General features: G+C 49.0%; 3 protein-coding genes and 1 long non-coding RNA gene across 4 annotated transcripts; 2 read left to right on the forward strand and 2 right to left on the reverse strand.

Annotated features, from left to right (window-relative positions):
* Positions 1 to 224: 224 nt before the first annotated feature.
* On the forward strand, positions 225 to 2566 carry LOC117651408. Its single transcript, XM_034395444.1, has 2 exons — positions 225 to 359; positions 1481 to 2566. Exons 1-2 carry the CDS (start codon positions 348 to 350, stop codon positions 2321 to 2323), a joined length of 855 nt encoding a protein of 284 aa, XP_034251335.1. The 5' UTR covers positions 225 to 347; the 3' UTR covers positions 2324 to 2566.
* A 6300-nt stretch (positions 2567 to 8866) lies between these two features.
* LOC117650772 lies at positions 8867 to 33006 on the reverse strand. The gene is given in 11 exon segments (XM_034394374.1): positions 8867 to 8992; positions 9424 to 9649; positions 9850 to 9992; positions 12547 to 12612; positions 12614 to 12731; positions 13725 to 13944; positions 14361 to 14580; positions 30158 to 30334; positions 31366 to 31482; positions 32124 to 32293; positions 32815 to 33006. Coding segments are annotated over 10 exon segments (1419 nt in total). The 5' UTR covers positions 32130 to 32293; positions 32815 to 33006.
* On the forward strand, positions 19937 to 21791 carry LOC117651425. The gene is made up of 6 exons (XR_004588101.1): positions 19937 to 20068; positions 20618 to 20731; positions 20819 to 20997; positions 21083 to 21262; positions 21348 to 21519; positions 21602 to 21791. It is a non-coding gene; the product is annotated as an uncharacterized LOC117651425 (long non-coding RNA).
* Positions 33007 to 42379: 9373 nt separating the features above from the next.
* LOC117651416 lies at positions 42380 to 47942 on the reverse strand. The gene is made up of 8 exons (XM_034395457.1): positions 47788 to 47942; positions 46588 to 46666; positions 45643 to 45676; positions 45033 to 45048; positions 44920 to 44955; positions 43796 to 43889; positions 42670 to 42737; positions 42380 to 42600 (listed from the first exon to the last, which is right to left on the reverse strand). The coding sequence occupies exons 1-8, from the start codon at positions 47830 to 47832 to the stop codon at positions 42556 to 42558; spliced, it is 417 nt and encodes a 138-aa protein (XP_034251348.1). The 5' UTR covers positions 47833 to 47942; the 3' UTR covers positions 42380 to 42555.
* Positions 47943 to 51520: the final 3578 nt, after the last annotated feature.

The following is a 51520-nucleotide window of genomic DNA, read 5'->3' on the forward strand; positions in this document are numbered from 1 at the left end:
GTGCCACTCCCCCTTTCACGCTGTCTCTGGATCCGCCACTGTGCGGAATGCGAAATGCGGGAGATGTCGCTCGCGTGGCGCCTCTTCCTTTTTGCGGTGCCGCAGACCGATTCCGAGAGTCGCTTTCGTCACTCTGTCTCTCTCGCACTCATGGGGCGTCCCGACTGGGTGCGAGAGGGACAGAGCGACGAAAGCGACTCTCGGAATCGGTCCACTGTGCTCGAGAAGAAGACCGCGGAGACGAGACGAGGACACCGGCCGGTATAAATGGCAGTGTTCGCGGCCAGGGCGGCACTTCCAAGTCAACTGGCGGTCCAGATCCACCGAACCACCTCCCGGCCAACACCATGAAGCTCCTGGTAAGCCTGGACGCCAGGGCAGCACGGGGACCTCTTGATGCTGCACACTAAATGTCATGGGACTTTTTTTGTCCCACGGTTTATGCAATTTTAAGCACATCCGACGCTGATACAATTTTGTTCCCGTCTGGTGACACATTTTGTCCGGCGCCAGCTGCAACTTGTACTTTCACTAGACAATTTGTCCCGCCTGGCGGACACAAAATTGCATCACCACCGGATGTGCTTAAAATTGCATCGTTCGTGGGACAAAAAAAGTCCCATGACATTTAGTGCATGCACCACGAACTCTGTCTTCCATGACTCCGCCCACCCCCTCCACCCCGTTATAGATATCAAATAGACCCTTTTTCACTCTCCGCTGAGGGCAGAACGAAAAGTAATTGAAACATTTGGGGGCCAATAGGGAGTCAACTAGAGGCCGGTACGTACGTGAACTGTCAAAAGCTGAACCCTGATTGGTCAGAAGCGTTGGTGTGGCGTAGCGCGTTGCTGCTTCCTGCTTCTCAATTTCATTTGTTGTTCTTCACTCGTCGCCGAGTGGAAGGATCTACACTGTTCAACCACACTGAAAAACGAAACGTAGTCTAGACCACACCAGTGGTGCCGTCTAGACCACGTTTGGTTTTTCAGTGCACTCTTCTGGGAGTGGAGTTATTCTCCAGTCTGCGGAGTTTGCTGGCTGTACACTCCGTAAGTGTGGAGTACCTCGTGGCAGAGCATCTGTCTCTTGGTGCAAACGTGCAGAACTCCAAACCTGAAGTGTGGAGACTGCAAACTCTGCACTGACAATTCTGAAAGACTGAAAATTCCACACTGTGGACGTGCCCGTCTTGCACACCGCCGGGTCGGGGGCCTGTAGCGCTGCGTAGCGCCTGCGAGGTAGGCCACCAATTCGACCCGCAACGTACGGTTGTGGACGGCCCTGGCCGGTTCGCCGCGCTCGGGTGCGCGATCGTGAACCTGCAGACTGATTCCGAGAGTCACCTTCGTCACTCTGTCTCTCTCGCATTCATGGGGCGTCCCATGAAGGAGTGAGAGAAAGAAAGCGACGAAGACGACGACCGTGCCGCCCCGTCGGCGTCCTGACCGCCTGCTTACAGTGGTGTTGCCTGTTGCAGATCCTCGCCGCCCTCGTGGCCGTGGCCGTGGCCGACTACCACGACGACACCTTCCACTTCTCCACCCTGGGCAGCAGCCCCTCCCTGACCGGCCTGACCGCCTACAGGACCTCCGGCCTCGAGAGCGCCGGCTTCGCCCGCCAGGCCAAGCAGTACACCGTGCAGGCCGCCAGCCCCGCCGTGTACTCGTCCTTCTCCGCCAAGCCCGCCTACACCCAGTACTCCACCCAGCAGCTGCTGCAGCCCGCCTACACCAAGAAGTACACCGTGCAGCAGGTCGCCCAGCCCGCCTACACCGAGAAGTACACCGTCCAGCAGGTCGCTCAGCCCGCCTACGTCGAGAAGTACTCCGTGCAGCCCGCCTACGCCAAGCAGTACTCCACCCAGCAGTTCGTGCAGCCCGCGTACACCCAGGAGTACTCCGCCGTGAAGCAGTACGCCGCCAAGCCCCTGGTGCAGCAGTACTCCGCCCTGTCCGGCGCCTCCGCCTACGCCGCCAACGCCCCCCAGTTCCGCATCCTGTCCCAGGTCCAGGAGGCTGACCCCGCCGGCCCCTACAAGCTGAGCTACTCCACCGAGAACGGCATCCAGGTCAGCGAGCAGGGCGCTCTCGCCAACGGCGCCGAGGGCCCCGCCGTGGCTACCCAGGGCTCCTACTCCTACACCGGCCCCGACGGCCAGGTGTACACCGTCAACTGGATCGCCGACGAGAACGGCTACCGCGCCTCCGGCGACCACCTGCCCGTCCCTCCCCCCGTCCCCGCCGAGATCCTCAAGTCCCTCGAGGAGATCGCCCGCAGCGGCAGCCGCTTCGACGAGCAGGGCAGGCCCTTCCGCAAGTAAGCCGGGACCGCGGCCAACAAGCAGGCCAAGGCGAGGTCCAGCGAGGTGCAGGGATGACATTTGACGCGAAAATGACATTCTCTGACATTAGTTTGACTTCGTTTTGACAACGTTTTTGACTTGATGTTCTCCATGGGAACAACCTCGCAAGAAATCCATAAGGACGACATTCGCCCGCGCATGAAAATTTTTCTCCGAATCGGAGAGTTTCCGACTAGAATAAAAAACGCGATACATCCCAAAGGTTTGAGCATATTTATTTACTCACTACCGCACTCCCAATTACAACATTTTGAGTTAGAGAAACATGGGCCGGTGAATAAAACTGACCTGCAGCCACACGGTGAGAAAATCCGACAATAAAGATGCACTTTTGCAAGCAATGCTGTCTACTTAGGCATTATGTTGGTTAGGTAGTCGAAAAGTTTCCCTCTAATTTGTGGAAAAAAGGTATGGAAAATTCTGTAAACAGATTGTGGTAATTCTCCGTAGCCCCCTTGTCTACGTAGGACCGTACCATCTTCCCCGTAGGACCTTACAGTCTTCTCCGTAGGACTGTACAGTGTTCCAGGTCTACGGAGTTAGATGTTACGGCTACGGAGATATGTAGGTCCTACGGAGAATATTGTTGTAAGAGGGCTACGGGAATCTTGGCAAAAAATATACAGAATTTTGCATACCATTTTGATCACAGTGTAGACAGACTGAGGTCGGCAACCCATAGACACAGCTCTCTAGGGGCTGGTGTGGCCCTGGTCCGATCCACTGGTGGCCATGGTGGCCCTGGCTGGCCATGTGACCTGGCTAAAGGCCTGTGGACTGGTGACCCTGGTGGCCCTGGTGAAACTGGTGGCCAATCTGGTGCCCTGGTGGCCCTGGTGACTTGGTGGCCACGGCAACACTGGTGGTCATGGCGCTTTTCCACAAACGAACAGGAGCTCGCCGACGAGGAAGGCGGTGCCACCAGGAGGCCGGCCCAGGAGCAGAAGCACCCCCGAGCGTGGCGACGTCCAGAGGCCACTTTTGCTGATGCTCGTGCTGCCGCGCACACTCCAGTTTTTGTGCTCCTGAAAGGTCTTATGTTCAGAAAATACTCGAAATCTGATGTTTTTTTTGTCAAGTTATCAGAAAATGCCCCGTTTATCAGAAAATTTCTGAGTTGATTTACACCAGTGCCGTAGGACCTTACAGTCTTCTCCGTAGGACTGTACAGTGTTCCAGGTCCTACGGAGAAGACTGTACGGTCGTACGGAGAATACTGTAAGGTCCTACGGAGAATATTGGTAAGAGGGCTACGGGGAATCTTGGCAAAAAATAACAGAATTTTGCATACCATTTTGTCACAGTGTAGACAGACTGAGGTCGGCAACACCATTTAGACACAGCTCTCTGAGGGCGCTGGTGTGGCCCTGGTGACCCTGGTGGCCCTGGTGGCCCTGGTGGCCCTGGTGACCCTGGTGGCCCTGGTGGCCCTGGTGGCCCTGGTGGCCCTGGTGACCCTGGTGGCCCTGGTGGCCCTGGTGGCCCTGGTGGCTCTGGTGGCCACGGCAGCACTGGTGGTCATGGCGCTTTTCCACCAAACGAACAGGAGCTCGCCGACGAGGAAGGCGGTGGCCACCAGGAGGCCGGCGCCCAGGAGCAGAAAGCACCCCCGGAGCGTGGCGACGTCCAGTGGCGCCACCTTGCGGCGCTCGTGCTGCGCGCGCACCCTCTCCAGTGCGTGCTCCCAAAGGTCGCTTCTGTTCTGGAAGCGGTAGATGACCTTAGGCCCCAGGCCGGCCGCCTTGAAGCGACTCAAGGTCACGCGGAAGGCCCTGGCCGCCGGCGAGCCCTTCAAGCCCAGCGTGGTGGTGGTGAGGAAGGACCAGGGCGCGGTGAACGCATGCACTCCCTCCAACGACCTGACGTGCGGCACCAGCGACCAGGGCGAGGACCGCGGCAGCAACACGGCGGCGGTTCGATTGGCCACGCCGTTCAAGCCCTCCGACATCGGGTTCGGTAAGTCTTTGAACTTGACGCCTTTTTCGCTAAAGTGGGTGAGGGTGTTCAGGTGGATTCCGCGATGGTTGTACAGAGTGAGGTTGGACTCGGTCAGTTCGTCTAGCGTCTGGATTTCCCTGGAGGGGCACTGCTCGAAGAGCTCGGACAGCAGCTTGCCGGTGTACGACGAGGACAGCACGACGCAGCAGAGCAGCCAGGCTGCCAAGAGAGGCCGCGCGCCCTGCCCAACCGGCGACCCAGACTGCGCCACGAGAGGGGCCAGGGCGTCCAGGAGGGCCGTGCCGCGCCCGCCCAGCAGCCACAGCCCGACGGCCACCCCGACGAACGACAAGCCCGTGGCGACCCACACCGCCGCGGTCAACTCCCTGGTGACGGCGTCCGCGAGGCAGCTGCCCTTGCCCATGCCGGCGGGGACCAGGGCCACCACACTGTCCATCCCCCATGGGAACGCGTCCGACGGCAAGGAGACTCGAACCCGCGTTGGATGATCCAGGTTTATCAAATCGAAGCGACAGATCTTCGCCACGTCGTCGTTCCTTTCACCATCTTCGTTCGGCACCAAGCTGATGTTGCCCTGCTGCCGGACGACGGCCATCATGAACTGGTTGGACAGGGAGAGGTACACGTTGGCCTTGGCGGGGGCGTACAGCATGGTGCCAGTCGTGGCGTTGCCGGTGTAGTAGCACGGCGGGTAGAACTGGGTGGCGCCGGGGACCCAAGTGGACACTGCGAGAAAAGATCACGGCAAATCCTGTACTCATTACTCCAGACTTCACCGTACTTTTTTTAACAGGCAATACCGTCATTTTTTTACAGGCAATACCGTACTTATTTTTACAGGCAACACCGTACTTTTTTTACAGGGAATCCCGTACTTTTAATACCTATCAAAAACTGCTATAATTTTTTTCAGTCGGTTGACCCTCTTTTTCCAAGATCCTTATGTACGTAAACTGCTGAAGTCAAACTCCTGGACCCCCCTTCCGACCACTCGTTGTAAAGGTCTTATCGAGACCTATCGAAAGGTGCAATAAAATTTTTCAGTCGGTCGACCCCCTTTTTTCAAGATCCTGATGTGGACAATTCTTCGAAGCGGCCTTTGTTGGGACCAGATCTGGTCCTTCCTACGGCATGGACTGTACGGAAGAACGATAACTACTGTTAAAAGACTACGGAATATTTTGTAAACCAAGTACGGTAAATACTGTAGACTGTACGGTGGATACTGGTGTTTGAAGTACAGTAAAGTTTGGCAAAAAAATTATCCAGGATTCACCGTCGTTTTTTCTTAGAGTGGAGTCGGAGGACAATGAGTACAACGTGGAGCCGTGCCGGGCGTCGCTGACGACGAGCATGACGCGGAAGAAGTAGTCCCCGGTCGCGATGCCGCGGAGGCTCTTCAGCCTCCAGGAGGTCGTGTAGGCCGTCCAGAGGAGCGTCCGGCTGGCCACGTCGCGGTGCACGGCCGCCAGGCGCGCGACCAGGGCGGCCGCCTCGTCCTCGGCGACCACGAGGACGACGCTGGGCGTGGCGAGGAGCAGCCGCGTGCTGGGGGACGGCCACGGCCCGGTCGGCGTGGGCAGCAGCGACACGGCCGCCGCGGCCTGCATGGCCAGGAAGGCGTCGAGCCACCGCGGCGTCCCCAGCACCACCAGGTGGGGCGCGAACGGCCCGGCGCGCAGCAGGGCCGGCTGCAGCAGGCCGTGGATGAACCTCGCCTCGTCGGCCACGGTGGGGGCCTTCTTGTTGGCCGGGAAGGCCTTCCAGGGCGAAGGCAGCGCCCCGGTGCTGCACAAGCACACCACGGCGACCACGAGCACGGCCCGCGGGACCGAAGGCGAAGGCGCCATGGCGAGCTGGCTGGCCGTTCTGGAGTGTTCGGTTCGCCGAGCGCCTTCGCCCTCGCCACGTGCCACCCCGCCTTCAGGGTTGCAGACTTGTTCCGAGAGTCGTTTGCGTCGCTCTGCCTCCCTCGCACTCATGGAGCGCTCGGTATAGGTGCGAGGGGGACAGAGCGACAACCCTTTGCTACTCCGCCTCTTATTCGTCCGGCTGGTGACAGCTGACGGAGACCCTTCGAACCCTGCCTGTCTCGAAGAAGGGGCGAGCATAAAAGATCCGCGGACTCGCAATGGAATACTCGTGAATAGCGACGCGACTGGTACGTTCGAAGATGTCTGACCCCCTTGTATCTCGGGAAGTACATGCCGTATGATTGCGGCATTGGCTTCCTCATGACCCAGAGATCCGAGAGGCACCTTGCAAAAGTCTTCGTTCGTCGTCACGGGTTTTAGGGTGTTTTAGCAATTCTTCGTGAGGCCTTCGTGCTTCGACGACAAACCCTGCAACTTTCCCCGACGTAATTACGAAGAATTTCCGTCAAAGTGCATGACGACGATGACGCGTTGGTGGCGCTTGGCTTGCCCTTGGGGCTTTAATCTTCTAATGTACCAGTCGCAGTCGCTATTCCATTGCGAGTCCACGGCTCTTTCATGCGTGCCACTTCTTCGAGACAGCCAGAGTTCAAGAGGTCGTCGTCACCTGTCACCGGCTAGAGGAAAAAGAGGCCGGACAGTCGACTGATTCCGAGAGTGGTCGCGCTGTCCCCCTCGCGCCTCCACCAAACGTTCCATGAGCGCGAGGGCGAGGGGGCAGAGCAACGGAAACGACTCCCGGAATCTGTCTGCAGCCCTGACGGCAGGGCGACTCGTTGCCAAGGCGCTCGGCGATCCAAACACTCCAGAACGGCCAGCCAGCTCGCCATGGCGCCTTCGCCTTCGGTCCCGCGGGCCGTGCTCGTGGTCGCCGTGGTGTGCTTGTGCAGCACCGGGGCGCTGCCTTCGCCCTGGAAGGCCTTCCCGGCCAACAAGAAGGCCCCCACCGTGGCCGACGAGGCGAGGTTCATCCACGGCCTGCTGCAGCCGGCCCTGCTGCGCGCCGGGCCGTTCGCGCCCCACCTGGTGGTGCTGGGGACGCCGCGGTGGCTCGACGCCTTCCTGGCCATGCAGGCCGCGGCGGCCGTGTCGCTGCTGCCCACGCCGACCGGGCCGTGGCCGTCCCCCAGCACGCGGCTGCTCCTCGCCACGCCCAGCGTCGTCCTCGTGGTCGCCGAGGACGAGGCGGCCGCCCTGGTCGCGCGCCTGGCGGCCGTGCACCGCGACGTGGCCAGCCGGACGCTCCTCTGGACGGCCTACACGACCTCCTGGAGGCTGAAGAGCCTCCGCGGCATCGCGACCGGGGACTACTTCTTCCGCGTCATGCTCGTCGTCAGCGACGCCCGGCACGGCTCCACGTTGTACTCATTGTCCTCCGACTCCGCTTGGGTCCCCGGGGCCACCCAGTTCTACCCGCCGTGCTACTACACCGGCAACGCCACGACGGGCACCATGCTGTACATCCCCGCCAAGGCCAACATGCACCACTTCCTGTTCAACCAGTTCGTGATGGCCATCCTCCAGCGGCAGGGCAACATCAGCTTGGTGCGGAACGAAGATGGCGTGTGGGATGCCGTCGCCAGGATCTGCCGGTTCGATCTGTTGACCTTGGATTACCCGCTGCGAATTGAGAGCACCACTCTGTCGGACGCGTTCCCGTGGGGGTTGGACAGTGTGGTGGCCCTGGTCCCCGCCGGCATGGGCAAGGGCAGCTGCCTCGTGGATGCCGTCACCAGGGAGTTGACCGCGGCGGTGTGGGTCGCCACGGGCTTGTCGTTCGTCGGGGTGGCCGTCGGGCTGTGGCTGCTGGGCGGGCGCGGCACGGCCTTCCTGGACGCCCTGGCCCCTCTCGTGGCGCAGTCTGGGTCGCCAGTCACCCGGCGGCCCCTGTTGGCTGCCTGGCTGCTCTGCTGCGTCGTCCTGTCCTCGTCGTACACCGGCAAGCTGCTGTCCGAGCTCTTCGAGCAGTGCCCCTCCCGGGACATCCAAACGATGACGGAACTGGCCGAGTCCAATCTCACTCTCCACATTCAGACTGGAATGATCTTGCGCAGGCACTCGTACTTTTTGGGCAAACGCATCAAGTTCCAGGACATCCGGGGCTCGGTGACGGAGAGCTTGCACGGCGTGCTGAACCGAACCGCCGCCGTGTTGCTGTCGCGGTCCTCACTCTGGTCGCTGGTGCCGCACGTCAAGGAGCTGGCCGGCGTGCACACGTTCACCGCGCCCTGGTCCTTCATCACCAGCTCCCTGGTGGGCAAGAAGGGCTCGCCGGCGGCCAGGGCCTTCCGCGTGACCTTGAGTCGCTTCAGGGCGGCCGGCCTGGGGCCCATGGTCATCTACCGCTTCCAGAACAGGAGCGACACTTGGGAGCACGCCCTGGAGAGGGTGCGCGCGCAGCAAGAGCGTCGCAAGGTGGTGCCGCTCGACCTCGCCACGCTCCGGGGGTGTTTCATACTTCTGGGCACCGGCCTCCTGGTGGCCACCGCCGCCTTCGTCGGCGAGCTCCTGTTCCTCTGGTGGGAAAGCACCATGACCGACCACCCACCGTAGTGAGCAGGCCCTTCATGGCAACCATGGCCGCCAGGTCCACCATGACCCACAGTGTCTACCATGGGCAAGGGCTACCATTGCCCCCAGGCCCACTAGGTCCACCAGGGCCACTATCAGTCACCATGGTCACCTGGTCGACCACGGCAACCATGAACCGGCAAAGAAGCGTGCGACTGACTAGCTGATTAACCACAGCAAAAACGGAACGACCAATTTTTTTTCGGATCTTCCTCGTTTATGGCTCAATTCGCTGTTTCAATAACTACAAATCAAAATTGAAATGTCAGATTTTACTTTTGCTGAACCATGTGCCTCGTAAACGCGAAAAACCCGCAGTGTGCGGGTGGGGTTTAGAGTCACTCCGTGGCCGGCATACACGTCAGGGACGAGCCCAGCCTCGGCAACGTCCCGCAGGGACGCGTGCGTTCCTTCCCCCCACCTGCGCCGAGGTCTTCAAGTTCCCTTGAGGAGATCTCTCGCAGCGGCTGCCGGTTCGACGAGCAGGAGCAGAGCACACGCTTCAAACCTTTACGAAGTATTTTGGGCATACATAGTACACACTAATTTACTGTGTTATACGAAGAAATAGTTCGTAACCCAGTCCCAAAAAACCATGGATTGCATGGGATCCCATGACACAAATCCCATGACAGCCCACTGAAATCCCATGAGACTGCGGTTCAGCACCATGGACAAGCGGCATGCCATGCAAAATGGAGGTCGTTTCCCATGGTGCAGGCCTAGCACCATGGGAGGACCTCCCCCATGATGTGAACTTTTCCATGGGTTCAGACTTCCCATGGGAAGGCAGTCCTGCTCGTGCGTTGAAAGTCTCCGACTAATTTTCAATTATAGGTCATATCATGTCAACGGTGCCCTCCAGACAAAATATGATTGCAAAATCGGATGTAGCGTCAAAAGTTTAGGGGGTGACAGTTCTCCTGTGAAATGATTAAATCCAGATCAGGCACTGATCTCATCATTTTGTACTCACAAGGGACTCTGCCAAGGCAAGGAAGTGCTTCCCATGACTCACACTCCATGGAATTTTTCCCCATGAGTCGCAAGACACCATGAGAAGTTGTTCCAAAAATCACGGGGAATCGTTCCCATAGAAAGAATGTGCCCATGGCGTCCCATGCACCGCCATGGCTCATGGGATGCCCCATGGTTTTTTTGGACTGGGAAATTACGAATTATTTTCTTTGTAAGCTTATGTATGTACAAAATACTTTGTTATAACAAAGCTGCTTTTCTTTGTTGGGTCTTAAATAGTTTGTAAGGTTTTCTCAGTGCAGGCCCTTCCGCAAAAAAGCCGACCACGTGACCCAGGCGCGTCAGCACGTCAAAAAAGCGGAGGAGGGGGGCTGTTTTGGAGGTTGTCTACCTCGCAGGGGATTTTTTAAATTTTGTTTAAACCTTGAAAATTTGTTGATAAAGGACAAAAAGAAGGACAGCAAGTTATTTTTTAGGCATGAAGTGCCTTATAGTTTCCCCAGGATTCAGCCGGCGCGAGATTCCATTCGTGTGGCCCTTTATGCATTTTGAAAATTTTCTATAGGATTTTACTGAGATTTTACAGACTAGTAGAACTTTGAACGCTGATTCTAATGTTGAAATGTGGTTAAAAAGTTAACGGTCAGTTTTGAGAAATTTGCTGTCAAAATCGCTGTTTCCATGGCAAAACTCGGCTCGTCAAAGAAAAAGGAAAGGGAGTGGAGGGAGCTGAGCCGGAGTGGACCAATCGCCGAGCTTCTTTTCGCTTCTGTACAGCTTACTTCATACGCTGCAAAAGCACGTTCGAATCAAAAAAATCTCTTCGACCTTCGACTGCAACTAGAGAAGATGCAACAATAGAATTTATGTCGTTTTCGAACGCAGTTTTTTGGGTAGAGCTATCGAACAATTCTTCTTGATCGGAGTGTTTTTGGACATGCGTAATAGGTAACCAACTGTAGCATTGGAAATCTCTATTCATTTTGCTGTCTTTCTTGTTTTATATTTGTTAGCTGTCCATAAAAATTCATGTAAAACAAATTTTCTATTTATATCTGATTAATTTTTGAAAAAATATATACAGAAAAGAAATAAAAGAAAAGTTCGTTTTTCTTGACACAAAGTTTTCCAAATATTACTTTTTTTTCTGACAATAAAACAATTTTGTTTTTGTTGAAGAATCATTCCTGATGATTCAGTTAGCACCATGACCACTTCGCTCGACCTCGCGACTTTCAGTGCTCATGTTCCTCGAACAAGACTCACCCGCGTTTCGAAACCATCCCTCCCGAGTTTATAAAGTTTGTCAAACCAACCGTCGTGATGCTGTTGCGTTGTGAGTGAGAACTTTTTCACAGAATTGAAGAAATCATGACTAGAGAACCATAGCCTTTTGAAACATGCCAAACAATTCAACGTCAGCAACAATGGAGGGGCAGTTTTAATGCGCGACTAATCCAACAATGGAGGGGCAGTTTTAATGAGCGACTACTCGTGTTTTCGGCTTCGCTATTTTCGCAAGGGCGCAGGACGCCGAGGAGATTGTTGCCAACCAAGAGACTAGTCTGTGCCAACCCACCTTCTTTGCCCCACGAACTAATAATGATTGACTTCAAAGATGTTCCACTGTGGAATACATTAGCATTGAAATTTTTCGAATTTCCCGGCATTTTGATTTCTTTTTGTTGCCAAGTTTAAATTTTGACGGGTGGCACATCGACCACATTGGTACCACTGCCATTCGTAGCCGAACCACCCCATTTCCCTTTTACACATTATTGTTTCTTTCTCCACACGATAACCAAATTGACTTTGTGACTCCAAGGATTTCTTAAAATCGTATTTTTTTAAAAATTATAATATAATACGAAAAGCAATTTTTCACAGGTGAATAAAACAGTAAAGCAGTTTAAAAAAACATACACATTTCAAAAAATTCCTTTAACTATGATCTTAAGATAACAAGGTAGGTTTACGCCAGACCGCGCGTCTTCGTAACAGGCTTCTAAATTGTTGACGTTTTGCTTCCCTCTACACTCACCACTTGCAGTTCGTTTTAATTATTAAAACAACAAGCCATATGACCTTCCCGAAGAATAGGCTTGACAGTGTCAGACTCCTCGCTTTAAATGGCAGCAATTTTACTCCTATAATACCTGGAGCTTCTTCAAGAAGTTTCAGTTGCGCATACAATGTGTAGGTGAGGGTGAGGCAAGTGTATTCCCTGCCGCGCGACGCGTTGCGTTTGCCGCTACGCTTCGGACATTTGATTTATCTGGAAGGTCCGTCAGATTTGAGGGGGTAGTGACCCGGCAGCTCGAAGAATAGGGGGTCAGCTGCCCCTCTGACCAAGTGCTTCCAACGCGCCTGCGTGAGCACGGTGGTCAGCGGCGAACGACCGCAAACGACTCGAAGGACGACATTCGTCCGTACTTCAAACTCTTCTAAGGAAAGTCTACGATTGAAATAAAATGAGTGAAACTCTCAACTGAGCAGCTTTATTTACCCACTCACAAAGTTTACTCGATTGAGATGATGGTTCTCTTCGCAAAATGATCGTCCCATGAACCGGCCACTATGCAGGTCCCCGCAAAATTAGTTTCTTTGGTAATCAGTAATCAGCACTACTTGGCTGTCTCGGCACCGTCACTGAGTCTTCGGCTTGTGCCTCGGAGGCGGAGAGGCGGTGAGCTTGCTGGTGGCGGTGACGACGGCCAGGAGCACGGCGGCCAGGGCGGCCAGGACGACGGCGGCCACGTCCAGCAGCAGGTACTGGTGCAGCGGCAGGTCGGCGCCGAGCGGCCGGCAGGTGGCGCGCGCCGCGGTGCCGCACCACGTACTCCGTCCACCACACCGCCTCCCTCGCCGCGCGCCGAGGCCGGTCCGTGAACCGCGCCGCCACTTTCTTGGCGCGCCGCTGGAACCTGGGGGTGCCAAAGTGTGTCAACGCGGTCAACGCGGTCAGGCGCGCGTGGGTGGCATCTCTGCCCGACCGGTGTATCGACGAGAACCACGGCGGGTGTCGCCCTGCTCCATTCGCACACTGTTCACACGCGTGGGGTATAGCTGTGCACTACTCGTGTTAATTTAGTCAGAATGTCAGAAACGTGTCTGAAATCCAGATCAAAATTCACGCACTTCCGAAAGCTCAGATTCTGAAAACTTGTTATGATATTGATGATGGCCTGATTTTTTCAGATTGTCAGAAAAAGTTCTCAGATTTCAGAGGTGCGTGAATTTGGATCAGGATTTGAAACAGATTCCTGACATTCTGACAAAATCTACATGTGTGATATTGTCCAAATCCAGCACCCTAGCCTACGGGTTGCAACAGTCTAACGGCCTAGCCTCCTACGTATTCGTGAAGGGTCTCTCGAGGGAACTCGCAGATGATCAGCAATTGTCTATGTCTGTTTGGTTTTGGTCGGGCTCGGTCGGGTGAGTGCTGACTGAGGCTCCACAGTTAAACCAAGTGTGGAAAACTCTACCTTGAGGAGTAAGTTTGCAGCTCACAGAGGCTTTCTCTTGGCATGGCGCAATTATGGCGAACTCTACACTTTAAGTGTGGAGTCTGCAAATGCCGCCCCCCCTCCCCGCCCCGTTCGGAGTTGTCCACTCTTCGTTTGACAGTGTTCTCCCGAGCCCGGCCTGTGCCAATGGCAGGTGACAGATTGCATCACTTCAGCACTGTCGGGTGGCGCCTGATTGGCAGGCAACCTATCTGCCAGTAGTGCTAGCTGGCTGGCGTAAGCGCGTTTGAAGCCGGCTGAGGTGGTCAATGTTCAAACTGCAAACTCACGTCGAAGTGTGGGGAGTTACTCCCCACCAGGAGGTGAGTATTTCTCCACACAATAGGACAAACTTGGTGCTGTGCCGGCTTTCCAAGTGACTCGACTGACTGTGAGACGGTACTATACTTGTCGGAGGTGGTGAACTCTCGCAGGGTGGCCAGGACACTGTCTTTGGTCATGGTCCTGTAGTCCAGCTGCCGCGCGATGCCTATCTCCTGGTACAGCAGGATGTTGGGGCCCTGGTCCATGAACACAGGGATGCCCACCATGGGCACGCCCAGCGACAGCGCCTCCGTGGTGCCCATGAGCCCGCCGTGGGTCATGAAGACAACCACCTTCGGGTGGGCTGCGAGACAAAGAGGAAGCACCTTTTTAAACCTTTCAAACTATTTTGGGGCCTCACTGGGAAACCAAGAACTCCACTCTTGAAAAGTGGAATTTGCGGTCTCCGCTGCTCTGATGCTCTAGCGCACTATCCCAATATCCTACTGAGCTTTTTCATCGTAATACGAACAAAAAGCTTAGTATTATGACTGCGCAGCGAAGGTAGTAACCTATGTTGAGGCTCAGTAAGTTACGACCAGATTATATTACGACCAGTTTATATTACGAACAAATTTCTCTGTATTATGACAGACTTGTGTCGTAAAGTACTGAGAATTAGCTCAGTATTATGACTGCATGGCATTTCTCAGTTGGGAGTGTGTAGCAGAGCATCTCCTTTGGTATTGATAAAGACATTCTCAGGGTACGCTGCCTCACCCAGCACGTCTCGCTGCGGCAGCCACGGGACGACCTTGACGTTGGCCGGCGGCTGCAGTCCGTCGCCTTCGTACTTCCAGAGCACTCGCTGCGGCAGCGCGGCGAAGGCCGCCAGCAGGGCCTCGATGACGGCCTGGGGCAGCGAGTTGGAGCGCACCAGCGAGCCCATCGAGAAGACGATGACGCCGTCCTCCGCCCCGTCCATCCACTGGCGGATGGCCTGTCAGGCCAAGGTCAACATCAAGGTCAAGGTCAACATCAAGGTCAGGGTCAACATCAAGGTCAGGGTCAACATCAAGGTCAGGGTCAACATCAGGGTCAGGGTCAACATCAAGGTCAGGGTCAACATCAAGGTCAGGGTCAACATCAGGGTCAGGGTCAACATCAAGGTCAGGGTCAACATCAAGGTCAGGGTCAACATCAGGGTCAGGGTCAACATCAAGGTCAGGGTCAACATCAAGGTCAGGGTCAACATCAAGGTCCACAGGTCAACATCAACGTCAACATCAAGGAAGTAAGCGGATGTCTTGCACGAATAATTGACCGTCAAAGGGCATAAATCGTTAATGCCTTTGGGAAGGGCATTAAAATTTTGCTTGGAAATTCCTTTACCATTTACGCCCTTCCGAAGGGCATAAAACGATTTATGCCCTTCCAAGGGCGTAAAAGAGTATTTATGCCCTAAGGCGTAATTTTTATGCCTTTGTTTTACCAGTGTGGCCTTCCTCACAGGCGCTAAAAGACGAACAACACGGGTGACGACAGCACGGTGAAACCAAGTGTGCACTGGTGTCAAATTCATCAGGATTTCAATCAGGAAATTCCTGATTGGTCAATCAGGATATTTTCTGATTGGTAAATCCTGATGTATTTTCGCGCACCTCTGATTGATGATTTCTGATTGGTACCAGTTCTGATTGACTATTTCTGATTGTGTTTTTTCCTGAGTGGACAGTTCTGATTGGTAAGACAACTTCAAACATCGGTAATATGACCGTGCCGGGGCACATTCAAAATTGATGATAACTTCTCTGGGGGTTCAAAACTGAGTCCGATCCAAATCTGAAGTCCGATTTTCGATAGCTCGTGATCAGGCCTCGATATGCTACTAAAGATGATCCGATGTGTATGAAATTAAAATGGCCCTAGCACTGTGGCAAAAAGCTACGGAATATTCTGTAAACAGCCTGTGGTAATTCTCCGTAGCCCCCTTATCAATATTCTCCGTAGGCTCTTACAGTATTTTCTGTAGGACCGCACAGTATTCTCCGTAGGACCTTACAGTGATCTCCGTAGGACTATACAGTCTTCCAGGTCCTACGGAGAAGACTGTGCGGACTTACAGAGAATACTGTGCGGCCCTACGGAGAATACTGTAAGAGCCTACGGAGAATATTGATAAGAGGGCTACGGAGAATTCTGGCAAAAAAATTAACAGAATTTTCCGTACCTTTTTGCCACAGTGAGTCAAATCGGCTGAACATGTCACATACCAAATTTGAACCCGATACCGCAAATACTTTCCATTTTATAGGCATCTGTACTTTGACACCATCAAAATTTCCTGATTTTCTTTTCTGATTTCTGAGTGGCAATCAGCAATCAGAAAAGCAGTCAGAAATTTTCTGATTGCCAATCAGAAATCAAATATCAGGAAATTTCTGATTGGCACTCAGACATCAGAAATCAGGAATTTTCTGATGTCGGTACTCAATCAGGATTTTTTCTGATTGACAATCAGAAATCAGAAAGAATTCCTGATTGACAATCAGAAATCAGAAAATCAATCAGGAAAATCCTGATTTCTGATTGGAAATCAGAAATTCAATCAGAAAATCCTGATGGCATTTACACCAGTGTGGACAACTCCACACTTTCTTGTGCAGAGTAGTTCATCTCCACTCTAGATGGAGTGTGCAGTCCCCACACTTGAAACGTGGAAAAGCTCACAGTTGCCCTCTCGCTTGGCATGCTGCAGTCGTGGAGAACACCTCAGTGAAAGTAATGGACTGCAACTCTGCACTTCTTATTGCGGAGATTGAAAATTCCACGCCTGGGGTTCCTCCGCACTCGGTTTCACAGTGTTGGCGTACCGGCGGGATGTTCGCGAGGCTGGGCTCGTCCCGGAGGTGGATGCCGCCCACGTCGATGACGTTGGGGTTGACGGGCCGCGCCGGGTGCACGCTCACGTGCCGGTTCACCATCACCAGGCTGGTGTTCTTCACCAGCTCGGAGATGGGTGGCGTGTCCTCGCCGAAGAACTCGCGCAGTACACTTTTAAAAAAATTTACTTAAAATTCATAATTTTTTGGGTCGATTTAAAACTTAGTCTGAATTTCAACAAAATTTTTACCGCGGTCGAAAGTCAGACGACGTTGCCCAATTTTCAGATCAAAATGTGTTTAAAAAATTTTCCCGTCGGTTATTTTAGACAAGTCGTCGGAAAATTGAGCAGTCGCACTAAAATATGCCCCGTTGGAGAGCACAAATCGGGTGAACTTTTGCCATCGTTTATCGTGGCGCTCAGAAGGAAAGTTTGGTCAAAAATTAGGCCCCCGGCAAGCTCCTATTGGAAAGGTAGGAAGAGCTGGGTGGGGCTCTGAATTGCGAGGGAGAGCGGCCCTTAGCCCCAAACCCCCGCCGACCCGTGGAATGCGCGAGAAGTGAAATTGTATTCTTGTTATTTAGCTTAAACTGCATTATTAACCTAAATTTGCTTTGGTGCGCCATGCCCTTTCAAAAATACTTGGAAAAATTTTTACAAAATCCCAGCCCAAAAACGGAATTTTATCAAAGAATAGGGCCCGCGATCGGTGGCAAAACCATTGGAAAAGGTAAAAAAATGCTATTTCGCCTTCAGCGGAATTTTACCCGTCTCCATCGCACAGGCCACCGCGGGAGGGGATGTGTCCATTGGAGCCCCCCCAAACTCATGCTTTTAGGGGCCCCTAAACGTATTTTTAATCCCCCCGGGTGGTTTTTAAAGTTCGGAGATTCGTGTCGGGGAAAAACCGGGTTTTTTTCACTCGTTTTCCTTTCCACAAATTAATGGTTATTTTTCGGACGACAATGTAACAAAAATTGAACCATCGCTCAAAAAATTCAGACTTGCAGCCCCTAAATTAAAAATTTAGACAACATCAAACTTTTCAGACGGGTGGTCTGTAAAATTCGACCATTTTATGGAATTTCAAATTCAGACCACCAAGTAAGAGGAAATATTCGATTTCTATTGTTTTAACATGTACTTGTCGCTGGGTTGAAACAATTTTCCGCCCCTTAGACCAAAATTTTCCAATACGGAAAAATAGGTGCAAACAATTGCCATTCACTGAACTTATGAGCAAGAAAAATGCTGGTCATTCCTAACTGGATAAATTAAGATCGACGAATTTTACATGGGCCCCCAAACCATCTTTTTGGCTGGGGCGATACCGAACCGTTAACCAGTGGGTTGAAAATTTTGTCTGTCGTGGGTCTGTCGCTGCCTTTCCCTGTGGTCCTTCGCTTCCCCACAAACTTTGAAGGCTGGCATTTTCTGAATTTTGAACACTTTTTTAAGGGGAGCCTTGGCTGGCAAGCAAAATTTACCTCCAGTTGGTTAAAAGTTTTCTGGGGGCCCTTTTTCGCGTGGTTTCTGCGTGCCCCACTTTTTCCTGAAAAGGGGGTCTGGGGGGCACCCGGAGCCTTTCCGGCAAGGAAAATACCAGTCAAGTCGTTTTATCGAAAAATAAAAAACCTTTTTTCCAATGTAGGGGGGGTCTGGGGGGCGGAGCCCCCCAGCATCAACAATTTAATAACCGACAACGGACCAAGCCATTCCTGCCGCCAGGCGGGCCCAGCCCCGCAGGCCAGGTAGGTACGCCAGGCGTGATGGAGAACAGGAGGAGACCGGGGCCTGTTACGACAAGACGGGGTCTGGCGTAAACCTATTTTTCGCGATGTCTCGCTGCCTGTTCCTCCAATCCACGCCTGGCGTACCTACCTTGGCCTGCGGCGCTAGCCTGCCTGCGGCAGGCAATGGCTTGTCCGTTGTCGGTTATTTTTTAACTTGTTGAATGCGGGGGGGCTCCGCCCCCCAGACCCCCCTACATTGTAAATAGAGTTGTTTTATCTACAGATAACACGATCTTGACCCTTGTCACTTTTTAACTTGTCGAGGCTGGGGGCTCCGCCCCCCAGACCCCCCTTTCTCCAAGACAGAAGTGGTCTCTCTGCAGAAATCTCTATTTTTCGCCGTTTTTTAAGTGTTTTTCGCCTATGAAAACTGAACCACACTGTTAAAAAAATCAGTTGTAATTTTCATAACATTGGTTGGCATTTTTTTTCACAAACAATTGTTATGAAAATTAAAATCACAAATGATTGTAAATTGTTTTACAATCACGTTATGAAAATTCATATCATGTTATGAAAATTCATATTCGCGTTTGCGAGGTCATTTTAGAGCAGTTAAGCAAAAGGACAACTAAGTGTTCATGTATATGAACACCCAAGCGGCCTTATGCCATTTATTGAACCGAATCTGCTTTTGATCAGCGGGTTTCGAACCCGGGATCTTTGACTTGTTGTGCACGCTCTTTACCGCTGTGCTACCACGTCCCACGGGAGGCGAAGGGTCAGCTACTGATGACTCTACCAGCGCCCCTTGGCCACGCCTCTTGAGCTAGTTATGAAATTTACAATCGGATTCGGAAAATTACTATTGTGTGCTCAAAATCAACATTTAAGATTCGCAATTTTCAGAACATGGTTTTAAAATTACCAACAATTGTCAATTTTACGAAATTGTTTCGAATTTTCGCATCAAGTTATGAAAATTGCAATGTTTGTAAAATTCATATCCGTATTCGTAAAATTGTCATCAAAATTGCTTTGAAAATTCATAACTTTTTTAACAGTGCAGTTGAGCTAGGATAGTGAAATTTCGCGTGTGCCGAGCCAAGGACATACCTAAGAAGTGTGCAAAATCTCACCGAGATCGGCCGAGCCGTTCAGGAGGAGTAGTGCGGACAGACAGACCGACAGACAGACCGACAGACAGACAGACAAAACTTTTCAACCCCACTGGAGTAACAGGCTTCGCTATCGCTCAGCCAATCACCATCTACGTAGAGTCTAAGAAAAGGCCAGATGGCATGGTGTGGAATGTGCCAGTAATCGATCTTCGAGGAGTGGATTGCCTACCGTGAGGAGAGCCTTACCTCACAGCAGCACCAACTCGACTTGTCTCCACAAAACTACCTCACCATACCGCGCCCCACACGGTAACATCGCGACATGCGATTCTCTGTGGGCAAGTGTAGACTTGACAATTTTCTCCAGCGACATCTTGCGAATCCGCCGAGCCATTGCGTTTTGTCAAGCGAGACTTGCCAACTAGCAGCTTCCAACACAGCATTGCGGAAACGCAAGATCGAAAGTCAAGAGAGCGCTGGGATTCTGGGGTTATGCGAAAAGTCAAGTCTCCGGATGGCGTTCGCCCAGGTGCGGCTCGGCTGGGCTGGGCCCGGCGGGCTGCTACGTCACTGCTCACTACCCCCTCCCCTCCGCCTCCCGTTCCCCGTAGGCTGTCGTCTCCCCCCCTCCCCCTCCCCTCCTGCTCCCTTACGGTGGCCTGGCCTAGCCTGTGGCATCTCTTGTCGGACGATCGGACCAGCACGGTATTCAATACCAATTTAAGATCGTTGTTTTGGAGGAATGAGAAGGTAAGTAATGTGCATTTGATTTATATTTTGTTTTAATATTTGTTTAAAATACATTTTTAAAATTGGAAACATTGACAAACGTTATCCGCGTTGGCTGTCTCGTCGCCTACTCTCGCCGGGTCCTTTCTTTAGTTTCATGAACAATTATTTATATGTTACCGTGAAGTGTTCGTTATTTTAATTTGTAGCAAACAGACTGTGTAATTTAAAGCTTTCGGTTTAGTTTCTGATTGGCTTGAAGTGAAAGAATGGTTGTTATCTGCTCCAAAGGAAACATAACCTCTCCAGCCATAAGTCCAAAAGCAATTTATTTCAGTACTTTTTAATCCTCATCGACTGTTGTTGCTATGTTTGTTCTATTTCTACAAATTCTAATTTCTTTCAAACAAATAAAATTGCCCTCAAAGTATTTCTCTTATCAAAGTCATTGGGTTTTCTTGAAAAATTAACACACTCTAGCTGGTCTTTTGCCCCCTATTTTCTAAACCTTATATTTTTAGTATGATAATACCTCTTCTCTTCGATACTAATTTATTTCTTTTGTTCTAGCACCCCAGAAAGTCTTGGCTAACAACTGCTATGTTTGATATCTGCCTTAAGTTTGGTTAAAGCCGGCCCATCCAGAGCTTCTCATAATTTATGTCGTTACTCTTTAATTACAATGTAAGTAATCCGCTTTTACACTTATTTTTGAAGAACTCTTCATACTGTTGTCTTGATTTGTTTTTAATTTCTTTTACTAAATTCTAGGGTTACATTGAAGAGGCGGCATGAAAATGATAATTCGATTATAATTGAGAACCCCACTTGTTGTTTGAAGTGGGCGGCAACAGCTCAAGAACATAAAAATATGTCTGTTCTGGACTTCCAGTTATTGACGGAGTCACTAACTTCAATACATCTCCCTTTGTTTACAATTTTAGATAAATGTAAGTAGACTCATCTCTTGTTTCACCCTATCTTATTTAAATTATGACTTATCTGATTGTTTTTCTTTTAATCTCCTCATTTCAGACAAGTAATTTGGAGATGGAGCAATATGTGGCCCTCGTTTATGATTCTGGACACCACATTTTGGTTTTGAGTTGCCCGAAGCAGTCACTGAACACTATTTTTGTTTTGTTCTGATCTCGACATTGTCGATAGAGTCCAACTCATCACTGCATCTTCTTTTATGGACTATTTTTATAAAATGTGAGTACTCTCCTATTCTATTTTATCATAACATATTTAATTGATTAATTTATTGATTGTTTTTCTTTTATTGTCCTCATTCCAGACAACTTATCAAGAAATGGAGTAATATGTAGTTAAGGATCACCACATTTATAACTTCATGTTTCCCGCAGCAGCCACTGAAAACAACTTTTGTTTTGTTTTGATCAGGACATGTCCACAGTCCACAGTCCAACTCATCACAACAACTATTTTATGGAATATTTAAACAAAATGTAGGTAGATTCTCCACTCATATTATCATTACTTACATAACATGCATTTATTTTATTTTATCTTTGATTTTCCTCATTTCAGACAAGTGGTGTAGAGATGTCAATATCAACCAACATTCTGCATGAACTATTTCAGCGAAATGTGAAAAATCTTTGTGTTTAGTTAAGCTACAGTACACTTTTAAATTAGAACTTTCTGCCAAGTTTTCTTTTTAACTGATGAAATTAATTACTGTGTTAACTACATCAATAAATGTACATTTCAATCTCGACCCATTTCTTTGCTAAAAACCCCGCCACGGCCGCTAGAACGGCAAAAGTACGAATGCAGAAACGAGAGCGACCAACCGCCAAATGGCGAGAAAGCAATTGCAGATAAGTCAGAGAGAGTATGAGAATAGGCAACAGTGCGTATGCAAAATCCACATCGACCGATCGCCGAACAGCGAGAACGGGCAAGAAGAAAGGCGACCGAGCTGCTGACGATGGCCGGGCGGAGACTTGACTTTTCCCCAGGCCGCACTGGGAGAAGTGGTGGGGGGAGCATGCTAATCCTCCGGCGCGCGCCTCACGGAGCGGGCCGGGCGTGGCCCGGCGGACGCCGGAGACTTGCGTTTTGTCGAGCGCTCAGCGGAAAACAACCCAGACTGCGGCTTGCCGATTGGCAAGACTGCCCATCTCATTTCTCCAGACCTCTCTTGAGAAAAAAAGTCAAGCAATGCCTCCGATTCTTGTCACCTGGAAGGTCTGGAGAAATCGCATGTCTCGGTGTTACCGTGCACCCCAAATTGTTTTGCCACCACAGAGCATAGTCAGTTGCAGCGTTAGATCGCTCCAGCTAGTGTACCGTAGGACGGGGTAATATGAGACAAATTTCGAGTTTTTTTTTTGTGAATTTTCCTCTTTTAATTTCAATTTGACGTACTGAGGTGTTTATCACTTGTTCATTGACCCTTTGGCTACACTCCCACCAAATTTCAGATTTTTAGGTGCAGTAGGGACCTTCCAATAACCCTCGGAATGCCGTCCCATATTTCCCTGCAATGTGGGGTAATATGAGAAAAAAGAAAGAAATGTTAAAGAAGTATGGAGAAATAACTCATTTAGGCGGGTTTGGAGCTTTCAAAGTTCTTTTCACTCATTTTAAAGATGATTGGCAACTATAAAGGAGACGATATGAAATCTGGAGGGAAGCAAAATAGGTGTCACAAAAGAGAGCTGAAAAATGTATAAAAAGGCATGAGTTGTGCCTGTCACATGAAAATACTGAACGAAGAGCATAGATGCCGGTCAGATAGTAAAACAAATTAGTGTTAAAATCATTGTTACTTAAAATTATTAACAGTGGAGTATGTTTGGCCTCATGTTTCAAGCGAAAAGAGGTGTCTCTATTTTCCCTGCAAGGCAACAAAATTGTATTCCATCTGGAACAGGCAGCCCGGGAGTAGACATAACGGAACCAAATTTTGTCCTGATTATGTTGACATAATTGCCTACAGATTTAAACCTCGTTCGGACGAGAACCCGAGTTCTAACCGTGGTTTCTATGGAGGTTTTTACTAACTTTATAAAACTTGTTAGAATTTAGAGGTTTTTCCTTTGGTTCTTAATAACCCTGGCGAGTCTCTGATAGCCTTCGTGCGTTTCCCGTGAGTTGCCAAGGCCTCCGAGATCACGAAAAAAAATTCACGGCGGACTTCTGAACAACCGCTAGACAGCAACACGACAAAAACCGAAAAAAGTGCGCTTTGTCTCGATTTTCCTTCATGTCTCATATTACCCCGTTCTACGGTAGCAGCCATAGCCAAGACCCCGCGCCCCATCCTGCTCGCCTTTCACCGTCCGCGTGCCCTTGCGACGCAGGACGGTGACCTTCTCGTGCGGGCAAAGGGGGCCGCTCGTGCCCTGTATGTGTGCGCTGATGGGAAGGCACGCCCTATAGGAGTGGGCGTGCCTTCCCATCAGCGCACACATACAGCACTGTGGCAAAAAGCTACGGAAAATTCTGTAAACAGCTTGTGGTAATTCTCCGTAGGCCCCTTATCAATATTCTCCGTAGGCTCTTACAGTATTTTCTGTAGGACCGCACAGTATTCTCCGTAGGACCGCACAGTGATCTCCGTAGGACTATACAGTCTTCGAGGTCCTACGGAGAAGACTGTGCGGATTTACAGAGAATACTGTGCGGCCCTACGGAGAATACTGTAAGAGCCTACGGAGAATATTGATAAGAGGGCTACGGAGAATCCTGGCAAAAAAATTAACAGGATTTTCCGTACCTTTTTGCCACAGTGAGGGCACACCTCACCCCAGTCATTGCCTTGTCACAGTCCAGCCTGAAAGCCAGCACAAGTACGTTAATTTGCCCTATTTGCAACATTTTGGGCACGCATTTCGTGAGATTGGCAATAGAATCAATGTTGAAATGCAATGGGGTCAGCAGACAGTATACACCATTTTCCGAGGGGGTAAACACTCCGGTGAACCTAGTACAGACTACTCCCTATTACGGGGTATTACACTTGTATTACGCATGTATTACGCCTCGATTTCATTGAAAAATGACATTTTTTGATACTTTTGATCCCCAAATGTATTACTATTACGCGTATTACGGCGTAATACCCGGCTTTTGTGTACAGGGTATTACGCAAGTGTTTACCCCCTCGCCATTTTCTCGAAGTGAAATGACCCTCGGCGAAGTGCCACCCGCGAACTGCTGTTCTCTGAGGGCACTAGTATGGCTCGGTTGAACCTGATGGCCCCGGTGACCATGGTGGTCCTGTGGCCCTGTTGAGCCTGGTGGCCATGGTGGGCCTGGTGGCCATGGTGGGCCTGGTGGACATGGTGGGCCTGGAGGCAATGGTGGGCCTGGTGGCCATGGTGGGCCTGGTGGCCATGGTAGGCCCGGTGGCCAAGGTGGGCCTGGTGGCCATGGTGGGCCTGGTGGCCATGGTGGGCCTGGTGGCCATGGTGGCTATTGTAGCCCTGGTGGTCATGGTGCCCCTGAAGGCCATGGTGGTCACGTTGGCCATGGAAAGCCTGGTAGCCCTCCTGGTGGTAATGGTAGAAGCCCTGGTTGCCATGCTGCCCCTGATGGCCATGGTAGTAGCCCTAGTTGCCATGGTAGATCTGGTAGACCTGGTGGACCTGGCTCTATTCCACCAAAAGAACAGGAGCTCGCCGACGAAGGCGGCGGTGGCCACCAGGAGGCCGGCGCCCAGAAGCAGAAAGCACCCTCGGAGCTTGGCGAGGTCCAGCGGCACCGCCCTACGGGGCTCGTGCTGCTGCGCACGCGCCCTCGCCAGGTCGTGCTGCCAAGTGTCGCTCCTGTTCCGGAAGCGGTCGATGACCAAGGGGACAAGGCCGGCCGCCCTGAAGCGGCTCGACGTCACGCGGAAGGCCCTGGCCGCCGGCGAGCCCTTCAAGCCCACAGTGGCGGTGGTGAGGAAGGACCAGTGCGTGGAGAACATGTGCACTCCCACCAACGACCTGCCGTACGGCACCAGCGACAAGAGCGAGGACCGCGACAGCAACACGGCGGCGGTTCGATTGACCACGCAATTCAAGCTTTCCGTCATCGGGTTCGGCAAGTCTTTGAACTTGACACCTTTTTCGGTAAAGTTTGAGACGCTACACTGTAAAAAAATATAAATGGAAATTTCGTGCTGTGGGCAATGAAACGCCCTATCTAATGTCCCCGGACTGCAAATTTCCTATTGCTTTGGGCACTGAAATTCGCGATTCTATGGAATAGCAATTTTCAGGCTCCTGTGGGCAACGAACGCAACCGCCCTTGCCCAAAAAGGAAATTTCCTATTTGGGCTACGAAAGCTACCACAGTTGCCCACAGTTGAAATTTCAGTGTGTGGGCAATGGAAGACCCCAAGTCTCATGAGGCTTACATTGAGCTAGAAAAAAAAAATACGATTTCAAGAAATCCTAGGAGTCACGAAGTCAATTTGATTATTGTGTAAGAGTGTGGAGAAAGAAAAGAAGTGGTGTTGTGAAGTTGTGGTTGTGAAGAAGTGGTACCAATGCGGTCGATGTGCCATCCGTCGAAATTTAAACTTGACAATAAAAAGAAATCAAAATGCTGGTAAATTCAAAAAATTCCAATGCTAATGTATTCCGCAGTGTTCTGACAATGGAACATCTTTGAAGTCCATCATGATTAAAATGTTCTTAGCAGAAAGAAGTCAGTAAATTAATTTTCTCGGGTTGGCAACTATTTTCTTGGCGTCTGCGCCCTTGCGAAAATCGCGAAGCTGAAAGCGCCAGCAGTCGCGCATTAAAACTGCCCCTCCATTGTTGTGAACGTTGAATTGTTTGGCTTGTTTCAAAAGGCTATGGTTCTCTAGTCATGTTTTCTTCAATTCTGTGTAATAGTTCTCCCTTACAACGTATCAACACCACGACGGTTGGTTTGACAAACTTCATAAACTCGGGAGGGATGGTTTCGAAACGCGGGTGAGTCTTGTTCGAGGAACATGAGCACTGCAAGTCGCGAGGTGGAGCGAAGTGGTCCTAGTGCTAACTGAATCACAACAACAACACTGCGCATGTCCAAAAACACTCCAATCAAGAAGTATTATTGGATAGTTCTACCCGAAAAACTGCGTTCGAACCGGCACCAATTCTATTGTTGCATCTCGATACCTCAGAGTAAGAAACGCTCGGTTGCCGCGAACCGTTGGAAAGGCGCTCAGTCGCGGAGAACCCTGTGAAATCCGCTCAGTCGTCGCGAGCTGCCTGTAAAACGCTCAGTCACCGGGATTCATCCGAAAGCCGCTCAGTCGCTAGGAGCCAGACGAAACCCGCTCAGTCGCGGAGAGCCGGCCAAAAACAGCTCAATCGCATTTCCCCAATTATTTCAAGGGAGAGGATTCAAAGCTTGAAGCACTGAGACAAATCAGGGAATCACTCTAGCTGTCCCGTTCTCCTGTCAAGCTGCAACCTTAAGCTTTCTATGGCAACAGTAACGTCGTTAGAAATGTACCCAGATTTTGTAGATCATGATTATTTGGTGACAGTATGCGAGTCTGCTACACAATGCGATTGAGCTGTTTTTGGCCGGCTCTCCGCGACTGAGCGGGTTTCGTCTGGCTCCTAGCGACTGAGCGGCTTTCGGATGAATCCCGGTGACTGAGCGTTTTACAGGCAGCTCGCGACGACTGAGCGGATTTCACAGGGTTCTCCGCGACTGAGCGCCTTTCCAACGGTTCGCGGCAACCGAGCGTTTCTTACTCTGAGGTATCGATCTTGTCTACCTGCAGTCAAAGAAATTTTTCATTTCGAACGTTGCTTTTTCAGCTTTTGGAGTAAGCTGTACAGACCCAAAAAGAAGCTCCGCTATTGGTCCGCCCCGGCTCGGCTCCCCCCACTCCCTTTTTTTTCCTTTGACGAGTCGAGTTTTGCCATGGAAACGGCGATTTTGACAGCAAATTTCTCAAAATTGGCCACCAAATTTCTGACCAGATTTCAACATCAGAATCAGCGTTCAAAGTTCTACTAGTCTGCAAAATCTCATTAAAATCGTATAGAAAACTTCCGAAATGCATAAAGGGCCACACAAATCAAATCTCGAGCCGGCCGAGTCCTGGGTATACTATAAGGCTACTTCGTGCCTAAAAAGTTCCCGCCGCGAGCCGAACCCAAGACTCTGTATTGAAGGCCGGCCTCGCTAACCACTACGCTGCCCCTTCGCCTGTCAGCTGAAGTGTCGTTAGTCCTAGTGACTCCACCAAGTAGGAGGCCGCCTCCTCCTTGAGCTGCTCACCTCACGGAATTTCCTGCTGTGGGCAAGCCAAGCAGCCCTTCCTTGCCCACAATAGAGATTTTCAATTGTGTGGGCAATAAAGTGAGTCCAGGTCGTTACTGTGTCTCGATCAGGGGGTGGAAACGGCGCTGATTTGGCGGGCCATGGCTGCGGCGATGCGTGCACGGCCGTTGTTTGTTGTTTTTTTGTGGTTCCTAGAAACCCACTTTCTAGCTAAAGTAGATATCTTATGCACAAATCCTGTACGTGTACTTCTAGAGTAATGTTGTCTCTTCGAGAAAATAAGCCCGTTTTGAAGATTTGAAACCCACAGGACGAGTCATGGACATGTTTGTAACTTGTTTTAAATGGCTCATCCGCGTTCGGGCGCGGCGATTCTGGCCTGAAAACGCCGAAAAAAATGTAAACAAGTTACAAAAATGTGAATATCTCATTTTGTAAGTATCAATTCGGCCCAAGGAGCTTATTTGCTGATCCTTCAACCTTACTCTTTAAGTACGCGTTGGAGTTTTGTCGTTAAGACGACTACTTCAGCTGGAAAGTGGTTTACCAACTAACGCGGTAAAGTGGTGAAAACGGCAAAAACGGCCGTGCACGCATCGCCGCAGCCAAGGCCCGCCAAATCAGCCCTGTTTCCCTGTTCCAATGGGGAACGAAATTTCCTTCTGTGGGCAGGCAACGCATGCTTTCCATGCCCAAACACGAATTTTCATGTTTGGGATGCTAAATTTCCTACTCCAATCTGCCAAATTTCCTACTCCAAATGAACATTTAATTTCCAGTTTGGGCAATGGAATGTCCCTTTCAGTGCCCACTGGGCCAAAAATGACACTTTCCTGCGGGGGCAAGTGAATTTACTTGCCCAATGGCCTAGAAAATCTCCACGAATTTTTAACAGTGTACTAATGAGGATTCCCGGTTGGCTGTACAGAGTGAGGTTAGACCCTGCCAGTTCGTGCAGCGTCTGGATTTCCCTAGAGGGGCACTGCTCGAAGAGCTCGGACAGCAGCTTGCCGGTGTACGACGAGGACAGGACGACGCAGCAGAGCAGCCAGGCTGCCAAGAGAGGCCGCGCGCCCTGCCCAACCGGCGACCCAGGCTGCGCCACGAGAGAGGCCAGGGCGTCCAGGAAGGCCGTGTTGCGCCCGCCCAGCAGCCACAGCCCGACGGCCACCCCGACGAACGACAAGCCCGTGGCGACCCACACCGCCGCGGTCAACTCCCTGGTGACGGCGTCCGCGACGCAGCTGCCCTTGCCCATGCCGGCGGGGACCAGGGCCAATACACTGTCCAACCCCCACGGGAACGCGTCCGACAGAGTGGTGCTCTGAATTCGCAGCGGGTAATCCAAGGTCATCAGATCGAAGCGACAAATCTTCGCCACGTCTTTCCATACGCCATCTTCGTTCCGCACCAAGCTGATGTTGCTCATCGGCCGGATGACGGCCATCACGAACTGGTTGTACAGGAAGTGGTCCATGTTGGCCTTGGCGGGGATGTACAGCATGGTGCCCGTCGTGGCGTTGCCGGTGTAGTAGCACGGCGGGTAGAACTGGGTGGCCCCGGGGACCCAAGCGGAGTCGGAGGACAATGAGTACAACGTGGAGCCGTGCCGGGCGTCGCTGACGACGAGCATGACGCGGAAGAAGTAGTCCCCGGTCGCGATGCCGCGGAGGCTCTTCAGCCTCCAGGAGGTCGTGTAGGCCGTCCAGAGGAGCGTCCGGCTGGCCACGTCGCGGTGCACGGCCGCCAGGCGCGCGACCAGGGCGGCCGCCTCGTCCTCGGCGACCACGAGGACGACGCTGGGCGTGGCGAGGAGCAGCCGCGTGCTGGGGGACGGCCACGGCCCGGTCGGCGTGGGCAGCAGCGACACGGCCGCCGCGGCCTGCATGGCCAGGAAGGCGTCGAGCCACCGCGGCGTCCCCAGCACCACCAGGTGGGGCGCGAACGGCCCGGCGCGCAGCAGGGCCGGCTGCAGCAGGCCGTGGATGAACCTCGCCTCGTCGGCCACGGTGGGGGCCTTCTTGTCGGTCCGGAAGGCGTTCCGGGGCGAGGGGAGCGCCCCGGTGCTGCACAAGAACACCACGGCGACCGCGAGCACGGCCCGCGGGACCGAAGGCGAAGGCGCCATGGCGAGCTGGCTGGCCGTTCTGGAGTGTTCGGCCTGGGCCTTCCCTCCGTCACCAGTCACCCCGTCGTGGGCACTGCAGACTGATTCCGAGAGTCGTTGCCGTCGCTCTGCCTCTCTCGCAATCATGGGGAGTGCGTCATAGGGGCGTGACAGAGCGACGAAAAAGACTTTTGGAACCAGTCTGCTGCCACGCCTCCTCTTCATCTGGCTGGTGACAGCTGACGACGTCCCTTTTGAGCACTGCATGGCTGTCTCGAGGCGCTGAGAAGGGGCGAGCGTCTCGGCCGAGGACTCGCAATGGAATATCGACCGGGACCGGTAGATTCGAAGATTAAAAGCCCAAAGGACGCCGACGCCAGCGCACCATAATCGATTCGCATTCGGCCCGAGCCCTTAGAAATGTGCTACACTTCAGTTCGGACCTTCTCCTGAATTCTTTTCCCCTTTCATGGAGACGAGAGCTCCTTTCCGAGCTAATTTTTTTCCCGATACACATCAAGAAATCATATACAGAGTACTCGGTATTACGCTGTGTTAAGGTGTTATTAAACGTGTATTAGGGCATTGTGCTACATTTTGTCACGTTTGACCTCAAAACGGTAGTGAGGTTGTCAAAACGTTAAAATTGGGCATGAAGTAGATGGACGTGCCCGTCGCCACAGCGACCGTATCCACTTGTGCCGATACTCCAAAGCCTTACTTTAGCTTCCTTTTGCAGCATCACTGACCTTGTCAAGGAGGATGCTTCCAAAGTAGGTGAGGACGTTGCGGCACCGCTGCCACAGGTTCATCTTGCCGGCCATCAGCTCGTAGGCCGTGATGAGGTACGAAGGGTTGTCCACGGACCCAAGCCTCGCATGCATGTGGGGGAAGTCGGGCTGCGTGGCGATGCTGATCAGGGGAATCTGGTAGGCAAAGACAAGGGGCATGAACTCTACAAACTGAAGTGTGTACTCAGTATGCATCTACAGATGCATACTCATAAGTACACACCTACAGACACTGTAAATCCAAAGGCAATACTTTTGGTACCTTTTTTGGCGATACAATGAAGTATCGCCAATAAACGGCCTTGCGAAAAAGTATTGCCTTTAAAACGGCGATACACAAACGTATCGCCAAAATTTGGCGATACGTCGGAGTATTGCCACAATTTGGCAATAAACGCTAAACAAATCAAGGGGACAAGTTCCTAGTTCAATGCCGTGGTTTTGGCGATACCAAAAAGTATCGCCGAATTTTGGTGATACTTCTGTGTATCGCCGTTCAGAAGGCAATACTTTTCCGTAAGGCCGTTTATTGGCGATACTCAATAGTATCGCCGAAAAATGAACTCAAGTATCGCCTTTGCATTTGCAGTGGATGCATACCTAGCTGAGTACACATCTACAGATGCATACCTGTTAAGTATGCATCTGTAGGTGCATACTTGGCAAGTATGCATTAGTAGGTGTGTACTGTCACCATATAATGCCCAGTATCAGTACACATCTTCAGATGCATACTTGGCTGAGTACACATCTACAGATGCATACCTGGTAAGTATGCATCTGTAGATGTGTACTCAGCCAAGTATGCATCTGTAGATGTGTACTCAGCTAGGTATGCATCTGTAGGTGTGTACTTATGAGTATGCATCTGTAGATGCATACTGAGTACACACTTCAGTTTGTAGAGAAGCAGCGCTGAAGGGTGAACTTTATGCTCACTGTTCAACCAAGTGCGAAGAACTCCTCACTCCCTGGTGACGAGTAAATCTCGACACTTGGACGGGTGGCGTTTGCAATCCTCACGCCTCGAATGTGGAGAAGCTCCCAGAGTCCCTACCTCTTGGCATGGCGCAAACTCTGCACTTCCCTACGGCGACTGCTCATTCCACACCTCCGCTTTCCAAGTGTGGAGTTCTAAACCCTTGGTTTCGCAATGCATGCCGTACCTGCAGTTTGTGGGCGACCACGGCCCAGCAGTCAGAGCCGCAGATCTCGGTGAAGACAACGTCGAATTTGCCGTAGGCTCCACTCATGATGTCCTGGAACTGCTTGGTCTGGAACACCTTGCGGCAAAGGCCGGGCCCAGTATTTCTATCGAGCAAGTCGAACAATCCCATCAAGTCAAAGTCCACACTGCGAGAAAAGATCACGGTAAATCCTGTACTGATTACTCCAGACTTCACCGTACTTTTTTTAACAGGCAATGCCGTCGTTTTTTTACAGGCAATACCGTACTTTTTTTACAGGAAACGCCGTACTTTTTTTACAGGGAATCCCGTACATTTTCCCCCGGCAATCCCGTACTTTTAATACCTATCAAAAACTGCTATAATTTTGTTCAGTCGATTGACCCTCTTTTTCCAAGTTCCTGATGTACGCAACTGCTGAAGTCGGACTCCTGGACCCCTCTTCCGACCACTCGTTGGAAAGGTCTTGACGAGACCTATTGAAAGGTGCAATAAAATTTTTCAGTCGGTCGACCCCCTTTTTTCAAGATCCTGATGTGGACACTTCTTGGAAGCGGCCTTTGATGGGACCAGATCTGGTCTTTCCTACGGCATGAACTGTACGGAAGAACGGTAACTACTGTTAAAAGACTACGGAATATTTTGTAAAACAAGTACGGTAAATACTGTAGACTGTACGGAGGATACTGGTTTTTGAAGTACGGTAAAGTTTGGCAAAAAAATTATCCAGGATTTACCGTCATTTTTTCTCAGAGTGCACCATTTCGGTGAACTTCATGCTGTTCACGTAGGTCGGGAGCTCCTTCGACAAGTCCACGTCGGTGTAGTTGGCGCGGGGCTGCTTCAGCGGAAAGGGGCTCAAGTCCACCACCTCGTGGCCGCTGTCCGCCAGGGCCTGCATCGTGGCCTGCACAGCAGAGAAACTCTGTATTAAACAGCATGCAACAACACGCGTGTGCAGACTGTAAGCTCCACACGTCCAAGTGTAGAGAATTAAACTCCGCACCAGAAAGAGTCGAGTTCTCTACTCTATAAAACTCGTCGACATACTAGTATACTCGACATGGAGCCAACCTGGCATGTACACTCCACCTGGAGTCGTCCTGGCATGCACACTCCGCCTGGAGTAGACCTGGCATGTAGACCTGGCATGTACTGTACAGCTGGAGTCAGCCTGGCATTATTTTCACTGTTGATGAAGTCGCCTATCTTTTGCTTGTAAAGCAGAGCAACAATGTGCATGCAGGTGCACGCCACCTGGCGTGTAGTTGGCGAGCATGCTCCAGCGTGGAGTGCACATGCTAGGCTGACTCCAGGTGGAGTGTGCATGACAGGTTGGCTCTAGGTGGGGTATACTTTGTCAGCACTTGAATTCCTAGAGTACACTTCGTTTGGCAGAGCACTTAATTATCATAACGAGACGCATACCTTGAACATGACGTTGTGGCTACTAGCCGGGATCGGAAATATGCCCAACACTCGATAGGCACATACGGAGGGGACTGTCCCCACAGGCAGAAAATCGTGTGACCACGAACCTGGGTGTCGCAGGGGTTCAACACCCCCCAAAATGGCTGGGTTGTTTTTAAGGTTTCGCACTGTGTTGGATAGGTGGCGCTATCAGTGCCGGGCCATATGTGTTGTTTTTTTCCCGTTGTTGGAGCTTCTCGTAGTACTTCAGTTTATCTTCTTTCCGCTGATGACCAGAAGAAATGACATCACATCTCGATTCATTACCGCACACATGTAAAAATAAAATAGGCAGGCGGCGGGGATGTCTGGCGTCCGTGGAAAAGCACCGACGCTGGGCCCCTTGTATTCACGTCCAAGCTATGACAGCTCAAAGTGAGCATATTGCACACTGCCAATCCAAGAAGTGTCGGACAAGTACACACTTGCAGGCGAGGACAAAAATGTGCTAGTGCCCGTGCAAGAGTCGACCACACTGTGCCTAACATTTAAATTTGGGCATTATGATAAATCAATGGCTACCGATAGATGAACAAAGCTGCCGTACGCTTCTAGTCGTGATACTATAGGTTCACCATAGGCTACTACTCGCTGCGCTGTCTTAATACTAAGTATTACGAAGAAAAGGCTCAGCAGGATCTTGGTAGTGTAGGACATTTTGGTCAACGCCTGAAAGTGAGTAATTGTCCTACACTTGGAAGCAGTGGAGGCGATGTCACTACTACAAGTGGATCCATCCTACAGAAAAGTAATGTGTAGAGTCACAATTGTTGAAAGTTTTAAGTTGTTCGACTTTGTACTAGCTGGGCTCATTTTGTTCAGGTGATGGAAATAACGGAGAAGAACGAGTGTGTTCACTTTTAAAAGAAGCTGTTCAGAGGATTTGGAAAAGGAGAGTGTTTAACTCGAGTTTCACTGGTGTTCAAACTAATGTGATAGCGCATATTCTCGGAAGTCATATCAAAATACTTCTTTGACAAGTGCACGTTGAGTGTAAATGTCGGTGCTTCGCGATAAAACGGTGTCTGCTAGAAACCCTCGACAGCTAGACGACATCACGTCATGCAGCTGTTTTAAGCCGAGTAAGCTCATAAAAGGACTGCCAATTGGGGCAGCGACTGAACCGCCAGCGCAGGTCGAACTGAAGTAATCTCAACAGCTTGCTGGGTGCAATCTCCACGGCGTAGCCTACTCCCAAGTGCACTCTAGAGTGTGTAAGAGACTTGCTGTAAAATTTGAGCAATTGGCGCAAGCATAATACGGAGCAAAATTTCTCCACAGGAATCTTTTTCTGACTTCGATTGTAGGATACAGAGAAAAACCTACGTAATACGAAGAAAAAGTGCGTTCGTATAGCTTGCGCCATTTCCTACGGGAAATTTCTTACACTCTCGCAGCACTCTCAGCCTCTTGCGGGCTTTATCGTCAGTAACCAACCATGTACTAAAAGTCAATATCGAGTCTGTGAGTGTCGTAAGACATGTAGGGTGTACCAGGTGCACCTGGTACATGTACCAGAAACCCTTTGGATTGAAGTGATGGATTTCAACGTTACTTTAATGCCATAGTTTCAGAGGAAAATGCCCAGCGAAGCTGATCATTTCCCCTGCATTACGAACAAGGTGCCCCGCAAGGAGTTTTCCGTGTCGACGCTGTCCTCGGCCTACCGCGGTCTGCACGCGTGCCGCTCGGCAGACTGTGCGACGACTGGTGGGGACTCATTAGCAAGTAGTGCTGACCCGCAGAAGAACCTTGGTGCCACTGTCGTTGATGTGTCTCTGCGGTGACCCCTGACCCGGACCGTCACGCACTCGTGGCGCCCCGTGTTGCACTAAGAAACTTTCACAACATTTTAGCGCAAACCGAATTGAAATACGTTAAAGCCCAGCAGAACCGATTAATTACTGAAGTAGAAAAGGGAAACGCACGAAACCCCGTCTACGTGTCTTGCAAACGATACTCCCCCTCAACCGGAAATTAGACGACCGACCACGAATTTACATTATACATTACATGCCTAACTTTTTCAAAGGTGCCAACCTAGGGATGTAAAGGCCGGTAATATTACCGGTAAAGAACGGTATAATACGGTAAAATACGGTATTTTACGGAGACCCCGGTAAAATTGGTATTTTTCGGTAATTTTGAAATATTGACTTATTTGCCCTTCTTTTGCTTCCACACGATGAATTAGGACGTAGGGACTGCAAACAGCGCCTCTTTGGAACTCTTGGTTCAACAAAGCAAGAAGTCAATGTTCTCTTCTTTTGCAAAACTTGTGGAAACTAAAATTTAACTACACGATCCAAACCAGAAACTTCTTTGTTGCCAAGATAAGTATAATGTAAACTAACTTTAAACAGAAACTAGGAAAAAATAGGGGTAGATACTTGTTAGTTATTTGACCTGAATAATGCAATAAACATTTACATGATTGGACACCATGGGGCTGCCGCGCCGATGCCTTTCAGGAAAAAGAGTTTTCATGAAATTGAGCCAACTTACATGGACAACGAGAGAAAATGCAATATTTTTGCACTTCAGTTTATTTGGGCTGTTAATTTACGGTCAAAAGAACCAGGCAAAATCTAAATTTATTTACGAAAAGGGAAAGTCCACAAAACTCAGACATAAGGGGGAGGGGTCAGTAAGTCGGAGAATAGTTCATATCTTTAACCCACACAGTGTTTGGTCCTTGTCTTTCAAAATGCTTCATTGTTCTTGAGTCATGTTGGCTTGGAAGTATGGATGAAACGATGGAACCGATACACCCTCACCAAAACGTACCTTCTTTCCCCCTATTTTCACAAGAGGTACCACCATTACCCCTTAGAGTCAAGAAAAATCAATGTTACCCAATTTTACCGTATAATACGGTAAAATACCGTATTTTACCGGATTTTACGTAACTTTGAATCTTACCGGTATTTTTGCATCCCTATGCCAACCCAAAGAGGTCATGCAGTTTCACCAGTCCAAACTCTCATTCCAGGAACGTGACATCACGTTGAAACGAACGTGACTCTTTGTCTCGTTCGTCGATTTTGTCACGTTGACACTTTGTCTCGTTCGACGACTTTGTCACGTTCGTTTCAACGTGATGTCACGTTCGTTTCAACGTGATGTCACGTTCGTTTCAACGTGATGTCACGTTCCTGGGATGAGAGTGCTCCTTGCCTCTCCATACTTCATAGTGGGGTCCAGCTTAGTCGTAAAATCCGAATACTGCTTCGACTTTCTATGAAATGAAAATGGCCCCAGTCAATTCGGCTGAATATGCCACATACCAAATATTTGAAACCGATACCTCGGAAACTCTACATTAGGAGGCATCTGTATTTTGACGCCATCTGAATGTCCTGGTGTTCTTTTCTGATTTATGAACGGCAATCAGAAATCAGAAATCAGAAAACCACTCACTAAAAAGTTCCCTTCCAAATTTCACTCCCGACAGTGCTAAATTCACACTTCGCCAGTGCGAACTGCCAAAATCACTCTCGACGGTGCAATCAGCGCTTGTTTGCACTTCTAAGTGCGAAAATGGACCCAAAAGTGCTAAGTCGGTGAGTGAGTGCACTTGTAAGTGCAAAAATGTTTCACCCGGGAAAAGTGCGAAGTTTCTCGCCTCTCATTGGTTCCCATGCGGCGCGTGAGTTTGAATTACGCGCGTCAAGGGCACAAAAATGTTGGTTTGGCGGGCGAAAACGACCGGTTACTGAAGAACCTAACATCGCGAAATATCCCAGGAGTAACTCCACCCCAAGGTGGACCGAGATCTGGGATTGGGTCACGGATTCGGTTCAAACTTTGTGGGTTCAATAGGTACCACTAGGACCTATCAACCCTCAAAGGAAAGTTGGCTAGCTCAAATAGAACCTGAGATATTTGCATTTTTCTAAATTTGACTAATTTAGTGTAAAATTGTCGCTTTCTGATTTTTTTAGGGTAAAAGTTGTTCGCTTAGTTCTGCCTTATGTTTCTTCTTTCTAGTCGTAAAAAAAGAAGAAAAATGGTGGTAGGCCAAGTTTTGTACGTTGCTTGGTTTGGCCTACTCGAGCAATTTTGTCGAATTCATCGAAACTCTCATACCCAAAATACTCCACCTTGGATTTGGCCCTGGTGCGTCTCATTTCAGTCCTTTTACTCTAATAAACAATTGCTATGTAGTCCCTAGCACCAACAATTCCATGTAAGCCAGAAAAATCAAAAACACCATTTTTCAATTTTCTACTTTGACCTATTTTGGGCACTTTTGTTAAGATTAGGGCTTCTACATGATCTTGGGTGACAGGAAAGATCCTCCCTGCCCTCAATTTAGATAGTATCAACACAAACAAAGAGACCCAAACTCAAGTTGCACTAGAAATTGATAAGGAAATTGTTTCGAGCAAATTTTGCAAGATTACGAGGGGTGTGAGAAATTTAAATCGGAGGAAAATGTAATGCTTCAGCCAAAAGTGGATTTGTGGTTCATTAGTTAGCTTTCTCAAGTAGGTTTGGTGCCCTTTTAACCCTGAGAATGTGCCACCTTGATAATCAGTGTTAAAACCCTGTTTTGGTATGGGGTTGTTGGACTTACGATTTCAACTCATAAACAAAGTAATGATCCATTTACTAAGGTTGCTTGCAACGTGTAAGTTCAACCGCTTAGTCTTAGTCATCTGGCTGGTCTCAAAAATTTACAAACCAAATGGAACCAGGCTCAGTTATTGAGACTAAGCGGTTGAACTTACATATTGCAAGCAACCTAAATAAATGGATCATTACTTTGTTTATGAGTTGAAATCGTAAGTCCAACAACCCTATAACAAAACAGGGTTTTAACTCTGATTATCAAGGAGGAACATTCTCAGGGTTAAAAGGGCACCAAACCTACTTGAGAAAGCTAACTAATGAACCACAAATCCACTTTTGGCTGAAGCATTACATTTTCCTCCGATTTAAATTTCTCACACCCCTCGTAATCTTGCAAAATTTGCTCGAAACAATTTCCTTATCAATTTCTAGTGCAACTTGAGTTTGGGTCTCTTTGTTTGTGTTGATACTATCTAATTTGAGGGCAGGGAGGATCTTTCCTGTCACCCAAGATCATGTAGAAGCCCTAATCTTAACAAAAGTGCCCAAAATAGGTCAAAGTAGAAAATTGAAAAATGGTGTTTTTGATTTTTCTGGCTTACATGGAATTGTTGGTGCTAGGGACTACATAGCAATTGTTTATTAGAGTAAAAGGACTGAAATGAGACGCACCAGGGCCAAATCCAAGGTGGAGTATTTTGGGTATGAGAGTTTCGATGAATTCGACAAAATTGCTCGAGTAGGCCAAACCAAGCAACGTACAAAACTTGGCCTACCACCATTTTTCTTCTTTTTTTACGACTAGAAAGAAGAAACATAAGGGCAGAACTAAGCGAACAACTTTTACCATAAAAAAATCAGAAAGCGACAATTTTACGCTAAATTAGTCAAATTTAGAAAAATGCAAATATCTCAGGTTCTGTTTGAGCTAGCCAACTTTCCTTTGGGGGTTGTTAGGTCCTAGTGGTACCTATTGAACCCACAAAGTTTGAACCGAATCCGTGACCCAATCCCAGATCTCGGTCCACCTTGGGGTGGAGTTACTCTTCTGTAATAAAAACTTATTGTTTTTATTTCCTCATGGATAGTTTTGAATTTGTGAAATTAAAGCCTCAGTAGCTTTGACTCTGTTTAATTTTATGGATTTAATTAAACTTGACATACCATAAGCCTTTCTTCTTTAGTCTATTGAACCTTTCCCCAAAGAGAACTTGCTGTTTTAACACACTCTGAAATGAAGAATTGCACTTCAAAGAGTAAAAATCACACTATGGGGGGTAAAATTAGCACTTTTGGCGTTTTTCACCCCTGGTTTCACTTTTGCACTGGGGAGTGCTATCGACTTACTACTTTGCACTCTGTAGTGCAAAATTAGCACCTCCAGGAGTGGTCCATTTTCACACTGCGAAAGTGCGAAATTTGCACCACTAGGAGCGAATCAGCTAGAAACTTTTTAGTGAGCAGTCAGAAAAGTTCTGATTGCCAATCAGAAATCAGAGATCAGGAAATTTCTGATTGACACTCAGACATCGGAAATAAGGAATTTTCTGATGTCGGCAATCAGAAATCAGAAATGATTCCTGATTGGTTATCAGAAATCAGAAATAATTCTTAATTGGCAATCAGAAATCGGAAAATCAATCAGAAAAAAACCTGATTTCTGGTTTGAAATAAGAAATTTAATCAGGAAATCCTGATGGCATTCACACCGTGGCCACTGGCCGTGTGCGCGCGCTCAGGTAGACGAGGGATTACCGCATTTCCTCGCTCGGCGTGGGCCACTCCACGGAGAATTTTTCCTTCATTTGCCGAGACGTGCCGATTTAGAAGCAGTGCGGACCAACACTCGGTGAAATTCAGAAGATTTGAATCATTCCAAGGCCGCGACGTGAAAGGGCATGGGCATTCAGGGTGAAGTCGTAACTCTTTGACTTCGAAAGGAATGAACTTTAATTGTAGTTTTTGACTGCATTCTCAATTGAACCCTGGACTGCACTCTTAAAAGCCTGGCAGACTTATAAGTCAACCTAACCTGCACAACCTTGACAAGTTCACTTATTTTGGTTTGGTTTTGTCGACTACAGTTTCCTTCTCAGCAAGGTTCTATGACCGAACGTCGATAATAGATTACAGAACAAGTAAAAATGAGAACAACGTTTGATGTGCAACTTGACAAACTCAGAATGCTCGTTTCCTCATAAACAAATAAATTTGTTGAAAAAATGATTATTATGACACTGCAGAACATGCAGACGAATCGTAAACTTAAATTTTTGTCATCGTGTTTCCGTAAGGTGACGCTGGCGTCATGAAAAGGAATTAGAAGGCGAAGCCCCTGGAATGAACATTCCTGACTGGTAAGTTTTCACCGTGAAAACGAACGTGACGTCACATTCTTTGGCTTCCAGTGCTGTCGATTTAGAACCAGACGGGCGTGGATTCCACCGCCCCCCGCATTAGATGTTGGTTTCAAGATAAGTCCACCTGGTGGACGGAGGGAAAGAAGAAGGCGTGCCGGCCAGGTCTTACCCCTCTCGCCACTCCCCCGCGACTAGCGCGGTTTTCCACGACCTGATCGTGCTGAACATTCGCCCCAGGTCTGTCGGGCACCGCACTGGAAACCTGGGCGGAGCCGCACCTCGGCACTGGTATAAAACTTAGGCCTAAGCGCACACTCTGCAAATGCAAGTGGGACCAGCCCCACACTGTTTAACAGGAACCCAAATATCTCACGCTTACAAGTGAAAGCCACGTTTTCCCTTGCTTGCCGAATGGTTCACCGATGTCTCGCACTTGCAGGAGTGAGGACTCGTGTAGATCTTGTCAGAATGTCAGAAACGTGTCTGAAAACCTGTTAAAATTCGCGCACCTCTGAAAGCTGAAAACATATTCTGACATTCTGCAGAACTCAGGCCATCATCAGCATAAGTTTCCAGAATTTCAGCTTTCAGAGGGGCGCGAATTTTGATCAGGAGTTCAGACATGTTTCTGACATTCTGACAAAATTTACACGAGTGAGACCCGTGACATTGAACCACGGGGAAATATAGGCAGCAAGCAAGACAAACTGTGTCTTACGCTTGCATAAGCGGGAAACACTTCGGTTCACGCCAAATAGTGTGAGACCACGGGGTCTGCCATTGACTGAAATTATGTACAATTGAGTGTGAGTACAGTGAGTTCCCACTCAATTCAGCTATACTTTCTGCCTACTCACAGGAGTTTATCAAACAAAATGACATAAAGGAGTTTTTCACACTGAAAATCTATCGGCGTGACTTGGTGCCGCTGCACTGGTAAAACTGAAGCGTAGTTGTATGCTTGATTCAAGCATACAACTACGCTTGAAGACTTTACGCTTGACGTCAAGCGTAGAGAAGAAATCCTCCCATGCATTTAAATAGGCGGGAGAGGGGCGAAATGGAGAACTATAGCCAGTGTGCAGGGGCGTGAATTCAGTGTCACGCCAATAAACGGCATGATAGAAAAGTCATGGCAAAAATCGGTGGGACTCAGAAAGTCACGCCAAGTTTTGGCGTGATTTTCCTGTCATGCCGGTTTTTCGCGCGACTTTTCTCTAGAAATGCATTGTACGCACCAATCCATGAGGTGTATTCACGCCAGAGACGGTGTAACGCACACGTCACGCTGTTTTCCGGCGTAAATTTCCTGCCACGCCATTTTTTGGCGTGACTTTTTGTCACGCCATAATTTGGCAATGTGCCCAACCATTCAATTTTCAGTGCAGCGAAAATCTCTGTGAGTGGGAGAGAGTGTGGGCTGGACCCGTACAAAGGAAGCAAGAATTGGCAGAGCCCTTGTTTGACCACACTTGGAACAGAAAGCTGCAAAGCCGCAATGAATGGCTGGTGTGGGGGCAATCCGCGAGACCTCGCAAAACATGGAAATGGGGGTCCCTAACGAGCTATTTTACGAATAAGAAGAAGAAAAGAAGACGCCTACCCCACCCACCCGCACCGCCCCGCTCGGAAACATAACAAACCCTCACTTGTTCGAACAAGTGGGGGTTTGTTATTTTCCGAGCGGGGCGGTGCGGGTGGGTGGGGTAGGCGTCTTCTTTTCTCCTTCTTATTCGTAAAATAGCTCAAACCCAAGGACGGTCGCTTTCCTGGTCTAAGAAAAAATACATTTTGCGCAATACGGTTGCTTAGGAAAGTTATAGAGACATCAACACGGTAAAACTGATTTCTGGTTTTCTCCGGAAGCCAATGGTATTGTCGTAGGTGATTTCCAGGGAGTTTCTGGGAAAACCAGAAACCTTTTCTACACTGAGAAAATCCCTTCGGCGCCCGCATCAAACGTTTGTTCTCAGCAACCAAACACATTAATGAAATACGGCCGGATGAAAGTTTTGGTCGTGGCGACAAAAGGCGGTTGGTCGTCATAGCTAAGCTGGGTTTTTGTAGTACTACGAAATTTTTTCGAAACCTCACCAAAACGTTTCAATTCCGTGACCAAAGTCGATTTGTATCGTGCTATCAATGCATTCAAATATTTCGCCATAAAAAGTTTCACAGTTCTCGGATCCTCTCTCTTTCCTACCGGTCTTTGATTACCAGTAGTCAATTCCCTTGCTCGCACCAGCCTCGTTCGGACCACCTGTACCGCTAGCAGTGTGCCATGCCATGCGCGCCCACCTTTACTGTTTTTGTTGTTTTGCTTTTGTTGGTTGCTTATGCGCCCTAACCTGTAGAGTGCGAATAACATGTTGACGTGCGAATAACATGTTAAGTGTGAATAGCATGTTGACTGCGAAGAACAGCGTAGGCCAGCACCACGGGGAGGGGGGGGGATAAGAAGAAGGGACACTGAACGAATCACTTGGGTCAATCAATAAATGATGTCTCTCAAGCGATATTTACTTATTCCCTGGAGGTGAGGCTTTTCCAGAGCCAGGGAGTTCTCAAAAGACGTGTATTTTTGCTGCTTCCAAGTCTGCTCCATTGGTATTTTATTATTCCTAAATATTAGTCGATGGGACATGATAAATAAATCAGAAGTCCAAATGCACCGGCGAGGCCACGGAGACGTTGCGGAGCAGGTGGAGCCGGCTGCCAGGCCGACAGTCCTCTTCTCTGACGGGCAGGCTGGGCTGTCGGGTGTCTACAAGTTCTCCAAAGTCTCCAGCATGTGCTCCTTCATCTTGCCCTGAAAAGGGAAAACTTTACGCATCTTGGCCCTGTACTCGTTTCGAACTCACTCTCACAGTGTACTTACATCGGCATCCTGTTTGAGCATGCGTAAGCCATGCTGGTGGGCTAACTCGCATAGATCGTCGTTCTTCTCTGAAACGGAATGAACGAGTCCGAGCTTCAAATCGATGTCCGACTGACGGGTATTGTCTAAAAGTCATGAAACTAAGACAGCGGTTCCCAACCTTGGGGTCGCGACCCCATTTTGGGTCGCGGAAATTGTTTTTGGGTCGCGGCGCGGTGGCGGGGGTCGCATTGGGTCGCGAAGCGTATACCTGGGTCGCCGGTGGCCCCCGGCAGCCTGCGGTATTGGCGCTTCCACGAAGGCTTATCCTAGAGTTGTTTGCGTCTGCCTTGGCAGTGGGATGCGTCTTAGCATCTGTTACGGCTAAAAGGGGAAGATAGATTTACACGGAAAAGGGGCCCTTGACATCAGTTGTTGAGTACAGTTGCTTGCAGAAAGGCCGCAGGGGCGGCGGCTCGTGTGGCCTGCTGGTGCTTGGGACGGCCGAGCGAGGGGTGAATCACTCAGCGTTCTGGTGTACACATGAGTACGTGAGTACGGGTGAGTACACCTTGCTTTACTCATAAATTTCACAATTTAAAACGTTTTAAGGCTTTATTTAGTGTTTTTTAAAGGCACTCAACGTCAAATCGGTCGAAAAACTAGAGAATTTCGCCCTTTTTAAACTTGTGAGTACACTGAGTACGGACAAATTTGTACACATGAGTACACTAGCGATTTACCCCTCGCGGCCGAGGCATGGCGGGTACGTATCCGCAAGTGGGCCGTACGTGTCCTACTGCCCTTCGTTACAACATACCTGTCTGAATCTACGAAGGAGATCTACGCGTGGTGGGGACGCAAAATACCGAACATAAAGCTTTAAAAAAAGCAATTAAAAAATTATTTAAAAATATTTTTTTGGGGGGGAGGGGTTGAGAGTCATGGGTCGCGTTGGGTCGCGACATTTCGGCTGTGGGGTCGCGGAAATTTTTGGCAGCCATTTTTGGGTCGCAAGCCGAAAAAGGTTGGGAACCGCTGAACTAAGAGATCCTTTTTCCTCATAACAATCAACGTCTTGCATGGACGCCACTTTGACGCCCCCCCCCTCCCCATGACCGTTCTCAGAGTTACGAATGAAGCTTACCGATCTTCGTACACGCCGCGGCGATGGCCGCGAGCTCTTCGTGACCAGATTCCTTAAAATGGTCGTCAGCTTGGATGGTGCCGTCTTCGCTGAGCTGCAAGCGAAAAGTAAGTAGTGTTATGGGTTGAACTTATTGCGTCCATCTGTCACGACTTACACTCTTGTTTTACCTTCACGGAAGGGGAAGCCGCGGGGGGGGGGGGGGGGGTAACGACTGGTAACTTTCGTGTCAGCCGGATTATGGATTACCCGGATTACTTCCGGATTACAACAAAAATTTTCCTGCATTACCTTTGGATTTCGCAGGATTACCCCGAACCCGGATTACCTCAAAATTTTCCCTACCCCGGATCACCTCAAAATGTTGGGTCATCCGGATTACGGATTACCAATTTGCTGTCAGCCGGATTCCCGAAGTCGTTACCCTCTCGGTAAACCGTATCACACTCACACACTAGTATAAGGTACATTACTCAGTGTTAGCAATTATTTTTTACTGCAATTAAAAAAATGTTTTTTTGCTATATTTTGTTATAAAATTACCAACAAAAATTTACAAGATCTTCACAAGCTTGTTTAGCTTGGCTTTGAAATACTGCGCAGCGTGGCAAAATTTGCCCGTGCAGGCTGTCGGAGCGTCAAATGTTGACAAACCGATGCCAACACTGTCCAAAAAAAAAAACCACAGTGAATCCCGTTAATTTTCATGCCGGGATTTACAGTAGTTCAGAACACAGGATTTACTGTGCCTGGCTACAGTATTTACTGTACCTGGTACAGGATATTCCGTAGTCCACTCCTGTGATACAGTAAATCCCGTACAAAGTACAGTAGATCATGTAAAAAAGTACAGTAAATCCTGTACTCTGAACTACAGTGACAGCTGTACTAATCACTACAGGATTTACTGTGATTTTTTCCCACAGTGAACTGATTGCCAATTTCGTGGCAAGCCAACTTGTCGCCGGATTTGCAGTGAACTTAGGTCTACATGTGGGACTACATGTAGGCCTAAGTTGCAGATTTACAACATTATGGATATTTGCATTCAATATTTGCCATTGAAACATTCTAAATTTGATCTCTGGCACAATATTTTGTAGCTACAATCATCTTCATCTTACCGTCCCGAAGGCCAACATCGTGCACTTCATGAAGCACTGCAACAGGAAAGTTCGTCTCATCAATATCTCGCACGCCACAACAGGGCCCTGAAGTAAGGAAATTTTTCTCTCACTTTCGCGTCCTTGGTACACTGCGAGAAAAGATCACGGTAAATCCTGTACTGATTACTCCAGACTTCACCGTACTTTTTTTAACAGGCAATACCGTCGTTTTTTTACAGGCAATACCGTACTTATTTTACAGGCAACGCCGTACTTTTTTTACAGGGAATCCCGTACTTTTTTACCCGGCAATCCCGTACTTTTGATACCTATCAAAAACTGCTATAATGTTTTTCAGTCGGTCGACCCTCGTTTTCAAGATCCTGATGTACGTAACTGCTGAAGTCGGACTCCTGGACCCCCCTTCCGACCACTCGTTGAAAAGGTCTTGACGAGACCTATCGAAAGGTGCAATAAAATTTTTCAGTCGGTCGACCCCCTTTTTTCAAAATCCTGATGTGGACAATTCTTGGGAGCGGCCTTTGTTGTGACCAGATCTAGTCCTTCCTACGGCATGGTCTGTACGAAAGAACGGTAACTTCTGTTAAAAAACTACGGAATATTTTGTAAAACAAGTACGGTAAATACTGTAGACTGTACGGTGGATACTGGTTTTTGAAGTACGGTAAAGTTTGGCAAAAAAATTATCCAGGATTTACCGTCATTTTTTCTTAGAGTGTAACGTCCTTGTCGTCTAGGAAGGCTTTGAGGTCGTCTGGAATGGCAAGCAAACTTGGTCATTGTTCGTTCTGCAGACAGATCACTGTTAGTCTTTCGAGTGGGAGGAGGCAAAATTGTGCCTCATACAGGCTTCAGTTCTGACGAATCCCCCACAGCGCCAATGTGCATCAAAGCGCATTTAAAGCGGTGATGCTCTTTGAAATAAAAGGTAACACACTTTAGTTGTCTTGAATTTGCATTTGCACGCATTAAGGCGCATTTGATGCGCACAGTCGCATTGAATGCGCCTAAAAGGTGTTGGTGCATTGGGCGCTGCTAGTGATGTGGCGTTCACACTCTCAGTTTTTGTTTAACGATTGACATTTGTGCGCATTAATCGACACATTTTAATTTGTTTTACAAACATTACTATCAATTTATTCTTGACGAATCCGTTAAGCTGCTTCTTAACGAAACTCTATTAGTGCGCACAAACGTCAATGAATATTGATGAAGTGTCGATTGAGGGATGAGAGCGCGATCGGTTGTTGTAGACGAGCGTTGTGTAAGGTCGGTCGCAGATGGCCGTAAGCATCACGGTCATTTATTGACTGGAACTAATACTTGGCACTTTTGTCTAAGTTGATTCAGCCAAATGATGTGCTGATAGATTATAGATGGCCGTGAAGCTGTTTTAGCCGAGGGGGTAACGACTGGTAAATTTCGTGTCAGCCGGATTACGGATTACCCCGGATTACCCCCGAATTACCTCCGGATTACAACAAAAAAAATTCCTGGATTACCTTTGGATTTAGCAGGATTACCCCGGATTACCTCAAAATTTTCCCGGATCACCCCGGATTACCTCAAAATTTCGGGTCATCCGGATTACGGTGCTGTCAGCCGGATTCCCGAAGTCGTTACCCCCTCGGTTTTGGCTCGCAGTGGTACTCCGTGCTTACTCACCGTACTTAACACTGTTCTCCGCGGCGCACTTCCTCAGGACCTCCATCTCCTTCTCAGACGCAGGATGACACCACGCGGCCTGCGTACAAGAAATTTGCGCCTGGTGCAGTAATTATTCCCACAATAAAACCAAGAAAAATAATTTTGCTCTTTTGCTGGAGTATAGCTGTTTGGCTGCAACCGATCATCTCCCTCATGTCCAACTATCTTCGTGAGGTCGAACCGGTGAAACCAGACAAGAGGATTGATCCTAAAAGCGCGGGAATCTTCTCAGTAAAATGATTTGTAATTTAAATGTTGACATTGTAATATATTATTTAGTGAATAAAAGTCTCTGAAATTATCTTAAATAACGTACGCTAGGGGTCCAACACCTAGCTCAAAAGTGCACACACGATTACTGATAATCAGTGGTTACCTAAGAAAATTCTCCAAAAACTATAAAACGTGCATTTTTAATATCAAAGAATGCTGGTCAATTTTTACTTCAACGGAGTTGGAACCGTGGTCCGGGTCAAAAGTCTGGATTTTCATACTTTTTTTTAACAGCGAGGTTGAAGTTGTACATAAATTACTCTCTCATCCTTCAATCGAAACTTTATCAATATTCATTGACGTTTGTGCGCATAAATAGAATTTTGTTCAAAAGCTGAACAGATTTGTCAAGACGAAAGTGACTAAAATGTTTATAAAACAAAAAAAAGGCGAATACGCCCATTAATGCGCACACACTTCAGTACGTTATTGTACACAAAAACTCAGAACGGAGTCTCAGAGTGTAGATACATTTTGATAAATACTTAACCCTGATATGGAAATATATTCCCTGGTTTATGAAGTAAATTATCTTACAAATGCACACACACTAAACTCTTATGGACTTTTTTATGCATAAATATGCATGCGCAGATACGTCCATATGTTCTGTATAATATTATGCATCACTGTGTACATTTTATGCAGGAAGATGCATAAAATGTACACAGTGATGCATAATTTTATACATACCTTATGGACGTTTCTGCGCATGCATAACTATGCATAAAAAATGCATCATTATGCATTTAAAAAGTCCATTAGAATTTAGTGTGCACAAATATGGACAATTAAAGTACATAAACATTTTGTTTCTAAAGCATGAACACGTCGATCCAGGGGTCGCGTCAATCGTCAACACACTGTCAGGGCGTTTGTTTGTACCTCCAGGGCGAGCAGCACGCACAGCGCCACACAGAAGGCCTTCATCGTGGGGGTGGGGACTTCAAAGGAATCTTGAGGTGCGCGTCGGAGGCGGGGCAGCGCGCTCCACAATGGACTGATGCACTTGAACCAGCGCCCACAGGTTTTATACCCCGCCGTCCTGCGGGCTGATTTCGAACAGTCCTTCCGTCGCTCTGTCTTTCTCGCGCACGTGGCTCGTCTCGTTGAGTTGTGTGTGTGTGAGAGAGAGAGAGAGAGAGAGAGAGAGAGAGAGAGAGAGAGAGAGAGAGGCGACGGCACGCTTCGTCGCTCCGTAGACTGATTCCGAGCGCGTCGTTTCCATCGCTCTGTCTCTCCCGCACCTGTACGATACGCCCCATGAGTGCGAGAGAGACAGAGCGACGAAAAGGACTCTCGGAATGCAGCAGCGCTTCGCAGTGACGTCATCGTGAGCGGCAGCGACATTCCCGTGACACCATAAACACCCCGCTCTGCGCTGTCTCTCTCGCGCTCCTGCGAGGCGCCCCATGAGTGCGAGAGAGACGCACGCTTTCGTCCTTGTCAAACTCAGCGGCCGCCAGAAGCACAGGGACCGCGGGGGAAATTGGTCGTGGGTCCAAAACACGAGGCCATTCATTTTGGCCGGCAAGTGTACGGTAAGTCACCACAGAGTAGGGATGTGCGAATCAAGGATTTTCATTTCGAATCGAATCTTTTGAAAAAGTTTCGAATCGAACTCGAATCGAATCTGAAAAAATTTGTCGAATCGAATCAAACTTTTAAAGCTTCAAAATCGAATCGAATTCAAACTGAAACTAAAAAAAAAATAGTGCGTTTCAAAACACATTTTCTGTGACAAAGGAAGGGTATAGAATAGGAATACCAAAAAAAGAAAAATTAAATATCTGATCTTGCTTTGGTTTAAAAACAACGCTTTGCGCGCGACTTTCAACCGTTCCCGAGCAACCGATTCGAAGATGAACCACGGTCGATTCGAAAATTTCGAATATTCGGGGTCGAAGCAAAGAGATCCGTCCCCGAATCGAATCAGCCCTGATTCGGTACTGAACTATTCGCACATCCCTACCACAGAGCGACAACATTGCAGTGAAGCTCCAGACACATGAGGTGACACGATCATGAGACGGCACTGTCAATCCTGTTGTAGTTTCGTCGTTGTGATCACTGAAAAATCAAACGTGGTCTAGACCGCACCAACTGGTGTGGTCAAATGGGTGCTATTTTGACCACATCAGTTGGTGTGGTCTAGACCACACCAAACGTGGTCTAGACCGCACCAAACGTGGCTAAACGTGGTCTAGACCACACCAACTGATGTGGGCACCCATCTGACCACACCAGTGGTGCGCTCTGGACCACGTTTTGATTTTCAGTGATGTTGTGGTAGTTTCGTCGTGGTGAAATTAAAGGAACACGGAGACTTTGGTAGCGGAACAGGTGTATTTCCAGCGAGGCTTGGCGACAGATTAATAGCAGTAGCGAGCTTCAGCTCAGAGCAGAACAAAGGCACGCCCTAGCGGCGATTTACAGAATCAATGACGCTGTTTACCAAATGCGAGTTACATAACATAACTACCCAAGTTTGGAGTACTCGGCCGTACCCGGTGCGGAGTTACTCCCCAAACTTGGACGGTGGGGAGTTCGCAGTTTCCATACTTCTAGAGTAGAGACTGGAGTAGCTCACAGAGCCCCTGGCGGCGTGGAGAACTCCGCACAAACTGAGGAGATTACAGTCTGCAAACGCTGCACTTAGGTACACTAAATGTTGTACAGTGATGATTCTCCATATTATGGTGAAAATGTTCCATATTATGGTGGTGTAGCTGACTTCGCAACATAGTATTGAGACTCGCGACGCTCGCTGGGGGCTGCCCCCAGACCCCCGCATTTGTGGGGCGCGTACCGAAGTATTTTAAGTAAGTCCGGGGTGACCACAGACAAATTTTCTAAGGAAGTAAAAGCACTGCTCTTTTGGGGGGGGGGGGTCTATTTTACTGTTTTTGACCATATAGCTACTGTTACTGCCCAAATAGATAGCTTGTATTGCATTGGTTACTGTGGCAGTCCATGGGTGCATACAAGGTCCGGAAATATTTGAAGACTGCTTTGGCAAGGATGAGATCTGTGTTCATTATTGTCAATGTGACCGAAGGCCAAACTAATGGGCCTCTTTTGCGTCTTTCATTTCCGATTTCTTCAGATTTTTCCGGCCAGGTTTAAGACGCAATATATTTTATCGATTTTACCTCATTGCCGGTGACGGGGACCCGATTGCGGCACCGCACAGTGGGCTGAGATCCGTAAAAACGACATTTAATACCATTTTTTCAAAATCGTTTTTTGGATTGGCTGTGTGTGAGTTAATGTTCAGAAAGGTCCACTCTTGAAGAAAATGGACATGCCAGCCCAAAAAACCTAGCCGTATCACAGTGAAAACTACCCGCGAAAACTTGGTTTTTTACGGTTACCGAGCTAGTGCCGCGGAGCACAAAAATTGCACATTCCCCAAACCCCTTTCCGACCAGCCAGGGCAAATTTTTTATCCCGGTTTTCGGCAGAATCTATTGTTTGGGTATGCAACTCGAGATGAAGACAGAATGTGGACTCATTTTGGCCTTGGTGGCGTGAGAAGACACATATTTATAAATTTAGGTAAATATGCGAATTTTCATTTATTCCCAATATTCAATTTGAGTTTCAAAGCGACTCCTTCGTGTCCCGAAAGAGATCTATACGCCAAAATGTTCCTTGGACCTTCCTCTACAAGATCCAAATTCTATCAAAGGCTCATCGAGGCTCCTCTCGGATTGCGACGCGTCGAAAGCTAGCTCTGTTCGTCATTTCGCCGCGCCGCCGCAACGACAGGTGGCGCTGTTGACGCTGCTGCTTGCGCGCGCCACTGCCACCGCGTCGCCGCAAAAATCAGGAAGTCACGCGCGCATATCTCTGCAAGTTTCTAGGGTATAAGATTTGCATGCAGTGACTGGACTGGACACTGGACAGGTATGTTTGAGTGTTTACGTGAGACATATCCGTGCGTACTCGCTCTGCCATCGCATCAGACAAGTTTCATTAGACAAGTTTAAACTTTCTGTGCAGTGCTGTGGTTGAGTTTATCTTAGTGTGTCTAGCGATGGCATGTGTAACCCACTGTAAACACCTAAAAGTTTGTCTGAAATCGGCAAAAAGGTTAGAAAACACGAAGTTAGAAACACGGACTTTTTAAAAAAATTTCAGGCTGTTACGGTTGTTACGGATATTACGCATGTTACGCAGGAGTTTGGGGGTGAGGGTGGAGACTTGTGGGGATTCTATTAGCCTTGCACTTCCTGTTCGACAAATTTTACATGGGATGTTACTGTTTTGTAGGGTAGCTAGGACATGACCCAAGTTTCTCGCCTGGAGCTGTACCAAATTACTTTTGTTGTTATTATTTACTTTTTTGTTGATTTCATTTTGTTTTTATTTTTTTCCTTGCGATGAACTTATTTTGACTTGTCCTTGGCTACCAAGTTAATAATGTGGTGTTAAAATAAATTTATGAACACTTTTTGGTCTTATTTGATGAAACCCGTCCTCTGAAAATTTAGACACATAGTCAGATCGATAGAGCGGCTCAAGACGAATCGATTGGTACTGGTTTGACTGCTGTAGCACAATCCGTTCGGCCACAGTCGAATTAAATGTCACATTTCGCTCCCTCAGCCCACTG

The sequence above is a fragment of the Thrips palmi genome, unplaced genomic scaffold (genome assembly GCF_012932325.1).
Source record: "Thrips palmi isolate BJ-2018 unplaced genomic scaffold, TpBJ-2018v1 HiC_scaffold_5, whole genome shotgun sequence".
NCBI lineage: Eukaryota > Metazoa > Arthropoda > Insecta > Thysanoptera > Thripidae > Thrips > Thrips palmi.

Coding starts and splice junctions, on each gene's coding strand:
- LOC117651416 (XM_034395457.1), bottom strand. CDS start 47,832: ATGAAGGCCTTCTGTGTGGCGCTGTGCGTGCTGCTCGCCCTGGAG. Junction 46,667..47,787: donor GCGTGCTGCTCGCCCTGGAG/GTACAAACAAAC, acceptor TCTTGTACGCAG/GCCGCGTGGTGTCATCCTGC. Junction 45,677..46,587: donor GGAGAACAGTGTTAAGTACG/GTGAGTAAGCAC, acceptor TTGCCATTCCAG/ACGACCTCAAAGCCTTCCTA.